Source organism: Strix aluco, chromosome 28, assembly GCF_031877795.1.
Source record: "Strix aluco isolate bStrAlu1 chromosome 28, bStrAlu1.hap1, whole genome shotgun sequence".
Taxonomy (NCBI): Eukaryota; Metazoa; Chordata; class Aves; order Strigiformes; family Strigidae; genus Strix; species Strix aluco.
In genome coordinates, this window is record NC_133958.1 from 4,460,903 (window position 1) to 4,522,496 (window position 61,594).

At 44.7% G+C, this 61,594-nt stretch overlaps 1 protein-coding gene across 1 annotated transcript; it reads left to right on the plus strand.

The window, feature by feature from the left end:
• The first annotated feature begins 46,002 nt into the window (after positions 1-46,002).
• STC1 (stanniocalcin 1) lies at positions 46,003-57,028 on the plus strand. Its single transcript, XM_074808204.1, has 4 exons — positions 46,003-46,392; positions 48,675-48,817; positions 49,807-50,018; positions 53,294-57,028. Exons 1-4 carry the CDS (start codon positions 46,275-46,277, stop codon positions 53,562-53,564), a joined length of 744 nt encoding a protein of 247 aa, XP_074664305.1. The 5' UTR covers positions 46,003-46,274; the 3' UTR covers positions 53,565-57,028.
• The last annotated feature ends 4,566 nt before the right edge of the window (positions 57,029-61,594 follow it).

The following is a 61,594-nucleotide window of genomic DNA, read 5'->3' on the forward strand; positions in this document are numbered from 1 at the left end:
ATCTGCAAATTGCGATCCACAGCTTCAAACGGTGTATAAGTGCATCATGCCATTAAAGTCTATGAACCAGTGTCACCAGTGGAGCTCTGTTGCTTCCACTGGCTGAAATGTTGGCTTATGTATGTTTTTATGACCTTTTTCATGATTCTTGATTGTTTGATGATGACAATACATTCCTTCCTTTATGTAAGTGACCCGCTAAGTCTTTTGTTCTCGTTTTGGACAAATTAAAATTCAGAACAGAAGTAATCACTGGCATAGCAGATCTCTTGGGATAAGGGAGGGGAGTACTCCAAGGAGAGAGAACAATTATAGAATCATAGAATCGTTTAGGTTGGAAAAGACCTTTAAGATCATTGAGTCCAACCGTTAACCTAACACTGCCAAGTCCACCACTAAACCATGTCCCTAAGCACCATGAACAGGCTTAGCTCATAGCTGGATAATCTGCAAATGAATCACCATCCATCGCATGAGGGATTGGATCTATGGAGTCTGTCTCCACCACCTCACCCTCTGTAACAGCGGTGGCACAGGCCCTCTGGGAACCCAGTGAGCACTAGGGTGGATTGCTGGTGGTAATGGCAAAAGCAGAAGATAGTTGTTTGGTCCTAGGAGAGTTTTAGAGCTGTAGAAGTTCTTTCCTCTTCCAAAGGTGAGACAAAAAGTTGAGTGCTGAATATTTTGCTCATTACTTTGCTCAGGTAATCCTGGAAGGTCTGTAGCTTCTCTTTCTATAGGTGAGTTTTATTCTGGGGGTTATTTTAGCACCCATCCCACCCCCCGCAGTGGAGCTCTTGCATATGATGACATTTAAATGCACTTTGTTGTAAATAATAGCCTGTTTTTCTGGACTTGTTTAGGAAGGGGATATTGTCCCTAGCTGACCGTTTCCCATTAAGACTTTTGTTTTTAACAAACTATTTCTAACAGTCTGCAATCAGCTCTAACGACTATCACCCACAAGCTGTAGGTTAAGCAACTATGCTGGGTTAGCCTTCGACTGAAGCTATAGCTCAGTTTTTACTGATCAGCACTATGGATTTATCCTGCTTAGACACTCCTTTGAAGCACGCAGGCAGTCTCTACCGCGTCAGTGGAAAGATGAGGGTAATATTGTGAATGGCAAGGTTCCAGTTCTTCATAACCGAAGCCGTGGGATGATTGCCTTTTGTTTAAATGTCAGAGGATCATAGATGTCAGAGGCGAGAAACGGCCTTTTAGATCATCAAATCTGTATCACAGCATGGAAGTCAGAGAAAATTGAGGCAAGAGTAACATTGTGTGAGCGTCAGTGTTATCCCGTTGGAGTTATGGGGAATTAGCAGTTCTGACTGACATCCCAACTGAACCCAGCTGATGGAGGGGCACATGGCATGAAGTATTCACTAAAAAATTTTACTGAAGACCACATATGGCCATATTTTATATTTCATGGTTAAAGTAATATGAACTATGTTAGGGATTAACATGAAGAAACTTTGGAGGCCAAGCTAATCACAGTTCTTTAAAGTATAGGCAATGAACCATAACCTGGATATAAAATATTTCCCAATAGCTATTATAATACAACCAGCTGTACTCTGATTCACTTGCTCTGGTTAGCTGAAAATAGCTTTAAGATTGATGCTACTGCTCATGAAGGAGAGCTTATGGGACAGGATTCAAGGGAGGGCAGGGACAGGAGACGTTATAGTGGGGGAGTCTGCTCCAGGCCACCCCACCAGGAATAGCAAGTGGATGAGGCCCTCTCTAGACAAACAGGAGCAGCCTCACGTTCACAAGCCCTGGTCCTCATGGGGTTCTTCAACCACCCCAGTATCTGCTGGGGGGACAACACAGCAGCGCATAAGCAATCCCAGAGGTTCCTGGAATGCCTGGATGAGAACTCCCTTCTCCAAGAGATGGAGAAGCCAACGAGGAGAGGGGCTGTGCTGGACCTTGTTCTCACCAACACGGAGGGGCTGGTGGGGAGTGTGAAGCTCAAGGGCAGCCTTGGCTGCAGTGACCATGAAATGGGGGACTTCAAGATCCTGAGGGCAACGAGGAAGGAGCACAGAAAGCTTGCTGTCCTGGACTGCAGGGGAGCAGCCTTTGGGCTCTTCAGGGATCTGCTGGGTAGAATACCATGGGATAAAGCCCTGGAGGGAAGAGGGGCCCAAGAAAGCTGGTTGGTATTCAAGGATCACCTCCTCCAAGCTCAGGAGTGATGCGTCCCGACAAAGAGGAAGTCAGGTAAGAACACCAGGAGGCTGCAGTGATGAACAAGGAGCTCCTGGACAAGCTCAAACACAGAAAGGAAACCTGCAGAGGGTGGAGGCGAGGACAGGGAGCCTGGGAGGAATACAGAGAAACTGCTGAAGCAGCCAGGGATCAGGTTTGGAAGGCCAAAGCCCTGAAAGAATGAAATCTGGCCAGGGATGTCAAGGGCAACAAGAAAAGCTTCTATAGATACATTGGTGATAAAAGGAAGACTAGGGAGAAGGTGGGCCCTCTCTGGAATGAAACAGGAGACCTGGTTACCCGGGACATGGAGAAGGCTGAGGTACTCGATAACTTCTTTGCCTCAGTCTTCACCAGCAAGAGCTCCAGCCACACCACCCAAGGTGCAGAAGGCAAAGGCGGGGAGGATGAAGAACCACCCACTTGTAGGAGAAGTTCAGGTTCAAGACCACCTAAGGAACCTGAAGGTGCACAAATCCATGGGACCTGATAAGATGCATCCCCTAGGAAGGGACTCTTGATGAGGGGGTTAGGGATAGGATGAGGGGTAACAGGTTTACACTGACAGAGGGGAGATGTAGATCTAAGGAAGAAATTCTTCCCTGTGAGGGTGGGGAGGCCCTGGCACAGGTTGCCCAGAGAAGCTGTGGCTGCCCCCTCCCTGGAAGGGTTCAAGGCCAGGTTGCACTTTGGGCAACCTGGGCTAGCAGAAGGTGTCTCTGCCCATGGCAGGAGGGTGGGAACTAGATGGTGTTTAAGGTCCCTTCCAACGCAAACCAGTCTGTGATTCTATGATTCTATGACTGCTTTTGGTACGAAACAGCCCAGCTCTATTGGCAGCAACACAACATCCACTTCTACCAACTGAGAATCCAGCCAGTATTTCTTCAATACTAGTACTGTTATGTAACCCAGAATAACTGTTACCCCTCTTTCCTTAATCTTGCTAATTACAAACCAAGAATACATCCATATCCTTATCTTCCTGTGCGTTGCTCAAGCACAGAGTAGTGGAAGAGTTTACTGTCTAGATTGTGAGGCTCAATTTGATTCAAGCAAAGGAAGACCTAAAGCAGCACCGTGAGTTTGCAAAGTTCTCCTGTCCCTGTTTCAGAGATGGTAAAAAGGAAGCACTTGAGACTTTAGTTGACTTGGTTTGTGAATTCTCTGGCAGAGCAGGAAAGAAACATTATTCTTCCTGACACCTTAGATTACCCACCAGATTAGCCTCTCTCTCTTTTGCTCTACATTTCTACATTTACTGTATTCTCTTTCATTTTTTCCTTTTTTTTTTTTTTTTTTATATGGGTTAAATCTGTTTGATTTTTTTTTCATTTTGTGTTTTTCAAAAATGTGCTTTGGCAGGAGTTGTGATTTTTTGGTTAGTAATCCACTTATTTTGTGGTTTAGAAAATATCTCAAATAACAACTTGGACATGTTGTTGACTCTCATTGTTGGCTGCTCATGTGGCATGAGGAACATGCAAGGAAACACGTCCTTTCATGTTTAACCCCCCCTTTCCAAACAAAAAAATGATCCACTTCCTACCACCTTGCACCTAAAGGTACATACCTTTAGAGTTGGAGGGGGACTGCAAATTTCATATAAAAATGCTCACAGGTATGTAACCTTGACAGATAGATATAACCACAAACATATGCTTACCATTATGTCTTTGTCTCTATATTTCTGTATTTCTATACTGTAGGTGTATATCTCTGTCTTCACAGTCAAACGTAAAAATGTGCTTTTTTTAACTGAACCTATATTTGCTCCTATAAATCTATTTGCCTGTTGTTTGCATTTTCATGTACTGTAGCTGTCACATAGCTCAACTATTGATTAGATGAAAGCTCACTTTTTCCTTCTTTTCTTTTCTGTAAACTTATGAACTGATTGAGGTGTTTTTCCATAACCTGTAGATGAAGCCAATATGCCTTTTTCTCAAGGATGAGGAAAAGAAGCTGAATAACTAGCAGCTGTCTTTCAGTAGAATGCATATGATGGCTGTAGGATGTTTAAGGATGGCAAATATCATTGGAAATAACAAATTTATTTGTGTACATTTGTTTGTGCTTGTGGTTACCAGAACAAAACTTGTGCTGAAGATGAAGGCTAAGCCCTTAAAGAGCAGATGTAACATATAGTTGAGTAAGCTTGTTGTATACATTCATGGTACTTTCTATAGGTCCCAGTCAAGATCTTGGCTCCCTTGCGCTAGGCACTGCATAAACAATTTGCAAGAGCCTGACTCTTCTCCAAGGAGCCTAAATAGGCCAGGGAAACAGTTTGACAGAGGAAGAATTATTAGTTCCTTTCCACAAATAGAAAAACAGGCAGAGGATAAGGAAGTGGCTTGCCAAAAATCATGTATAGCTAGGGTGGCAACCCAGATCCCCCAAGTCCTCAACCCAATGCTTTAAAACAGAAGATCAGAGGAAATGGGTGCATATACCTCTATAAAGTAAAAGTTCGGAGTCTCAAATGCGCTTTCGGTCAACTCAGGTTATGGGCTTGGAGAGCAACAAAATTTGATTGGGGACAGAATGTGAGGGATGCAGAAGTAGTCAGGTTTTATCGGCCTGTTGGAAAAAAGACGACCAAATATTATTAATGGCAGCGTCATTGTTGAATGTTGCCTGACTAAAGACCACAGGACTCTAACCACACTTTTGAACCGCTGTCTGCACAGGCCATTGCAAACTGTTCCATGGAAGGCACGCTGCCACCCGGCGTTAGACCTGCTTCACTTCCTCGCTCCCTACTTACCATCAAAGCTATCATTCATGTTAACATGTAACAGGGGAACCTCAGGCTCGGATTTGTTATGAAACCCTTGGAGTCGAACCAGCCTGGACAACCAACCTTCTGTTTAGCTGCTTCAATGTACATTTTTATTAGGGAACCAGTATGGGCTTCCTACAAAGTGATTCATAGGTCATCTTCACTAAGCTGCCGTGGTGATCGCAATGGTTTGCTTTTCAACCGCGTTCACTTACAGACTGTCGTTCGAAGCTCCAATCTGGCTCCAGTCACCAGGCTCTGTGGTATATATTAGACGACTGGAGAGTCTAAATTCTTCAACCACTGTCTTGTTTAGAGGCTGTTTTGAATGATGCTTTTCCACTATTACAGGCTTTACTAATTATTTAGTTTTATTGCAGTGATGCTAACCAGGCCCGGTACTGCAGCGGGACAGCACTAGGCAAACACAGAGTAAAATGTCTGTGCCTGAACCCTAACTAAATACTGTTAATTAAACACAGTTAATTAACTCTCACAAATAAATAGAGGACTGAAATGCTTATAGGACATTTTAGGTTGGGTTGGACCTCAGTGTGGCTCCTCTTGCAGATCCTCAGTGGGGGGGCAAGCTCCCCTTTAGCAAAGTAAAACTCATCAGATTCAAAAAGAAAACTTTCATATGGCCTTGAAGAAAATCCTCACACTAGGTGAAGTTAAGTTGGCTGAATTTGGCTCTTTCAAGTCTTGTCTATATGGAAACTGGTCTTCATACCACCTTCTTGTAGATACAGTAAGCTTTTGGAGACATGCAGGCTGTGTTAAGTTGTTAAATATTGGAAGTTCCCAGTATTAGTCCTTCTACCGATGGCTATTATCTTCAAAAAGATAATGAGAGGGTGTTAAACAGTGTTTTTGTTTGAAAACCCTCTCTTGTTCCTTCCAGTGGAAAGTTGCTCAGAAGGTCAGAAAAGCAACAGGGAAGGAAGAAGCGTCTGTGATATAAAACTTCTTGTGATTCCCAGAAACTAAAGTGTCACTAATGCAGCTCACAGTAGTACTTACGCCAGCAAGTTGAAATAAAATACTGAAAGTGTCAGAAAGACTCTACATGCATAAAATAAAAAAAAACATAAAAAAGAAAAAATCCCCAAGGACAATATGTGGAAAGTTAACCAGGATCCCAAGTCCTTGCGGGTTCTATGTACCTAACTGATTTAAATCTTCTTCTACATCCAATATTCTGCTCACCATACCTCAGGAGAGTCCTTTAATAATGTTGCTCAAGTTCGATGTTAATAACTGAACTTAAACCCTATTGGGTGTCTTAAAATATGTTGTAGCAAATTCAGCACTGAGAGAGTCTGAGGTGTAGCACAGCATCTGGAGGGACAAACGGGGTGAAGTCAAGTTAGCTATTGTGCTGCAGAAAGGCATTTCAGGTTTCGTACAAAAGTTCATACAAATATTGCAGTTGCTGTAATTTGTTGTAGAGGGATGCTGGGGAACAGAGGGGAGAAGTAACTGGAAGTGACTTAAGAGTCAGAGTCTAGAACTTCTGACATGGAGCTAGATGACCAAACCACCATAATATCCCTTTTTTCCATGTAAATAACATCTGATGATGAAGACAGTGGAATTTTACAGTGGTTCCTAAGCAAACTAGATTTTCAGGTTCAGTAACATTGCAGATCAGTAGTTGCTGTTTTCAGTTCCCAGGTTAATTTTATGGAATATTTTGCATCGTGCCAGACTCTAATTAATTCCAAATGATTTCTGCTTTCCCTTATTTTTTCCCCTTTTGCATGTTACTGTCTTACAGAGGAACTAAACTCTCAATTTTCTCTAAGACCGGTAATTATATGCATAAGTGATGAGAAATCTCAAGCATTTTTTTGCAAACCAATTACAGACATTTAGGATAAGGATAATACGCTTCCTTAAAAATACATTAAAAACTCATTTAAACAAAAGTAAATGAAATAACATTGCTAAGCTACCAAAGAGAAATTTCAAGGTACACTTTTAGAGGGCAAAACCCCCTTGTTTTCTGCATGGTATTTTCAGACTATGATTTCTAATACATCTCAAGGAATTGTGACTTTTTTTTCAAAGCAAACTGTTTCTAGTACATCAGCTTGTTGAACTAAATCTCAGTCTGCTTGCAAACTGCCTCGGGTGAAGCGCTTTGTAGTTTTAGGGTAGGCTCTTCACCTTCGCTTTTTGTAAGCATGCGTGGGATAAAAACTAACCTGGTAAGAGGCACTTTCTGCAACACAGCATTGAGTTTTCAACAACTTTAGCTAGCCCTCAGTAGCATACGCTTAACCCAATGTAGACAGTGCCAAAAGAAGCCTAAAACCTCTGAGCAGATGAACCTGTTCCCTTTGGCATCGGGCAGGTGGAACTAAAGTGGAGATTAACTCGTGCATCGGAAGATTTGCACGAGCATCTCCACAGGTCCGCTAAGAACAGCCAGAACGACTGCAGATGCTTCCTTCAGCACGGTGCTGCTGATGGGTCATTCATCACTGTTGAGGACTGAAGAATGCCTACAACTTCTGCTTGTTGCGACTTGGCCCATGCCAGAAAAATTGTCTTCCATCTCCCCACTTCATCACAGCATTAATCAACCAGCGCATTGTTCAGATCTCCCTCTTCACTGCGCTTCAGCCTTGCAGCTTGTTTTAATCACATGTTAACATTGTCAGATTTATTAAGCTCCCAAATCACAAGGTCCCTATGCAGAGGGATGAAGAAGTTGCTGGGGCATTTCTTAGTGGCAAAACTCTCACCCTGCCCTTGTGTCAGGAGGGACAGCAAATGTTCCAGGTTGGTTCTCTTGTCCCATAGTGGCAGCTATCGGAGTTAAGGGTCAGGGTATATCTGCAGGAGGTGCCAAGGGCTCTGCCAGGCTGGGAGAAAGTCAGGGACTACAGGGATGGGTCATATTCTGAACTGCTGGGATCACAGACCTACAAAGTGGGGGGGTCAAGGACTGTTACTAGAGATGTTGCAGTGAGGTTTCTCTGCTGCCTGTGTTCTTCTGTCTGTTTGCATTCCTGTCTTTATCACGCCAGTGATTTCCTTCGCTTGCCTCATTTGTAATAATGATAACATTGTAAAAGCTTGCCCTTTCAAAGAGCGGGAGCCCTTTGAGTCATAGACCTGCTCTGCTGAATCAGAGCCCTTTTCTTCTTCTCCAGTGCTGTCTTCTTCCCATCCTGCCTCCCTGTTCAGGAGCCCTGCCAGGTCCCGAATGACAGCGTGAAGCCTTTCTTTAAAACAAGAGTTTAAAGAGACCAAAAAAAAAAAAAAAAAAAAAGAAGATAAAATTTCAGAAAGCAAAGGCTAGGAAAGCAAAGCACTGCTGTCTTTTTGTGTGCGTCCTCCCCCTTCCCCTGGGAGTCAGGAGCAGAGTAACCCAAGTAAATGCATGAGACTTTAATTCGAACAAGTTGCTGGCATGGCTCTGGGCCAGCGTCCCCCCTGCGCCGGCTCCCAGGCCCCCAGGAAAGAGCAAGGCGGGGGTGGGGGCTGAGTCAACAGCTCAGATGCACTTTCTCAGCAGTCAGCTGGGAAGTCCATTCGGGTTAGTCTATTTGAGTGGGATTTCTGTCTCGTATTGATCTGTTTTGGATACCAGGCACCAGTGTTTTCCTATTCAGTCATGAAAGAGGAGGCAGAGGGGTAAAAGGGCTGAAGTGAAGGAGAGTGCAGACGCTGAAACACGTAGGGTCTGCAGCATGGAGCAAATGTGCAACAAGTCTGAGGAGAGGAGAGTGAAAACCTGGAGAGGGTAGAAAATAGTGGGGGAGGTGGAGAGAGACCAAGGATGAATACGGTAATGGAAGAATCTAAAAAAGGAGGAGGAAAGAAAGAGGAGAAGAGAGGGTCTGCAAGGTACAGGGGCAGGTCTAAACGGCCCAGGGCTGCAGTGCTTGGCTTATTGGACAGACCAACAACTAGCCATGGCTGGGAGTTGAGAGACCATCTAGCTGTGTGTGCTGAGAAAGCATCAGACTTTTGAGTAGAGACTGATTAAGAAGGGGAGGAAAAAGAATAAGGGGATGATGCAGCAAAGGACCAGGAGGGTGACGCAGTGGTGGCGACAGAAAACAAAGCATGGGTGTACACAGACGGAGGGATGGGCAGTGGACACTAGCGTCAGGCCCAGAGTTGTTATAAACATCCTGCCTAGAAAGAATCCTGCTTTTTCAGATATTTCAGTCTGAAACTGGTCCAGCTAACGTCTCTCCAAATAACAAATACTGTAATGGATGTTTACCCCTACTTCCCCCCATGCACACACACATTGTCAATCATTATTTTGGCTAAACATTTCTATGACTACTCCCCCTTCCCTCAAGTCATGTTTATTATTATAACTAAACAGTGAATTTTCTAATCGCCTTTTTATACATCCTTTTAAATGTCTTCTCTAATAATCCAAAGAAAATTCTCATAAACTCCCCCGTAGCGAGAGAGGGGCGAGATTGGTTGGGCAGAATAGCCAGGCACCTTTTCACTCCTGTGTGTGTTTTACAGAAAATGGTCACTAATAGCTAATGCAGGACTAGAAAGCCCTGAGCAGGATTTTCACAAGATAGTCAGCTGCTAAATTTGGTTATTACCAACTTTATGTGCTTATTTATGTATTTGGGCTGAAATAGCACCCTATTTTTAATTTCCTTATAAGTTCTAGACAATGAAAAGTGTTTGTTTTAAAACCCATGGGTAAGAGATCTGAACATCTAGGGATTTAGAGCGTGACCTTGTAGTCTTCTTTCATATCATACTGAGCAGTAACTCACAGAAGCTTATCAGTGACTTATCTCCAGAAGAACCTGCTTCTCCGTTGCTTCACACTGCATAGAGTCATTAGTACTCATGAAAACTGCTGCCTTACAGAGTAATAATTGTCCACACTTAGTGTTCATAAGCCTGACGGCGTATTTCCTGCCAGAGGTTAACGACAAGGCACTGACCTACCTGCTCAAAAATTTCACTTATGCTGTAAGGTAGAAGAAATCAGAATTCATCATCATGGGCAGCTTTGCTCCACAGTGAGAACTAAAGGCTCAATTAAGTTTGTGGTCATAGAGATGCCGTCGGTCTCTAATCACATCCTGCTTTGACGCTAAGTGGGTTTTGTTTTCCAGTTCTGGGAGCTGTGCACTCACATCCCTTAGATGAGGCATGTTGTTTGTTCGTGTATCCTCTGAATGTTTGTGTAGAAAGCTGCCTTTTGATGAAGAAATAATAATGGTAACAGTAATACCTGGATTGTAGATACTGCTTCCTACAAGTACTTTACAAAGTGTTTGGTATTGCATTTAACGTCCTTAAACAAATCGCTGCTACAGACCTTTGTTCTTCAGGGCCACAGGGCACAAAGTGAGGAGGGGCAGGCTTGTGCTGCAGCAAGAGTGACTCAAGTTAAATACAAGGAAAAACATCCCAGCAATAAAGACACAAAGTTTTCAAAACAGCTTAAACTTCATGTAAGTTTACAAAGAATTTATTGCTTTTCAAGAGCAATTCCCAGCCCAAGCAGTCCTTACGAACAGGCCTAACAAAAACTGCTTTTTGGAAATGATATGGACAAAACTGCTCCCGTCTTGGAAGAGGGTACTGGATGTTGACCTGGAGTTCCCTTCTGACTCTGCTTCTATGAATATCCCCACTTTATACATGGGAAACGAAGACAGAGAGCAGTGAAAGGCCATATCCAACGTCATGAAGCAAAACTGCAAGTAGAACTTAGGTCTCTTCTCCGTGGGGGCAAGCAAAAAAGAGGGGAAACAACAACAAAAAAAGAAAAATAAATAATGGATTTATTACAGGCTTTTCCTGCCTCTCAGTTCGAGGCTTTCCTGCATTTCTTCAAACATATTTGAAAGGAACCTGCAGTTCAAGAGTAGACCAACTTATCCGGACCAACTTATCTTCTGTGCTGGCCCCTCAAAATCTCCTTGTATGGATGCGAACGCCCGTGTGTCACCAGAGGAGTGCTTGCTTCTGGGCCATTTCACCTGTACTTGCTTGATGGACAGTGTGCAGCATTTGTGCAGGACCAGGTCACACCAGCTTTAGGCAATCTGCACTGTGATAGCAGGAAGGAGCTGCCTAAACATAAGAAATTATTTGGCCGGTGCAATTTTTCCCAAGCCAATAAAATCTCTTTTATTGTTTATGAATTTTGTGGTCACTTTCAAAAAATAATTGCAAATGCAAAACCTATACACTGAACATTTAAGAATGAGAAGGGAATATTTGTCCTTGCAGTATTAGTGATTACCACTCATTTGAAAATAATTGCAGCCCAAGATAAAACCTGATTGCAATAGCAAATTTTGTTCAAGAAGGCTGTTCTCATTTGGAGGTTACAGTCTCTGTCCTCCACCAGTTTTAGCACCTTTTGGTGTTCAAGAACTGGAAATTAAGACAAATGCTGCTGGTTTTGAACTGGGTTTCAGCCTTTAATCACCAGGGATGCTGGTGAGATTCTCAGCTCAGATAAGTTAGAGACTCTCTCCATTACCTCTTCCTTAAGTGTCCAAGGCTGGTGTTAGTGTGCAGCTTATCAAGAATTTACTGAGATAACAACCAAAACCTCCTTCCCACTGAATCCAAAATTCTGTTGAATTTGGAGGGAAAAGCAAGAGGATATTGCATGTAATCAGCCTGTGGATGAAATTCCTACTGAGATAAGCCTGAGTCGAAAGATCTGTGTGCACCCCTAGATGTAGAGAAGGAAGTGAAAAGAGAGGCACAGCCTGGTCTCCTAACCTGGATCAGGTTTCAAATCGAGCTGTACCCCACCCATGCAGTGTGCTAAACCAGAGAAGTCTAGGCTTTGGGACTGGTAGAAAATTCTTTTGCAACTTTCTTCTCTCATTTTCTTGTATAAACTTGAGTTTTCAAACTAAATTGAAAACATTCGCGGAAAGCATGTTTGCCTCAATTTTTTCATATTTTCACCAGAAAACAGCAAATCCAGTTTTATCTGCAAACAAATAGCGTCAACTTTTTGTCAAAAAATAATAATCACAAACTGGAAAATAATCAGGTTTTGATGCAAAGTCATTTTCCATGGGAAAACCTCCAAATTCCATTTCAGGGCATGTCAACATTCTAGATGAATAAAACAGATACAGGCAAGCTTTAAACTAGCTCGCTCCGGTACCAGTAAGAGTCTAGTACTGGCAGTATGAACTCAACATAGACTACTCTACCCAATTCGCCAACAGAAATCAGTTACATGCACGAGCTCCTATTAATACCATGTTGGACAATGGCTCTGAGCCATCTTTTCCTTTGCCTCTGGCCAATATCTTCAGAAAAACATTAATGAACTCAGTAATAAAATTAGTTAATCATGTCCCATTCTGTCTTCAGTACCAGATGTTATATGGAGTTGGAGGGGGAACACTGACAGTGAAGAAAACTTATGGTTTTCACCCTGTTGGGGAGATTTACTCTGCACCTGATCTCTCCTCTGCAGCTTCTTCAGCGCAGAGGATCTGCAGAAGAAATGAACCACCCCTTTTGCTTGCTTTGTAACAAGGAGCAGCCACTGACCCTGTTTTGGGGAATCTGAACCTGACTGGTCTGCAGACCATCAGCCGGGAAGTGTGTGAGGAAAGCTGAGAACGGGGTCCAGATCTCCACCACCTCCCATCACTTAACAACAAAGTGATATTTTCTCTGCGCAGGAAATTGGATCTCGGTCTTTAGAAGCAAGACAGTCCAGAGAGCAATTGCCTCTCTCCTGGCCAGACATATGCCAGTAAGTGTTGGCATTAGGCACAAAGAGAAAAGGACAAGAGATTTTCCTATTGACCTTTGCAAGCTTTAAAAAGGCTCCCATTGGTAATGCTAAAGGCAACATACATTATTGTTCAAAAGAGAAGTCCCTCTAGCAAGTTCCTGATGGATAATAGTGGTGTTTACTTAAGGAAACTGGGTAATCACAAAGGTTATTTTTTATTGGGTGCCATCCTTTTTAGCATCCTCGTACACAGCCGACGTCAATGTGTGTCATTAACAATGACTTGTAAAAGGATACAGCAGTTGCTAAGGAAACCTCTGTTGCACAGGAGCTAAACAAATAACAGCAAATTAAGCAGGGAGCAGAGGCCACGAAGGGCCTGATTCTGCAAATCTTTACCCATGCAGGCAGACTTAGGCTGCAAAACTGGTCTCTGGACTTTGCTAGGAGATAGATGCTCAACCTCTCACATGAGAAAAAGTTTATAGATGCAGGTTGCTTGTCAGACACTCCTCAAACTTTTATGCATTCACTAGAGCAGATCAAAGGCAGCCTACAGTAGAAATAGCACACAGCTATTTCTGGCCTCTGAATAAAATTAATTGTCATTTGAAAGTATCCGTGTAATCTTTGTTGTGATATTAATCTCACTGAGAGATGCTAACAGGAAACATCAATGTACATGGCCTTCAATCCTCCGTTAATCTTCAGGAAGTGTACAGCAGATTAGACACCTTTAAGCATTAATGAGATGTGTCTTTAGGACATGCCCAGGTATCCCTGTGTGTTTTAAAGACTCTGAGAGATTTTCAGGAAAGGTCATTCTTGGTAGTGGCTGCTGCTTTGACTCATGGGCTGGCTGGGTAAATCAGCAGGACCTGTATTTCCAAAGGATGACACCCCAGCTTTACAGGAGTTCTGCAGAGATGCTTTGAAATCCTTTCGCCTGTGGAACAAGAATATTAGTTCAGCAGAGACTTTCCTCCATGTAAAATCCTGTTTTTTCAGGAGACAGGTAGTTTACACTTCATGCTGATTAGACAAGATCACCCATGAGAGTCAATCTTACAAAGACAGGACGACGCACAGCCTGTACGCTCCACGTATCGGCTCCTGGAGGAGAAGGCTCTGCAGCATCTCCAGGTCATTCATCACACGCCAAAAACCAGCCCCAACAGCCTGCAACAAAGGCGGGGTTTGTAACAAAAAGCAAAAAACGATAACTTGAATGGTATGGGAATGAGTACATCAGATAGGACACTGTAGCCCTGTAACAGCTACATCCTACCTGCACCCAGGTAAAATAACAGGGTCTTATGACTGCTGGAATTTAACACCAAAAGAGGCATTTCAATACAAAACCCCACAAAGTTTCTGACAGTGAGGAATAGCCTCAGTCCACTCAAGGGAGTTAAAGTGGTTTATTGAAGTCATGATTTTAAACTAGTTTAGTTAAAGGGTTGCAAATTGCTGAGTAAACATTGATTCTTCAACGTCAGTCAGAATTGTTTCAGTTCAGTTCAAGCCGGGAAGGAGAATATTTAGCCTATGCTGGGATAAGCCACTGCAACCAAAATAAAAGTGACCATCGTGAATTTGTATCAGTTTAAATTAACCAGTGTGAAAGTCTGTAAGCAGACAGGGAGACCTTTAGAGGAAAGAACTCTCTTTTATACACATTTCCACTGAACCCAGGACAATGGGACCAGGATTACAGGGTGTTACCATGATACAAATGAGACACAGTATTAAGAAAAACAAGTGTTACCATAGAAACAGCTGATAAATGGGCACATGCAAAAAATTTGCCCTTAATTTGCTTGTTTAAATGGGAGGGGACCTATTTTGATCCTGTTTAATTGCAGCTGATCCTATTTAATTGCATTTTCTTCTACCAAGTCCGAGACAGTGTCTCAGAGCAGGAAGATAAAACTCCAGTGATCTGTAATCTTGGGTCCTGCCACTGGGAAACTGAGGCAAAGATAGATGACTCTGCTAGCTCCCACCAGCTCACTGACTTATCCTTGCCTCAGTTCCAACCATCCAGAAGAGCGAGTGTATAGCAGGAAAATTAAAATTAAAATTGCATGAGGGAAAAATCCTTTGCTCACCTGCTTTGCTTGAGTGGGAATAAGATCGGGTCCTATGGTTGCAAAGAAGGGGGGGTCGTCTTTTCCTCTTTGTCCTTTGCAAGGTGCTAACGCTGATTTTAAGGTCGCAGGAAAAAGAGCTCCGCATTTAGCAAAGCGGAAAAACAGCAGCTAAGTGTGGAGAATCGGAAACCTGATTTGAATAAGAGTAACCAGATTGTAGGAACTTTAAATAGAATGGCAACTAATGTAATTAAAATGAAAAGGTTCAAAGCACATTAAAGGGCATTAATATGCAATAAGGAAATTCTTAACTTGTTATATCTCCAAATACACAGTCCTGAAGGTGAAAAGAGCAGTGCCCGTAAAAGCCAGGCTTTTGGGGAGGGCATTGGGTTCAGTGCGTGAGAAAGGCTCGGTCGCAAAAGCCTTCCATGGAAAGTTTGGTTGTTGCAGGACATTTCGCGTGATAGAGGCTCGCTAACGAGCGCTAGGCACGCTCAAGTCATGGAGCTGATTCACGTGTGAGCCAAACAAACCTTCGTCTTTCAGTGTGATGCACACGAGCGAAGTCCTTCAGTCTCTCAAGGTCTGCCAAGGCAGATAAATGTATAAATAGAACAGAGGAAGGGCCCCACTGGTTCAGGAGTCCGACTGCTCTCCTGAGCTCTCTCCTGTGATGGCTGGTACCAGCTGCTTTGAAAGAAAGTGTGTTCTGCAGCGAGCAGCTCTGAAATAACCCACCTTCAGGGAATTTCCTTCCCAGACTCCCCTGTTAGATGTTAGCTTAAGTCCTTATAACAGATTATGCCCCTAAATATAGCTTCATTTCAGCAGCACATTGTTTTATTTTAGCAGTAGAAATGGAGATGACATTTTTTTGGACAGTGGACCGGCATTAATAGCATCGCTATTCTAACATTTTTCAAAGCTTTAAAAAACTAAGTGAAAAATTCCCATTACATGTTATCCTTTCTACATTGAAAGGATTAAAATCAGCTAGTCAACACAAGCCCTGTATGTCCTAATTAACTCCTTTTCTTGTAGCTTTAAACGATTCATTTAAGCTCCCTGCATAAAAATATATTTCACCTAATGGAACTGGAATTTTGCCATGGATACCACTCCAAGCAGGATTACACCTCTGGGCACCGAAGTAGCTGGGCAAATATAAACTTTGTGATTTAAACTCCACAAAGAGAGCAACAAATGCTTAGAAGAGGGACAGAAAACAGGAGCTGGTAGATGACGAATTCTTCTCGTTGGGACAGAAATATTTCTGTTTGGAGGTGTCATAGTCACTTCTGGATGGGGAGGCAAAGACCACACGCACTCCCTCATACCTACACACAGGCTCTGCATATTCTCACAGGACTTATTCCCAAGCATGTGGTTAACAGATCAGGTTTTAGACGCCGTGTCCCACCTACAGTAACCGCCATATGTCAGATCCCCCAAATTAAAGACATTTCTCTTTCATGGTGATAATGCAACTTGTTTTCCTGCAAGAATCCTCAAGTCCCTCTTGAGGACTGTGGTCCAAGGAAGGCTGTTAGACAGTTTTTTGGACTGTGCATTTGTCAAGAGCTGCTGGAATATACTATTTTCCCAGTGTTGGTTTTTTAACTCATGCGGTGTGCTAACTTTAGTCTGTTTTAACTATAGGGACGTACTTCTCCTTCTCAAATTTTAAAGGAGCGCAGCTAACAATATACCTCTTAAATATTTGGTTTCTGTGATCTGCTTTTTTGCTTTTTGAAAAGAAATCTTAAAAAAACCCAAACACAGTTCCCAGTCTCAGTGGAAGTTGTTTCCTACTAAGATAAATAAATAGATGTGAGAATAGAAAACATATACCCATTCCAGCTACATCCTAGGTATTTATGTTGTTGCAGCAGAAACCCCCTCCAGTTTTAATCCCACATAATGGAAGATGATCCTCCTAGGGATAATATTTAGGCAAGAACCATAAGAGTCCATCCACAGCTTCTTAAAAATAATAGGCCCATGGCTGAATTCTCTGCTCTGGGATTTGCAAGTGTCTTTACAGTCTCTATTGGACAACAGTTTTCTCCAGAAAGGACAACATTTCCCAAACTAGAAAATAGTGCTACAGCTGGGAAGTTTCTCCCTCCTCTTCCCCTTGGTGTTGATTCCTTTACTGGGGCTTTCCCAGATCTGAATGGGACAGGAAAGGCAGAGAGAGGCTGTCCTTGGTGAGGGGGCAAGGGGCCCAGACGCAGTGCCATGGCGGATGTCACGAGTAGGAAAAATGAGGGATGAGTCTCAGCTTTAATTAATAACAACGAATCAGCACCGATGGGTGAGACCTTTGGCTGATGTACGTCCATGGAGCCAAGTCAGCGAGTGGACCCAAAGGCGTGACACCACATACGCTGCTATTTTTGTTGTATTTGCCTCTGGCCCTCTGCATAGTTTTTAGCAGTAAAACTGATTTTCTACTTCTCTCAAGTTGTCTGCTAAATCACACGGGTTTCTCCTATTTTATTATGTAACTTCATTGTCTTGAAGCAAGAGATGAATCCCAATGATTTTCGATCTCCTCCCAGCTGCTATTTGCTATTCTATTAAGGAAAGCCAAAACCCAAACACAACCCAGATGCTAGTGTGAGTTCTAGAGACTCTGGTAGGATTCAGTATTATAGTTTTTAGCTGAGAAACCAGAATATTCTGAATCCAGTGATGGAAATGTAACTGAAACCATTTCCAAAGGGAGGCACAATAATGCTAAAAGAGTGGGTAACTAGGAAGTTTTCATAATTGCATCAATTACAGATATGACCACAGACCATTTTGCATTTGAAAGGAAGTGAAATAGATGCTCTGGGTTCAAGCATCATCACATACTGGTGTTATTACTTGATATGAAAGAAATCTTTGGCCCTGAAGGCTTTACAAAAGTCTCTTCTGGATTTGTCAGGACATGAAACGAAGTTCCTGCTGATTCTAAGCGTATCTTTCATAGCCCAACGTGTAAGGGTATAACATTGGCTGCTCTATAAATGAAGATGACACCAGACTTCTCAGTGTCATATAAAGGAATGACCTTCTGGATTTCACAGAAACTACTGAGATTTCAAAGGGAATGTATTTGCTTCTAATTAGAAGCCCAGACCAGAAGAAGGAAACTTACGCAACAAAGTAATTAAACCAAATTCCTCCCAGTCCCTGTGCGCCTTATGTCCCATCAGGCAGGAGCTTCCATTTTAACGAGCCGTGTTTGTCAGCCAGGGTCTCGTGGTGGGTAACGCCATGGGAGTGCACGGGTCTCTGCTCGTTCATGCCAGCTGAGAACGTGTCTAGGTGACACCAGAGGGTGAAATACCCAGGCTGGAACAGAAAGCGAGGCAGAAAATACCAGTGGTATAGCAAAAATTAGAATATTAAGTTTTAATTGTGACATGTAAATTAGATGTCATTAAGCTTATGAGGTCTCTGTATTGAATCTTCAGTGGGACTGGAATGCTTGCACAAACTCAGGGTATTGCTCATCAGGTGGAAAATAGGCTCATCAGGCTCAGGTTTTTTTAAGTGTGATACAATTGTGCCTTGAATTAGCCCACTCCCTTCCAATGACCTTTCTTGCAGCATATTTTGGATATTAAGAAGAGCTGGATCTGGGGCAGAGCAGTTCATCCCTCAAGCCAGGAAGCTGAGATGCAGCCAACTCAGAGGAACTTTTTTTGTTGTGGGTTGTTTTTTTTTTTGGACTGCATGTGTTGCCAAAAGATTAGAAATGACAATCATCAACAAGAACGAGAGCCAGGGTAGGACAGGGCTGCCTGCAATAACAGAGGGAGCCCCTCTGACAGCGTTGGAAATGCTCCTTCAGGGTTCACGGAGGCCAAGGGGTTCTCAACCCTTTTCATAGGGTGGATGATGTTTTAATACTGAGATTCTCTGCTGAGAACATGATCCCACGGACCCCACCTCTCCTTTCACTGGAAAGAGAGAGAGCTTCAGCAGTTGCTTACGTGGGAAGTGACGGTAATGGGAGAGAATTGAATGTAGCTTTGGCTGCCTTTAAATGATTTAACAGCTGGATATAAGGAGATGTGACTGCCCCTAAAGTTGTTCCATTGGTTTTAGGAGCTGGACTGGCTTCCAAGCAATTGAGTCAATGTACGAGATGGTATATGGTGTCTGTGGGAACCCCGCATACGAGCACCAATTTGGGACAGTCATCTTCTTACGGCCTCTTTGAGAAAGGGAGGTACAGCCACCCCCACCAAGCACCCAGGGAAGTGAAGGGCTGATTTTAAGATGCCTTCAATGACATTGACTTTGTCATGTTCACACTTTGCTTTCATTTGAACTGCCGGGGACACCCCCTGGCAGAAAGACCATTTTAAACTCTCTGTAGCACCACAGGCCACAATGAAACAGGATGGTGGTCTAGGTAGCCTTTTGCTCTAACCATGGCCTTTTTTATAGAAACTAGTAAATCCCAAAGTGCATGGAACCCTCCTTGTTAGTCTGCATTTTAAGTAGGTAAGGCTTTCAACCAAAGGCCCGAGAAAATGTATCTGCTGGGTGTTCCTTGGGGCAAGAAGTTTTGGAGGAACTAGTAGTTAATGAGTTCAGTAGAAACACTTCTGGAACAAGTGTACCTACAGAGGGAAAAAAACCATGAAACTGCAGTTTTCATGGAAATCTGACTTCTTCCTGCAGCAAAGTATCTTTGCATTTCTTGCATTTCTCTCTTACAAATTCCAGCTCTGTCCATTCCTTCCGGTGTGGGTAATCACAGAGCTTTGTGTTATGCTTAAGAGTTCAGAAATCTTTGTCCTTGTCTAAACTTTGCACTACAGGCCTTGTTTATGAGCTGTCTGGAGAGGATCTGTGAATCAATGGAGCATTGTTCAATAAATAATAAAAGCCAGACACAACTAGGTTTCTTTTTATATGAGGCTTTTCCCATAGGAGATAGTATATAAAAATTTCTGATGTGTAAGAACATGGTTTCTTCCTCTATAGAATGTAATTTAAACTCATCAAATTAATTACCACTTTGACATACCGCCACTTGAAGTAATTTGTAACATCGCACGTGAAACATAAAGTCGCTTTGTAAGATGGGACCTTGTTGTGATTTAGGTTCTTTCATGATCATGCTGAAGGCAGCTGTAATTAATTTCTGTCAGTGTGATATATAAGTGGCACTTCATGTTTAATACAAAAGAATTAAACAGGCCTTTTTGGCCCACCTTACTTGTGTTGAAGAGTCAGATTTGTCTTATGTCTTTCATTCCACTCTCTGATTTTCATACATATTGCAGTGCGAGAGCAAGATGGGATGTCTGTCTCATTTAAAATGCCTACACAGTGGTCAGGGTTAATGTAGCAGATGTTCAGATTTTATTCATACTTGCTCAAGACCCAGAGTAGATAGTCCTGCTGCATAATCAGTCTGTTTTCTTCTGGTCAGTAATACTTGGTTTCATCATCGCTGAAAACACAGTTGTTGAGACCAGAGATACATGGAAGTCATTTCATGATAAAGAGAATCAAACCTCTAATCTTTCCAAAATCCTGTTACTAAGCAGTGCAAGTGGTGACAAACCCATTTGCTCTTCTCGCTCCAGGCAATTCCTGATTTTTTAATAAAATATGTCTCTTTTTGAATCAAAGTAGAAACTTACAGCCTTTGCTCTGGTATTATTTCTTTTTCTATATTTCCCTGAGTAAGCCACTACCCACTGCACATATCCATCAGCTTCAGCCTCTTCATTAGTCCATCTGTTTGAAAGATAGAGTGATCAAGTATGAAAAAAGGCTTAAGATGGCATGGTATGATCTCTTGGAATATGAGATAAGAGATATTAGTAATGAAATGTTCCATAAATCATCTTTATCTGCACAGCTGGGTGGGACATAAAGGAACCGGGTCAAAAAGACAAGTACATGTCTTCACCTTTGCATTAGTCAGAACGCCTAAGGCCAGACTGTAGATTCACCTGACACAGCTTTCATCACATTGCCTTGCAGAGCTTGTCTTGTTAGAAATGCTCTTACAGTTCTACACTACTACTGCTACTCATGCAAACAACAATAGGTCATCGGACTCCTACTTTGTCTGCCAAGACTCTCTGGTTATGTCTAAATTTTAGTGGCAATAGAAAGCTCAGGAGTGGGTTTCTGCACACCCAGTGACCCACACGCTCACTCTCTTTGCTGGTAGTTTGTCTTGCCATAACTCTGGCTCTGTGTGTCCTTTTTACGTTTAGGAGGAGCTAAACTGAGAATATCTGCAGGAGGACATGATGTGACAACGATCGTGTCTCCAATTACTCATAACCACAAGTGGAATTTGGGGACCCGTGCAAAGGTGCTGCTGAGGCTCTTCCACTCAGGGATAGCAGCTGAGACACCCCAGAACCAGATCTGAAGGTGAGCTGCAGGTAAGCAATGAGGCTAGGGAGCAAGTTTGACCTCAGGCCTCTCTTGGAGGCAATCCCAGGCAGCAGGGCATTCATAGCCTTAGTCTGGGTGATGTGAGGATAAATACGGCTAAAGCCTGGCATGTCTGTAAATCCATGTGACAGATAAATCCCACCTGGAGCTTTGCGTTGTTATTTTCATTAATACAACCTCTTTCAAGGATGTGCTGGATTCCTAAGGTTAAGGTGGGAAACAGAATAAAACAGCTGGTTAAAAAACCACTGTGTCCTAGCCCAAAGGCCAGTGAAATCCAGGGAATAATTCTTCTTCATTTCAGTGAGGTTTGGATCTGGCCATCACCTGCCCTATCCCTGGGAGAGAAGTGGAGAGTAAACACGAATGAGAAGTGGGCAACCAAGTATGTAACTTCTGTTCATGACTGACCAGTGAATAAGCCCTCTGTTTGTCCAGGGCGTTCAGTGGCCGGATCCACACGTCCAGTCTTGTTTAGATCCCTCTCACAGGAAGGCAACTGCATATTTGTGGCAGGCTTTAGTTGGGAAAACTTCAGTCAAGCCTGTAAGTATCTGTTCTGCTCTACCACCATCACCACCAAAAACCATCTGGTATTTTAACAAGCTTGCCCTGCAGATTCCCATATCTCCAGAATAAAATTGCATCTATGGGGAGGGGGGGAGGAAAAGGAGTCTTAAACCAAAGCATCCGGGAAACCACAAAAAGGAGGCTCTGTGCCTAACGTCTATATCCTCAACCCAAGCTGGATACACTGGAGTAGAAAGTCTTGCTCAAAGTGCAGAAATTGGAAACAGCCAGTACTGACCACTTCCCCACGAGGTCCCAGCGATGGAGAACTGCCCCTGTTTCCAGCACTGCACTGAGGAGGACAGGGCTGACCGGTGAGGTGCTGAGCGTGTCAATGCACATGAGCACCAGGATGAATCGAGGACAGGAAGCAAGCTGCTGAATGGGGCTTCAGAGTCCCTTAAGGGAAAGCCAGATACTCATCACACCTCTGGTCTCATGCAGGGCCAGCTGAAGTCAGTGGGCTTCAGTGGATGAGGTCTTGACCACAATGGGCTTTGAATTGCATTTCCAGAAGGATTTGCAGAAGTGTAGCTCCAACCGTTTCAGCATTGTGTCTTCCTAAATGAGTAGAAAATCAGGCCTAATGATGGAAACTTTTCTAAGCAATCTGATACTCCAGAGCCTCCTAAACACAGAAGTAGAGGGATAATAATGGTAATAAAATAAGAGCCATCCTAAAGGCACGATCCAAACTGTTACCAGTTTCATCCAGTCCTTTCTGCCTGCTGTTCACCCTGGATGACTGTAATTCTCTTTAAAAAGGGAATGTACCTAGAAAGTACCTTCTTTTGTGGTGATCATATAAAACATTTGCAAAGGAAGGTGAAAATTCTCTGGGTGTGTTACACACCCCAAGCTCTAGATAAGTTGCTCAAATAAAGGGGCACTTCATGAGAGGAGGGCACTAAAGTACAGCTGAGATGGGCCACATCTGAGCACTCTCCATGCCTACAGCACATGAGAAATGGCTGTTTCAGAGCAATAAAAGATGGCTCCAAGAAGCACTTTCGCGTTTCTCTATCTCATCCAGGCTTGTATGTTTAATTGATCCGCCTTCATTAAGTATTTTGAGATCCTCAGAGTTACACAGCAGTACCTTATTTACATTCTCATTAAGGAAAGCAGATGAAGTGAAGGAAGAAAAGAGAGTGTGAAAGACAGCATCAAAGCGAAAGGAAAGGAGGTTCTTTGCAGAATGTTTTCTCAGGTGTAAGAAAGGGTAAGACTGTTTCTAGCCAAAGACATCAAAGGCAGGGAGCCCCCTCCCCAAGCTGTTGGGCCGGTTGGGTTTGGTTAGGCTTGGCTCGGCAGCTGAGGGGTGACTCAGAGTGACAGGGAGCAATGTTTTTCATGTGTAATCCGGAATGGGTAGGAGCCTTTGTTTGGGAACCTTTGCAACTCCCTGAGTGAGTTCATCCTAGTGAGGTCAGTGGATAAAACATATTGGGGACAGGTGAAGAAATCTCCCTGACTTTTTAACACTTGTGTTTTTAAATACTACTTTAGTACTGCTTGGATTAGTCCTGTGCTGTGTCTGTTCTCGGCTTGGTTCTCTTACCAGCAAGAGGATGCTGAATGCGATCAAATGGTCTTGTGGTTACATTGCTAGATAATCCAGGAGCCTTTTTTGTCCACAGACGTCCCGCATGACTCGAGTCCTTCCATCTTAGACCCTCGTTTGTAAAATGGCAACACCTGCAGTGTCCCTGGAGAAGTGACTTGCCTGGGTGTCTGCAGTCCCCAGCCTTGTACTGATTTCCCAGAGCCTTCATAAATTACTTAAGAACAAAGAATAAATAGCAGTACGTTGCTCAATAGTTACGCCCCACAAATGTACATGGTTAGAAAGATAATTTCTCTCCCACATGCAACAGAGCAAGATCATTTAGTTTGTGCAGGAGATTGTATGACAGAGCTCCTCCACGAGCAGGGAAAAGAAATACAGTGACACAGGAGATCTCCTCTGCATCCCTACGTCCCTTTGATTAAGGGACAGGGACCAAAGGCACTTGGAGGGAGATAAGGAATTTTTAAGCGTGGGGCTGCGGTTTGGAGCACTTTGAAGTTGCATGGGCTAATGAAGAGAACAGTTTGTCCTGGAAAATGGGAAGTCGGGGTGGGACCGCTGGCTCTCGATGACCTGTTGTGTAGCACTGGCTAATTTGCCCATTGTCTCTCCCGTCTATTTAAATCTGAAGCTCTTGGGGGCACCATATGTATTTACACAATGGGGCCATGATTTCCATAGTGCTTGTGCTAATTATCCAACACAAATAATTAATGGATGGAACAAGTTCTGGCTCCAGGGTTGAGCTTCTAACCACCTGCCCTGCTTATGACTTTGGGCCAATTCGATTGCAGCAGAGTGAACACAATGCCGTGAAGAAAACCCAGCAAATGATTCAACTTTTTTCTAAATATAAAGGCTAAATATCCAGTAATTCTAAACCACATCAGCCCTTTTCTTCACTTAGGCTGGCTGCATCCTCCTGTAACTGCTAAATGCAAATAGTTGAATCAAACACCAAAACCTTTAAAGCCATTAACCACTGATGGATATGACTGTGTTGCAAGAATAAGAGCGGCAGCAGCAAGCTCTTGGATCAGTGCCACCACTTTATTACTTATTACTTATTTTTATATAGCCTTTGGCATGGCAAGAAGTCCTTCTTTAATTATAAACAGGAATGAAGAAGCCACAAGAGGAAATCATACAGTATTGTAGCCGGATAACTGGTACTGCACTGATTACACAGGGGCTCTTATCAAAGCTGACACAGTGCTGGGGCTGTGCAGATATTGTGCTGGAAGCCACAGGCTGTGCGTGGGAGAGAGCCTCGAAGCGGACGTAAGAGCAGTGTAATTCTGCTGAATTGAATTCTCCATGGAGAACTTTTTTGTTTCCTTTTTCTCTCATTCTCCCTCTCTCCCCCTGCATTAAGGAAATAGGAGAAAAGTAAAGACAAGTCCTGGGAGACGAAGAAATAAGATAAATGTGTAACCTTTTCACTTCTTCTTTCAACATGTTGCGGGGGGGGGGGGGGGAGAAACCTCAGTTTGACACAGAGATGAGCTATGGATAACGACAGTTGTTTGTGGAACCATGAGAAAACTCTTGAATCCCGTTTAAGTCTCTCCCAAGAAGTGAATAACTACTGTTTGTTTATCTTGCCAAAGACTTTCCAGTTTTCTGGAAGGACTGTCAGTCCCACCTTCTCTGTAGGCTCTGAGGATCCTGTCCGTAGTTGTCTCAGCTTCTGTCACTCTACCTTGGTCTGCGCTCAGCCTCGCTGATAGGTGAGGCTGCTCTGAGCATCCCGTGTGATCTCAGAACAAGTTGCCTGGGACTCAACAAGACGTCACCGAAGGGCTGCTGGAACAGAGACCATAAACGTGATTTTTTAAATTACTCCTCCACCACCAATCTGCTGTGAGACCATGGGAAGGCTCCTTCTGCTGTTTTGGATGCCATCCTCTCCATGGGTAGATGCATCCCTGGGGGGGGGAAGAGAAGCACAAGGCTCTCTCTGTCCCCTTTCAGCCCAGCTTTAGGGGGGGCTTCTGCTGGGCACTGCCATTGCTCAAGCCCCCTGCACTGAATGTTAGGGACTGCACTTTTGACCAAGGTAACGCTGGCCTGGCCAAACTGCACCAAAACAGGGATAATATGGATCAGTCTTCTCCCCTGCTATTCCCTTGCAGGGCAGAAGGCAGCTGTAAAAGTCCTAGTTCTATAGCTGATAAACCCCTTTCTATCATTTCAGGCTATAAAGGATCTAAATTGAAAGTCGAGGGAGGTTTGTACACACACATGCTCAGGGCTTTAAGCCAGGATGCCTTAAGTAACTGTTACCCAAATGTGACCAATAATTTTTTTTTTGGTCTTGAGATCTTCCCATTTGGTCAGATGTTGGCCCTGTCTCTGTAGATTTAAACTCTTGCAATAATCTTATAGCAAATCCTGTGGACACCTACATATTTTCAGAAGCCCCTTTATTTCATGGGGTTCCATATTGGTAAAATGAAGCCTACTGAGCTTCATTGTCATGTTTTCCCCCTCAGTTCCCACTCCTGATTATTTTTCCAGCCAACACTCATTGAAGGCCCATAAATAACAGTGTCAGAGCTGCAGACATCTTCCAACGCTTTTAATTTTTTTCCAAAAGCCCCAGATACCATCTATGCTGACTGGAGCCAAGCACTGTGGAGGGTTGGTGAACTTCAAGCTTTCATTGCCTACAATCTATAAAGGAATAGAAAGCCAGAACATATTTTTATTGTGCCCAAAGGGGATTCAGATCAAGGGGTTTGGATGAACTTCCTTGTCTTTCTTTGCTCCAAGTACTCCTTTCTTAAAACAAAGTAGATAATTTACTAGTGATTTGGGTGATAATGTGGAGCCAAATTCCTGGTGGTTTCCTTCAGTTAGTTCCCTCTGCAGAGAAGTATGTTCTGGTGACATTTCAGCACCATGAAATAGAGTCACAGACAGATCCTGCTGAGAGCGGCCACTCGCGCTGCTGTACCTGGAGATTACACCCGCGCAGGAGGACGATCAGGTCATCAGATTGAACATAAACGCCAGGTAGGAGAAAATCCTCCTGAAATTTAATGTGGTGGAGGATAAGGGATGAATCACCTGATTAACAATGGGAGGATTTCAACAGCTTAGCTCTTGCTCCAAATAATTAAAAAGACATTAATTCTATTATTTTTCCCCCTCATTCCTGCATCCTCTTATCTTTAGCATGGGGATGAGGCAAGGACAGGCAGAGATTCTCCTGGAGTGAGCAGAGTCAAAAGAACAAACTGGGCACAGATCAAGGATGAATTTCCATCACACATCCCAACACATCTAGCTCTGGCGTGATGCTGGGACAACAGAAATCTGTTTCACTTCTAAAAATGTTCAGAAGCGTTTTGTCCAGAGGTTGAAGCACAATTTCCACTAGAAAGAGAGGAGGGAATGTCCACCCAGGCAGGACTGACAGATGTCTACCATCTCTGTTGAAAAATTTGCTGAGCCCAAGCCACGGCAGTGTCAGTGAAGAACTCCAACTCCAGGATCAATGTAATGCCTCAACAGACCAGAGCAGTGTCTATGTGCATTTACTTAAATACCAAAAAAAGAATCACATAAGAAAATTATCTCCAGGAGCTTCTTTACCAACATACCCTGTTATTATCAAGCTTTCCTCCTTCACCCACATTAGCCAGATTTGTTAGCCGTGTATCTATCATCCCTCAACTTGTCTTGTACTCCCTTGGCAAAATAGTAATTTATAGTCTCACAAGGTGCAGTGAAAGATCTACCACGTTCAAAATTTTGCATTTTATTAATTTAATTTTTATTACAGAAGTGAAAATTGAGCCTGAGTTGCATTTCCACTTTACCTGCCCTCCGGCCCTTTCAGTTGAGGTGGGAGATGAAGACGGTGTGTTTCTGCCAGGGTGGCTGTTTGCTACCAGGCTCCTGTAGGCTTATATCCCTTCTAACTGCTAAGTTTGGGGTGGTTCTGATGTTTTTTATGGTTGCTCTTCTCTTTTTCATTCTAAAGAAGCGGCTAGGCCCTCAAAAGTAAATGTTTGGAGTGGTTTTGAGTGAAATGCAAAGCTCTGTGTGAGGTTTTCAGATGAATCTGATTTGCTATGTCTTTGTGACACTGAGTGGTTTGATTCACATATGGAAGAAGATGATTTCCAAAAGAACTTGTTTATGGTCTTTGCTTGGCTGTCCTGTTGTTGTGAAGGTCTATCAAGCCCCGCGGTAGCTGGGTAGTGCTTCTGTTGGTTGCTGCCTTGTCTGGGATCTGGCATAATTTAGCCCTGAGCTCAGGTGGGATCTCTAAGAACTGTTATAATGTATTTATCTCTTGAACAGCTTAAACTGTGAATAAACGAAACAAACAAAGGAAAGGAGGGAAAAACAGGGACACAAAAAAAGAGATAACTGGCCCAAGGTTGTGCACTGCAGTTAGAAATTGGCCCATGTATCTCTAATTCTCAGCTTAATGCCTTTCCCACGTACCTGTGCCTTGCTCTGTCCGCGTCCGTGGGGTAATGCCATGGGCTCCGTCTATGCACAGCACAGACAAATCCAGCTGCTCGCCTCTGAGCTCCCTTGGCATTGAATAGGGATGGCAGAGGCTGTATTTGTTTAACTTTCTGCATTTTCAATTTTATTTTTTGCTTCTTCAGGAGATTTCTGATAATGGACTAATTTTATTACTTATATAAAAGGAAGCTGCTGTACCCAACACAGGCCCAGGTATTACAGCGTGTAGCTGCAACTGGGAAAAAAGGGGAAAATGGCAATGTGAGAAGGAACTCTACCCTAACAGGTGGAAACTGAAGCAAATGATCTTCCAGACCTGACAAACATCTGCATGTGTGCTTAATTTTAAGCATGAGTGGTTCCTTAAAGTCTGTGATTTAAAGGATTACTTGTGCTTAAAATTAAATACACATGTATGGATATGGGGAACTGGATCTTCAGTCATTCTGTGTGTGAATTGCCCACTTCTAACTTGAAGCACCTCCACGCTCGTGTAACTTTATCTCATAGTAATTACCAAAATAATCTTATCAGCAATGGCTAGGAGGTTGTATAGCACCTAGCACAACAGATCCCTGCAATTATCTGGGGCCTCTGCTATACCAGTAGAGGACAAACCCAGCATTTAAGCTGTGCTGGTTCCACCCGTGTCATCTACCTGCATCGCTGGGGTCTCTGGAGTTTCATTTTTTAGGATCTGCTTCAGCCAAGGGGCAGAAACTTAAGTCTCACCACATTTTATTAATCTACCCAGAAAGGGCTTTACTGTAAAACCCTCCCATTCTGTCACTTCTATTGTTTTTGTGTAATGTAAGTAATCGCGCTGGGTCTGCTTTGAGGCTGGGAATAATGATTCCATGCAAGACTGAGAACAACTTTCTTCTACCAGTTAAGATGTGCTAGCAAGGAGGAGGACATCGGCACTTGGCAGAAAATAATACTCCTCTCAACCCCCAGTTATTAAAAATGGGTCTCAATTTGAAGCATGAGGGTTTTATGTTCTCTTTTAAACACTTGCCTGGCTTAAAACTGCATATCCTTTATCTTTATTCATGTCTAAGCACTTTTTAGAAATCCTCCTACGTGTCTTCAACAATATCTTGGAATAATGAGTCCCACCGTCTAATTATGAAATATTTTTTTCTCTCAAGGCTTTTTTTAAATCACGAAAAGTGAAAAAGTTACGCTCCAACCCCACAGTACCTCTGCAGCAAGAACTCCAAACTCTGCTCTGAGCTGGGTCGCGAGTGATCAGTATCATCCTCTCTCAGCAGCTTATCACCAAGTGCTCCTTTACAGAAACCAGAGATAGAAACACTGCACTGGGCACTTGAATAAAATCAGGGAGTCGTATCACCTACCCTGAACACTCGCTTTAAGTGCAACGTGATGCAGTTTAACTGTTTCTGGAGAAGAAGCGACTGCATCCTGTGTGCCAGGTGTGTGATTGTAGCGAATTAGTGTACTGTGGTTTTCCTCATTTCTCGAGTCAGGCAATGGCAGCAGGAACCCTGTTACCAGCATGTCTTCCAAATTAAAGAGAAAATGTTCCATCCTGCCTCATTTAAGCCAGGGAAAGGGGAGCCTGTTTCCCTTGCAGCTCTCTCCATCAGCTAGCCTCTGCATCGCTGAACAAATTTACCTAACTCTGGATTTGTCTTGCCCAACTTTATTGCAGACATCAACCTTTCAGAATGAGCAGAGACTCAGCCTCCCCAAGGCCTCCAACTGTTGGAGGCTTCTCCTGTTTCTGCTCCTGTTGGATCACAGTCTGCCCTCCCCGAGCAAGGGGAGATGTTGCAGTAGTCCAGCGTGTGGAGGAGGGAAGGGGAGAGGACGTGGAGCAATTCGGAGGGGTCAGCACTGGGAGCTGGAGCCAGGTTGGGCTTTTTTCTTTCTCGAGAGAACTTCAGGAGCTGCAACAGCAGCTGGGGCTGAGTCCATCACCCTGGGCCACAGATTGTGATTTGCACCCTGAGGACAGCAAATGCTCTCTCTGCCTTTCCCGGTTGTTCAAGCGATGCAGAACAAAGCAGCAGCAGCTCCAGCTCGGTGTCATCTCTTTCCACCTGACACAGGCCCTCTGTTAGGGCTTACTTTTTCTTTTTCCAGTGGCCGCCTTAGTTTCTTTCCAATCTACCAGCACCAGTACAAATGTAATGATGAGATTGGGTCCCCAAATTCATCCTTTCCTCCAATCTTATTTTCAGGGGGATGGGGGGCCTGGGAAACATCACACAGTCATCCTGGGCAAGGTCTGGAGCTTGAACTGAAGCTGGCGACCCGCTCCCCCTGCTCCCGCACAGTGGGATGCTGTGAAACTCAGCAATGCTGGTAGTGCCTAACAAGCAGAAATCGGCCATGCTGCGGGGAGCCTTGTGTGGTGAGGGTTTTATGTAACGTGGGAGAATAGGGGAACCCAGTGTCTGAGGAGGGAAAATTGCTTATTCCATAATGACTGTTCCGCTGCCTAGTACAGAGTGGAATAATTAGGGTTTCTTTTCTCTTTAATTAGAAAATGGCAAACATAGATTAATCAATTACAAATGCCTCTTTATACTGCAGTACACTGCAATTAACATTACTTAAATGTGTTAACAAAGTAGGAGGCCTGTATTTGTAAAGCAACTTCTTACTGCTTTTTCTTTCCCCAGTTTCCCGGCTCCCAACATGTCTGAACCCTTTCTGTTTTCCCTTTCTGCTCTCACCCCTGCTCCTTCTGCAGAGATTTAACAGTTCTAGATGAGATTTTTAAACCATTATATACCGCACAGTGTTAGCAAAACTGCTCTTTCCAAAAAAGCCCTTTTGGCTGGGCTTGGAGGGCTGGAGGAATTAACCCAGGGGAAGAAGTGGAATCGGCATATTCACTGGGGTCGCACACTACAATAGCAGAGTAAAATCCAGGAAATACAATAACTTGATTCATTGCTTGTTTCTTATGCCGCTGCCAAAAGCGTGATTAAGTCACAAAGAGTTCGATTAGGGACACTTGGTAACAAAACCCCAGCTCCATTGACATGGTCTATTTTCAGAGTACATCTAGTGCTTGTGCTCGCTGCTACAGGCCTCTTCCTCATTCGGCATTTAATAGCCTCCACCACCGAACAAAAGTAGCGGAGGACCGAATAGGGGAGGGCGAGGGGAAGGTTGGGGGGAGGAAGCCGCTTGCATTCAAGCGCACAAATAATGAAGCAGCAGCAAAGGAGGGAAGGCAGGGTGGTCCGGAGGCTGGCACCCAGGGCGCCTGGGTCCTGCTCCGCACCCGCTCGCCGGCGCTGGGTGCTCACCTGTGCCCGCGGCTGGGTGCGGGCTGGGAGAAGGGCCCATGTCCCCATCCATTGCTGCCATCTATTGGGAGGAATCGGCTCCATCTCGCCCCGATTCCCCCGCCGAGCCGAGCTGAGCCGGCTTTCGGGAAGAGCGTGGGACTTCCAGCCCCAGCTGCTCGGAGCGGGTGGGTATTTATTCCTGTGCCGTCTGCCCCTTGACGCGGGCTCTTCGACCCGCAGGGCTTTAGGGCATACCCTTTCTACACACGTTGCTTTCCTCGTGTCCTTGTGTGGTCGCCCCACATTGCCCTCCCGAGTGTTGGCAGCACAGTTCGGACTGAGGCAGCAACAGCATTGCTTGAGAAGATTCGTTTTGTGCTGTAACGCTGCTTTTCTGCTGAAGTGAATGGCCCTGAGATTGCAACAACTATCGGATGCACAGAAAGTATTTGGAAGCAAGCAATCTTAAATTTGGGTGCTCCAAAAAATCCGGTCCCTTACGCTGTTTCTGCGTTGCTATTTTGGACGGATTTTGAAAAGAACACACGGTGACTGGAAAGAAACCTGTGGCCGCTGGAGAGGGAGAGCTGTGTGTGCACATGGTGCGTGTGCTGCTCCCCGGGCAGCATGGCGTGCCCTGGCCGGGAGGTTTACAACTCTAGCGAGCAGCTATCAGGTTTCTGTAGGTGGTTGTCTGCTCCTTTCTTCTCTACTGTAATTTAAAGACACTTAGCACCTTGGATCTGCCCCAAGATGAAATAGGTAGAGCGGGGAATGATACCGCTCGCACGTTCATCACAACACGAAGCTAATGGAAAAACAGGTTTTGCTGTTAGGTCACGTCTTTGTCCAGGTGAAGACTAAGGCACGGCTCAGTGTTTTCTGCCCTGCCTAGTGTGCAGTGCCAGCGTGATGTGGCGTGTTGCTTTGTTTTGCAATGAGCCCTCCAGCTCAAGTAGGTGGAAGGGGGGGTTCGTGGTGTCACAAACACGAGCGTCCTCGTCTTGCCAAGAGCAATCCCACTCTCCGAGAGGTGGTCCCAGTCATCTCAGACTGGCGACAGGTTGTCCCCTTTTGTACTGCCCTCGGTGATGGCTGGTTGCAAGATGCTGTCTTTTAGGGGGTGATGGGCACTGCATCAAATGAAACAGATGCTCCTTCCCAGCAAAATCTCTCAGGGACTAGCCAAATATAGCAGCAGCGTTCTGCTCTCTTGCAAAGCAGCTCCATTCAAATTCACAGCTGGTGTGTTTCTACCTCCCATATCACCAGGCAGCTCCTCCAAGCCCCTCTCGCTTCTGCCTGAAGGATATGTGCTCAGGTTGCTGCTCTGCCAGCATCCGAGGAATGAGGCGTTCGGCTCCAGCCCCACGTTGTTTGAAGGGGAGAGGGCAGTATGTCACAGCGTACCTGCATCGCTTGGCTCCGTTAAGAAATATCTCACAAAACAGAAGGCATCTCTCAGAGTTCGTTATCTGCCACCTGTGTCTTGTTCTCTGTTGGCACATTTCCCTAAGACCTTAGATAATAACAAAACAGGCTTTTGTGTTTTATTTTGAAAATTTCTAGAAAAGACTTTAATACACCACACATGCACTGCTCCGTGGCCTGGCTGCCAAAATCTGCCCTACCCAAGAGGGAGAGCACCTGCAGCCGTGTACGGAGAGATTTTTCCTACTGTGGGTGTCTTCTGGCAAAGGACATGAACTCTGTGGACCCCGAATATTGGTAGAAAGCAGGACCCTCTGTGCTGTGCTGCAAGCCTGGCCCTTAGGAAATGGTTGGTTTCCACCTGATAATAAAGTTAAGCATGTACCAAACTACCTGCTGAACTGGGCCCCCAAGGAAGGAGTCCCGCTGGCTTTCTATAGAGTTTTCTTTTTTTAACGAGCCAATATGTGCTAAATTTGAGATGTAGCTGATTAGGGTGCTTGCTATCAAGTATGTGGTTTCAATTTGGGATGTTGCTGGCCATCCTCCCGGGAAAGAGGCTTTGAACTGAAGGAACGGTATGTGGCTCACCACAGCTCTGCTGACACAAGAGTCGCCGAGCCTTTGAGAGAAGAGGCAGAGAGCAGAGCTGCCTCCCTGCTCCTTTCATGCCGTTATGTTGTGAGGAAGCAGGGACCACAGAAACACGCTGGGTGGGAGGCTAAAGAGCTGTCTCTCCCAGATATTGTGAGTGTGGGAGGGGTTGCATCTTATATGCTGGAGGATGCAAAGGCAAACAGCTTTGTTATAATGTCACCGACGATGATTTTGGAATTGATAAGGCTGAGGCAGCTGGCACTTCACAGAGCACGAGGAGCGCTGTTATGAGGGCAAGGGGGGAAGGAGACCAGAAGTTGGGATGCCAAAGGGCTCTTCGTGCTTCGGAAGAAAATGGGATGGAGCAATTAAACATGAGTGACTGGGAATGGGGCTCTGGGGTTCTGTTCGTGCCTCTAGAAAAGGATTTTGATCTACTGATGAACAGTGGGGGGTCCTCCTCTTATTCTGATTACGTCTGTGCATCAGTTTTCTGCTCTGTAGAATGAGGACAGAAGGCTTCCCCTTGAAAAAAGTTTGTGGGACATCATTAATGAAGTAAACTTGAGTGTTGGAGGGAGAAAATATACACTCCTTTGTATTTCTTGTGTTTGCACAGGTTTTTCTCTGTGTGGTTAAGATTAACTTGTCAGTTGGGCTTGTGTTTATTCTCTTGGAAATAAAAAGGCAAACTGAATCAACACATGAATGCAGATAGGGTAAAATCAAATTTTCTTGCATGTTCAGCAGTAACATGTGGTTACCATATCATACAGCTTATGATTGTTCAAGTAGCTGCTGTCCATCATAGTTTAATTGGAAATGGGTTATGCTTGAGGAGATTAACTTTGCGGTGTTGAATGTGTTCAGTTTCCTGGAAACATGTTCAATGCAGTAACTCCTGGTTAAAAAAAAAAAAAAAAAAGCTGTTGAAGATAAAATCTCTTGAAGATGCATTTTAAAACTCTTGTATATGAGAACGGCTGGACCTGACCAGCATAACCTGGGAAGTGACAATTGCTTTTTGCGAGTAGGGGTACTTGGGCATTTTGTGGCAGGCACGTTGAACTAAAAATCTGTATGTTCCTTAAACAGGAAACATTTACTAAAGAAATAACTTGCAACTAACAAACATAAATAGACTTGCACATAGCTTGAGTTCCAGCTTTGTCTTCTTTGTTTACCAGGAATTTGTCAGACAACTGTCTAGGGCTCTAATATAACCCATAGAGACTTCAGGCAGCTCCATAATATATTGCAAGAAAAACTTTATGCGAGGCATCTCTTGCCCAGAAATTCACAGCCTGTTCTCGTGCTTCTTGTTTCTAACCAGAACTGTGCTGGAAAGCCTCACCTTACGGAATAACTTGCAAAAGGGAGTGTGTTAACTGCTTTCTGACGTTTAATAGGTCACTCAGAGAATACCTGGGGGTCCCCCGATCATGTGCTGTCCTGTGTGTGCTATCACAGCTCGCTTCCCACGGAAGAAGGCGGCTAGTGCTCACCAGCACAGTGGGCTGTCAGTGGATGTAAGTCTGCAGCTTTTACATCATTTAATTCTGGTGAGGACACCCGTGGCCAAGCCCCATGGTTTGAGGTATCCGTAGGTGTCAGGCTGTGTTTTACTGCTGCTGGGTTACAGCCATCCGCTCCGCGCCCCCGAAGACGAGCCGTCGCTTTTGCTATAATGAGGATTGCTATAATTGCCTTTTGCCACGCAGGTAAAGACCCCGTGGATGAATTTGGGAAGGGAGCAGGGTTGCCTGGATGCTGAGGCTGGTACTGCCTTTGCAGGCAGAAATGTGTAACAAGTGCAGCTCTATTCAGCCGTTTTAATGAGGAAGCTGAGGCTAAAAGGCTGCCGGGGGGGATGGGAAGGCAGGCACAAGTCTGGCAAATCCTTTGAACAGTTTGGACCAGCAACTGAAATGTATTTAACCGTTAGATATGAAACTCCAGCCTTTCATCCCCCCTCCCCCTTTTCAATTAACAGTTGGTCCCCAGGCTAACAGCCTGCTGATTCACTCACAGCGGCCATACAGCTGATGCTTCATAAAGTCTCTGTGTTAATCTAATCCCTAAATAGCTCTGGTCTCCATCACAGTCGCAGCGGCGATTTCAGTTCCAAATTGTAATTTTATTCTTGTAGCCTCTGAAAAGTCAATAGGTTCCTGGAGGCGTTGCCTGCCCGTTGGGCAGCTCGGATGGAAAAGGGCTATTGTAAACCCAATTTAACATGCCCTTCGGTATGGACAGGGCATGACCCAAAGCCTGCTGAAGTCGGAGAGAGGCTTTCCGAGAGCGTGGAGTGGGCTTTTGGAGCAGGGCTGTCGCAGGCTATTCTCAGGTTCTGTCTATATATTTAGATGGGATTCTGTGCCTCTATTAGGGCCTTTCACTGCTTCTCATAACCAGAGTAGCTGAACAACTCTGCATTCTTTGCATCCTTGCCCAAATTTGCACTTTTATTCCCGGAAGCCATGCTGAAGTGCAGAGCTGGTGTGAAGGGAATGAGTTTGCAGATTTTGCTGTGTGAGCTGGCTGCCTGGTGGCATTGTACACTAAAATAACCAAAACTCCAGACTATTTTTAGAACTAGAGCATTCTCAAAAGCTTCCTGCCTTGATTTCCCTACCTCCCCCCACCATTGTTCACTACTTTGGGCTATGCTGTTGCTCCAGGAGTAGCCCCAAAAGCGTACCTGCCCCAGAGAAAAAAATTTCAATTCCTGTGAGACGGACTCTTGAATTAACATTGTTGCACCCATACCTCTTTTAGCCAGCTATGAAGTGCTGTTAATTAGCTAGCCTTCATTTTACAGCTCTAGGAGATTTTTGCTACCCTGAATCCAGGCCATGGTGGGCATTTCCAAGTGAGACCATACTTCTTGCCTGTGATCTTTGGAAAAGATCTAAGCAATTTTCAGTTATTATTCCAGGCCCCTTTCTCCTCTCGTGAATCCTATCTGGTAAGCAGGAGGCTTTCAGCATAGCTCTGAAAGCTCTCGAAATATTACCTGCAAATACCTATCATACACCATAAGAAGCTCTCCATAAGAAGAGACAATCTCAGCTGAGAAATCAGGAGCTTCCTGGTATAAGATTGCTAAAAGCTTTTCAAAGCTTTGGTAAGCTCTTTGGATTAGCTATTCAGTAGCTATTACAGCGGTCGCTGTGGAGCAATTGTCTTCATCTGGGGCGGACTGGACACCAGCCAAATCGTCCTGGAGCCCCACTGATGATTCCCTGGCTAAGGCAACCTGCAACATCTGAGATTTCAAAGCCTTGCCACTAGATCAAAATCATGGTTACTGTAGTGAAGGACAGGGTATATTGGGGGGGGGGGGAGTGGGAATTTCCAAACAAATTGGCCAAAAGGTAGAAGAGTGAGGATAAAAATGATGGTAAAATCTATCCATCCCTCAGCCTGTATTACTGAATAGTGCCAGTTGGTTTCCATGGCTTTGTCCAGCCATGTCTTAAATATCACAAGAGATTAAGCTTCAGATTACTTGTGTAACTTGTCCAGCCAGGTCTTAAATATTTAGATCTTAAATGAGTGTAGTGAGTGGCTGGATGCTGCCATGGCGCGTACGGGGGTCCTGAGCTGGGGTGGCTGGAGACCCCCACCCGGGTCCCTTCAGTGGGAAGGCAGCTGGCAGGAAACGGGCCCCTTCCTCACGGTACGAATAAGTATTTCCTTGAGTGCAGGGATTAACAAAGCCTGGTTTCCCACAGATTTGTGTCTTTTGGGCAATTGTTAATTGAGATTGAAGCTTTTCCCACAACTGGGGCATTTGACATCTCCCTTCCCCCTTCTTCCCCCATGGAGTCTCTGGTATCCAGTGAGGGGTGATGAGATGCTGTAGGTTTTTAGTGGAGTGGTTTTTAGGGTTGTCTTCTAACAACTGTCCTCTCTAACAACAAAGCTGCAGTGATGGGGGACTCTGAGGCATTGTGTCTCCATCAGATGCAGCTGAAGGTGCCCAGAGAATTAAAACGGTCAGAAATGTGCACGCCCCCATGCATATACGGTGTGTTTGTACAAGTGTCACCTTGTTAAACCAGGCTAAAATTACTGAGGATGGATTTGAAAATCATGACAGACTTCGTAAACTTCACAGGGTTTGAGTTAACTTAGTGGTTTGGGGGGGGGTTTATTTTCATTTTATGGGTTGGGTTTTTTTTTTTTTTTGCGTTGTGGTAGATTTTTGTTTTATGTAGAGCCCTGTCTTGAATTTTTGGATGGAAATCATGCAAGATTAAATTCTGCGAATCTTGAAATGAGGATTGTGGACATAATCTTGTCTTTCTTAGTACAGGCAGAGCAGAACCAAAGTCCTGATTTTTGTTTTATGATCTAGCTGAGACATTAGTTTCTTGATCTTGGCCATCCGCTTGTAGATCAAGCCTCTGTATCAGTTTCCCAACTGTTAGGCAATAATATGGAGGTAAAAGCTATCCTTTGTTCTATTTAAAATAAAAACTGTAAGCTAAGACAGTGGCGTTTCCCAGAAGAAGACCCCTGGTGTCTAGGTGTTTGTGATGGACAAAGCTGCTGTGCTATGCTGGGAGATGTAAACTTGAAGCCCCTGGCCAAATCTTTCAATGTGCTGGCTTGAACTGGGGCAAATCCCCAGCTCATGTAGGGCCTTTAAGATGCTTATTCTTATGGCTGCACACAAGATCAGTGACAGCTAGAAAAGACAATCAATTTGTGGCTGCTCTGGTTTTAGTTTCCATCTGATGCAACTGCAATCTGGAAGACAAATCTTAATTTAGGACTACAAAGGGATTGTTCTCTCAGAAGATAACGCGCTGCCGGCCAGGCTGTTATCTTCCGTGAAAATTGATTGTCCCGTTTAGTGATGTCTCTATTTTCCCATAGCTGGTTCAGAAGGAGCTGCTGAAAAGCGAACTAAATCGAGGTTGTGGGTGCTGTGATTGTTGCTGTGAGAGAACCGTTAATTATCCCACCTCTTCTCCCTTCACCTTTGCCGGCTCCCTAAACCTCACCTATTTGCCCTGACATGGTCGGGATGTTTGAAACTCACTTCTGTAAAATCTGCTTCCCTCTCACTTTTAGTGAATGGTATGAAAAAGGCAAAAGCCTGGTTTTTAAAAATGTGGACGCTGGAGCTGTGACATTCCCATGGCAAATACATGAAGCCTCCTTGGAGGTGGAGGACAGCCTCAGATTAGCTTCTTTGTGTTCACCTCTGGTGCCCTTTATCCTTTTCCCTTCATTTGGTCCACTCCCTAGATTCCAGTTTCTTTCATTCAGTTACATCCGCAGACCTTACTTGGCTGGCTGCTTTCATACACCTTCTACTGTCTCTTTTCCTCATAAATGGGCCAAAACAGGTCTTCTGACTAAGCTAAAAAATCAGGTTCTTCGCTGTTCTGCTGTTACGGCACTAGCGAGAAAGCTTGGAGCAGCTGTCAGATATTTATGCAAGTCCTTTTCCTCTTCTATTTTAAGTTCAGTTTTGATCAAAAAAGAGGGTGGGGGGAGAAAAGAGGGGGGGGGGGAGAAATCAACTTGGAAACGACAATACATTATTCAGAGCTCCCTGCTGCTTTTTCCTGCTCGTTTGCAGAAGTAGGTGTGAGGTGTAACGACAAAACATTCGAGCTGAACCTGCTGAAGCAGACAGCAAGCAGAGGAGCGGAGATGCTCACTTGCTTCTCTACAAAACCCAGCTTTTCTCACTGCCCAAACTCTGCTGTCAAGTTAATCATCGTCTCCCTTGGAGGCCAACCCACAGTGAACTTCAGCCAGACAACACACGCGACTCTTCGCAGCCCTACTTATTTAGCAATGTTCAGGGTTTAACATCCAAAGCAGCAGATGGGGAGGATAGCATGTGCTGTGGAGGGCGGCAGGCAGAGCAGGGTTGGGAACAAGCTGTTCGAGGCCTGTTTCCGCGTGGATTTAACCTCCCATCTGAACTGGAAGTAACGCTACGCTCAGCCCCGGCTCTGGACGCTCCCATGGCTTTATGTCGCAAGTAGGACTTGGTAGGGGTGAAGCATGGCAGAGGAAGGCACCCCGTTACTCTCTGTACAAGGCTCAGAGTGGAGAGAGCTGTATGGGGCTGCCTTTCCACCCAGTTAGTGTAATAAATATTAAATCACAAAGTTTCCAAGGGCAGTGAAGCACAATCGTTGTGGTGAGTGAGGATATGGGGGATATCGTTTCTTCGGAGACCATTGCTGAGCCAGTGGTTTTTATCAGGACCCCTAAGAGGAGAAGGGTGGCTGGATTACTGAGGTGGAACCTCAGAGAAAATATGAAAAATTTCCCTGGTTTTCTTCTTCAAAAAATACTCTGTGTATGCTTCTCCTGTGACAAACCGGTATTGCAGATGGGGATTTCAGGGCGGGGATGGGGACAAGAAGCATCCAGTGCCTGGGCTTTGACTAGCCCAAAATCCAGGAGGTGCAACAATTTCCAGGGACCTTCAGCCTCTCCAGTTCTGGGGTTGCATCGGCTGCAAGTCAACCTCTGGCACGGAGCAGAGGCCATAATCCCCAGGGGAGCTTTCCCATTTGCTTCTATATGTTTTGAATTATGCTTTACTCACTTAGCTCCTCTTATCTAACAAGGCACTGTGTTATTTAGACCTTGGCAATTAATAGTTTTTTCCCTGAGAATAATCTTTCTAGCTTCTGAAAAATCACAAGGAAAGAATGATTCTCGTGTTAAATGTCCTTGTCAGTACAGTAACCAGAATATTTAATATACTAACTTTAGGATCTGTGACTTGTTACTGTAATAAAAAGAAAAAATACAAAATGACACTCTTGCAAAACAAATTCCAGTAACTATTGGCTAGAAAAGTTTCAAGAGACTTTCTCAAGAGCAGGGTGAGGTGGCTGCCATGTCATTCCCTTTTCTTTTTTTTTTTTTTCTAAAGAGCTTCTGTGCAAATTGAAATGTATATTGCTGGCTGATTCCTGCTTGCCTTATTTCACACCTAGTGCTGGGGTCACCCTGCGAGAGGCTGAGCAGGGAATGCTCTTGCCTGCCTGTAAACAGGGGAAAGATCTTCCCAAGGATCCTTCCACAGCACACAAAAAAAGCAAATTCATGATTCATGAAGGCTCTGGCCATAGATCTTGCAAAGAAATGCTTGGCAGCTTTAGAGAATAGCTGGGTTTATTTTAACCTTTAAGAATGACACCAATTTCACAGCTGTTAATGCTATGTGGCTCCTACGCTTTCCAATGCAAATTGCACATGAAGGGCTAATGCATTTTGATGAAGGGGGGGGTGAGGCAGAATCTCCATATTAATGTGCCAATATCTTTGTTCTGAAGTGTTTAATTTTATGCTTTAATGAGAGATCCTCTTTCTGGTTAAGGCAAGCCTTTGCAAGAAACTATTTGGATATTTGCTAGTGTCATCAGGCTCTGGAGCAGGGGGAGGGAAATACTCACTGCAAGGGTGGGGTGGGGGGTGCCTCTGTGGCAAAGACTTGCGGTGGGAGTCCCACATAGCTGGGGGAGTCCCTGAGTAAAGGTCTTACCCAGAGCCCCTCAAAATCACGTCTGGGATTAACTCTGACTGCAGGCAAAAGAACTGGGGATTTTGGATCAACCGCCTGGTGAACTGCTGGCTGCAGGGTGGAAAGTAGGTGTGACGGGTGTCCGACCGCTCTAAAATTTTGAGGGGCTTCCTCCCTCTCTTCAACTGTGCCAGCATCTCTGAGCTCTGATTGCTTTTACTTCAGGTGAACAGCTCTGTCACTGCGTGCAAAACCTGGCGTTCTGTCTCCATGTGCATCCTCCAAAATACATTACTCATCCGCGTGATGTGGGATAACCTGCCAAAGCATATTGCCGTGTGTAAATGCAACTTCCTCGCCTCCGTGGGCCACGTCCTCCTTCTGTAACTCTTCTTGGCTAGTGCTTAAGGGCTGGGACTGGCACATCTACCTGCTGAATGGAAGGATTAAAAAACCTCTGACTCTGTTTTTCAGGTACAAATCCAGTCCAAGCCAGTGATATCCGTGTTTGGTTAGTGGAGTAAAGCTGTCAGCCTGCCACAGCAATGCCTTTAAAGGACTGCTTCACCTTCCACAGATGAGTATTTTCACTGCCTGGATCAGGCCAAGGTACCAGGAATTGAGTGCTGAAAGTTCTTTATGTATCTGATATGTGATGCACATTTGGTTTTAATCAAAATCCCATTGAAACAGGCAGTCAGGATTTAGAGCATAGGATTACAAGTAATACCGGGTTATTATTAGTAATCACTTTTCATCATGCATTGCATTTACAAGATACAACACAATCCCAGCAGAAATATACTAAAATACATAATTCCTTTTATTAAAAAATCAAATTGTGCGAAGTGAATAAATCATGTAGTACAGTAATACGAGAAGACCTTTAACTTGCCTTCATTTCTGTTCCCGATTAACTCAAACACAGTAGAAGACAATAGTTGCAACTTGACGTTGGGCATTAAACAATTGTACCTTAAACATGCAGCGGTTGCGACACAATTAAACCTATTCTGACTTTTTGCATATAAATCAAGAGATATTAAATCCCTTTGTTTAATAAGAAGATTTTGAGCAGGTTTTTTGTTGTTGTTGTTGCCAGGTTTATGGAGCGAAGGCCAAAGCCTATAGACAGATCCAAGTGGCTTTGTTGGGGCAGACACCCAGGTAACTCTTAAATCGTATCCTGCCTTTTGGAACAAGTTCTGACATCACTTGCACCGGTGCAGCCAGGGTTATTCATTTGGGCTAAACAAATTAAAAGGTTCTGCTTAGCCTCTCCCTTACTTTGCTTTTATACTGTCAGTGTAATTGAAGCTACTCCTGGTTTATAACTCCACGCCGGGGAACTGCATCCAGACAGCGTGTAGTGACGCATCAGAATAATGGCGTAGATGAAGGGCTAATATTGAATTCGGCGGTTATACTAATGTACACCTGTTGAGGATCTGCTCCAGCGAGACGTGCGCAGGCGGCTGGCGAGCCATCAAGGCCTCCAGACAGCGCAGGTTCGATCCCGACGGAGCGTTGCCCGTGAGGTTCAAGGCCCGTTCAAGTTGCGGCGCGGAGGGCGCACGCTCTGCCCTTCGCCGGCCGCGGGTCCCGCTCCGTGCAAGCCCACGATGCTGCTTCGTGGCGGCGCTTTCCAGGCGTCCCTTTGGCGTGTTGACAGAGCCAACTGCGGCGTGTCGGCCGGCCGAGCCGCGAGGAAAGGGTGGGGTGGCTGCGGACGTGTGCGCCAAAGTGTCGCTGCCGCGAGAGGCGGCGAAAGAGGAGGTTGGGTTGCTTGGAAGGAGCAGACGTGCAGGGACGAACCAGCGGAGCGTTGCTAACTCCCGAGGTGATGCAGTTGCTCACGTCCCTCCGGAGCGGAGCGAATGGAGGGGTCCTGTGCTGGGGAAGGGGGGCTGAAAGGTGGGCAGGGATCGAGTTACACAATGGCAGGGGGGGCCGCTGCCCTCGCAGCAGCTTCCAGCCAGGGAGCAGCTGAGCAGAAAGCGGGGGGGGGGGGGTGTGATTGACTTCAGGTTCCCCTTTTTTCTTTTTTCTTCTTTTCTTTTATTTGCCCTTATATTTCTTATTGAGGTTGGACAAAAATCTTAACACCTTGGGAATAGACTTAGCAGTGGTACAATGGTGTGTACTGTTCAGTTTAATAGGATCTCTTGAATGGAAATGGAAAGAAGGGGACGGTTCACTCCGGACTAACAGTGCCTTTCTTTTCTCTCTTAACACATATCAGCCAGGAAACCAACCCTTCTACTTCAGGGCAGCATTTAACCTGTAAGGGAAGCTACGGAGAAAATTCTTCCAGCAGGTTATGCTGAGCCTTTAGTAATGAATAGTGGAACTTCTTTTGGGTTTTGTTTTGGTTTTTTTTTTCTCTTCTGGTGAGATCTCTAGGGCATAGGCCAGCTATTAACTGAGAACAGGAGGAAGGAAGATTTTTAGGGAAAATCTTATTCTGTAATGGGTATTCTTCTCGTGTCCCTAAACCTTCTAGGAACAGCCTTAAAGGCATAACCCTGGCACGGGCAAACCACCGATCTTTGAAGAGTCTAATGAGCCCTGCGCCGGTTGTTTCTTTTTCCCTTTAAAAACTTGAGCACAAGAGAGAAGCCAAGCTCTTCTGCCATCATCCAGTGAGTGCAGAGTAGAAGTTACAGGGGGATTTCTCAGTCCTTGTTGCCTTCAGTATGCAAAATAAGTAACGCAGATATGCTCTGGTACCAAAGGACTCAAATGTCTCTGCAGAAATTTGCTTGTACAAGTCTCCTGCCAAATTTGACAGCAACTCCGTATGGGTCCTTCACTCCTGAATTCGTTTTCCTACTTTCTTAAAGCAATAGTGAAGGTATTGCCTTCACAGGGTCTTTTTGGAGACTTCATAAAGTTTTTCTGATATTAGTGTTTGCGTGTGTCCTGATCTAATATATCACACTGTATCGTAGTGCCCGTTCCCATTAACTGAGCCTCATCTTACAGCTGATCTCCTCTAATTGCTGTCGTAATTAAAATGGGTTGCTTTGAAAATATGCAGCAGGTACAAATACTGACTATGTCCCTAAAGGAGTAAATCAGCCCTGGAATAATGACATGAGAAAGCACAGAAAATATGCTGGAAGAATTTTAGTATCTATAGGAGCTACTTGCTCCTAATTTTTCCTTACACCTGGACTCAAATCAGGATGTATACGTGCGCAGAGGGCCAGGACAACCTGTTTTGTTTTGCAAACTACTTACAGTTCAGATTGAAACATTAAAAAAGACAAGTAGGAATGTTCACCTTGGGGGTGAAGGGGTGGAGAAATCGGGCTTTGAGTTTGAAATTCAATTTTGTGGAAAATGCAATGCTTCCACTCCAAATAGGACTTAGATAGAATGGTGATTCATCCCCCATTGAAGTCGATGCCAGAGTTGCTTTTGATTTAATCAGAATCAAACCCTATGGGATTATTCTCACTTGCAAACTGGACTGGTCCTATTAAGTAGAGAAACCACAGCGCTTTTGCAGCGCTGCTTCTTTTTTTTTTTTTTCTTTTTTTTTTTTTTTTATTTAATGAAATTGGCTCGGTGTCACAAAACTGAGACGAAACCCGAAACCCTTCTGTTTCAGTGCTTTTTGAATGTTCTTGGAACATCTGGCACAGCTGTTATTTTGACCCCAAGGCAGGAGTACAACCTCGCTCCTGTTCCTATTCCAATTGAAGCTGACACCAAATATGCCAACACGAATGGGACTGTGCAGCCCAAACTGAGCTGTCAGCTCCTTCTCGGAAGAAATCAGAGCTCAGGGATGGGGTGAGGAACCAGAGTGGTCCCGTTGTCACAGGCAGAGCTGTCAAACCTATGCAAAAAAAAGACAGGAATGAGGTAAAGCCGTGGGCACTGTTTCTGGAGCTCCACTAAGGAAGAGGCTACTTCTGTTTTTCTTTAAATTGCTTCCTTATTGACTTTTAAATTTAGCCACCCATAAACCTGAATGAATGCCCACAGGACGCGGGTTTTTTGCACCTCCACTTAAATGAGATTTGTAGAATTGGTTCATCCAAACGGAACTTCAGTACGCGGACGGATCTATGAATCTATTCCAGCTGCATTTCCTTGCCTGGCACCACAGAGACGAGAGTATTTTTCCTTCGACAGAAAAGATCGTGGGGATAGCTGAGTGAGACTCAAACATGCTCAAGATCCAAAAGAAGCTATCCTGTCTCTGATCACTAATATCTGATATCTGAATCTTTCGACTTATTCTAAGCTTCAGGAGCTTGTAACTTTTTATCTGTAAATCTTTCTCTATGCACCTTCCCGATTTCCTTTCAGCTCTGAGGCTTAATACTACTACTTATACTTTCATCCCTTAAATACTCAGAGCCTTAAATTGTCTCTGGTATACAGGATAATCAGTTCTCTAGTGTGTTAATCCTCATTATGTACCATTAAAATGAAGATTAAATCAAGCATTAGGGTGCCTCCTCCCGTTATGAAATCTGAAAAACAGGATTGAATCTGGGGGGGAGGAAAACCACCAAACACCTAAAAATTTGTTTCTTGAGCTTCCCGGGGAAGCAGTAAAAGCAGGACTACGCTGAAGTCTGAGGTATGAACCCGTGGTTTTATTAATGTAATTGTGCAAGTGAGGGGAAGATAAGGAAAGTGGTGTACGAGGAATAAGGTTTTAGGCACCGAGAGGGTATTTGCATGTGCCTACGTGAGGTGTAGTGTGTGTGTACACGGGCTCGGTGCTGCGCACACGTGCTTTGGCAGGCAAGAGGCGACGCCTCCCATCTGCACGCACGCAGGTACGTCCGCGTTGCCTTTCTGGGGGGCTGGGGTCAGGTGCAGAGCTGCCCCCCTGCCTGAAGGCTCGGTGCCAGCCCCCATGGTACGTGCCGTACAAAAATGCCCCTTCCCTTCTTCCAAGCTGCTGTAACCCTGGGATAACTGCTCAACGGATGGGAAAATATCTTTTCTTAAAGGGCAGGTGATTTTTTTGGGGTGGGGGAAGATTTAGGACTGCCCTGTCATTTCCTTGAGCTCAATTATCCATAGGAAGTCCCCCCCTCCCTTTCCCACCGCCTCTCCAAAGATTAACTTTTTGGTTATTGTTGTTTGGCAGGTACTTTTAATTGGCTGGAAAATATTCTTCCTGTGAAGTTGCAGTTTTCTGGGGCTTGAATGAGTCCAGTCTGCCATTGGCTCTGCCCAGCGCCTCCCGATTGGCTCGGCAGCCCGCGGGGGGACCGATAAGGGCGGCTATAAAAGCCCTCGGCGCTGCTCCTGGTCCCCCAGTGAGCAGGAGCCAGAGGGGCCAGACAGAGCGGGGCTGCAGCACGTCCCCGAGCCTCGGCAGACTCCTTCAGACTCCTTCAGACTCCTTCAGACTCCTTCAGACTCCTTTCTCTCTCCCTGGGAGCGCGTATCCAGATCCACATCTTTGCTCAAGCCGAAGTGGAAGAGGAGAGACACACACACGCGCGCACACACACACACACACACACACCAAAAAAAAAAAAAAAAAAAAAAAAAAACCCACCCAAAAAACCACACTTAGCGGAAACTTGTCAGAGAATGCTCCTAAAGTCTGGTTTTCTCCTGCTGCTGGTGATCAGTGCATCTGCATCCTATGAAGCTGAACAGAATGACTCTGTGAGCCCCAGGAAACCCAGGGTTGCAGCCCAGAACTCAGGTAACACCCAGCAAGGAGGGCTTCGAGCCTGAACCCTCATGTGTTAAACTGTTTCAGATATCTCTACTGCTGATTTTTCTTTTTTTTTTTTCTTTTTTTTTTTCTTTCTTTTTTTTTTTTGCTTATAAACTTAATGGCTGGTAGGAACAAATATTAATTGAAGCGTCTGATTCAGGAGAATATTGGTGCATAGCTGGAGAAGAAATCTTCTCCTTTCAGGAGCTGGGTCAGGGAACCGGTGTGTGATCTGCTTGCAGGATGCAATCCATTCTCTCTCCTCCTCCCCCATCTACTAAATGAGTTTCATGTACTTTCCCCCCCCCCCCCCTTCTTGCATGTATCTTTCTCGCTTCTCCAATTGCAATCATACTTTGGTGTTAAATTCCTTGCTTTTTAGGAAGTTGATAAAATCCGTGGAAATTTGACTGAACCATTGTTCTGCCAAACATCTGTCTATTCAAAGAGGGAGAGAGAGATATGCGACTTTGAAGAATGCAGTAACCTAGAAACTGTCCACTGCTAGCATTTATTTTCAAAAACTGATTGCTATCACTTAGATGGTACCATAAAAATATGATTGTGACATTTAGCAAACTTGCTTTTACAATGGATAAAAAAATTGCTGGCAAGTCAGCTCTGGATGTCTCTACTTTGTGCACTATAGATGCTTAGATAAGTTGGACACATTGTCTTGAACAATGGAAATTAAAAATCTGTCTTCTAGTATACTGAAAAGATACTAGATCTCCAATTTGGAGCTCATTAACAGATGTCTTATTTTAGATCTGCAAGGCTCTGCAGCATTATACCAGGGTGTTTGCTCAATTTCCTTTTGTATTTGGTTGCTATAGAAACATAGGGTCTCACTATTGCACCGTGCCTAAAACAATAAAAGCTTAATGCATACTAAGTCTGCTGAAAGCAAAGTTATAATCTGAACCTGTGGAAACATAATTATGGGAATGACTTGTGTGATGGTGAGGTTATGAACTGGGGAGAGGATGATCTTACCAAATATTTCTCCCTTCAGGCACGTAAGCAAGAGCGGAGAATGAGGAGAGGTTAATTGGGTGATTTTTTTTTTTTAAATATTTTCTTTTCTTCTCTGTTTCTGTAAAGATCCTAGTTACATAGATACGTCTTTAGGCTACAACTTAGCTCTTAATAAGGTGTGTTCTCTTCCACTAAATGCAAATCCTCACTTTTCCCACACCTAGGATCTTGATGGGAGACACTGGCTTTGCATTTCTTCCTAAAGAATGTCTCGTAACATGATCTGCAAAAGTAATGAATATGCCTTGCACAGACACATAAGGGGACAGATGTTCAGCTTACCAAAAAAGGTTAATCCCTACTAATTTCAGGGCAATCATGTGGCAATACTGCTGATTCATTGTTAAAATGCATAGTATCTGCACTAAAAAAGATGGGATGACATGGATACCCTCCTGTTCAGACTAACTACTGCCTCAACGATTTTAATTATACATGGTCAGCTCCATTACCTTAACTTTCTCTACCCAAATGTCCCTTCTCTTTGCGAATCTTCAGCAATATGACCCTTCTTGGCTGTGCTTGCAAACTGCTGGGGACCAGGTTAGTATTTAGCACCAAGCTGCTCGTTCAAGTCCTTTGTAGTCCTGAATAATTGTCACGCAAACTAAAACCTTATTTCTAGATAGTTTACAAAGCCCAAATACCTCCAACGCTAGCAAAACCAGCGCTTCCGCGCAGTAAGTGCAAATTTCATGCCAGCTTATTGGCAATGGCCATCACTTTGGTCTCATTTTCAAATGAGCTTTGTGAGCCAGATGCTGCCAAGCTGCTCTGACCTCCCTTCAGTCTGAGACCGTGGAGGAGACCTCACGACGCAGAGCTCTTCATGGGCCCATCCTCATTACTTCTGCCTTCGTTAGAGGAACTCTGAATAAAGCTGTGAATGCATGCAGTCAGAATTGGGTTGGGCTCGACCTGTAAGCCTCCATCTCGCCAAAGACTATCAGATGTTGCCTCTCTTTTAACCTGTGTGTAACCGATCGAAGGTTTCGGTCCTTGCAGTTTCTGTTCCTCAATTTGGTGGTGATCTGTTGCATGACTTCAGTTAATAACTCCCTTTGGCGGTGCCTTTGGAGGGAGAGGTAAGGAAGACTCTCGAAAAGCACTAAGGCTGCTGCTTGACTGCAGTTGAGCATGACTCGCCTTTGCGCCGGAGAAGGGCTTTACGGCGTGGGGCATCGGGGAGCGGTGCGTGCGTAACGTTGTGCCTGTGCCTCTCTCTGCAGCCGAGGTGGTTCGCTGTCTGAACAGTGCCCTCCAGGTGGGCTGCGGGGCCTTCGCCTGCCTGGAGAACTCCACGTGCGACACGGATGGCATGTACGACATCTGCAAGTCCTTCCTGTACAGTGCTGCTAAATTTGACACTCAGGTACAGTACGAGTATAAAGGGGACGAGAATAATACCTCGCCGTTAGAGCTCCCTTTTCATGCCCCGATTCAATAAAGTGCTTTTACAAGTCCTGCGGCACTAAAGCACGTGCTGAATGGATGCCTTAATTTCTCCGTCCTCGTGGAGATGGGGTCTGTGCAGGCTTAACCCTTCCTTTCTTGCAGCCCTTCCTGCTGCTTAGCTACTCCTCTGAACCATGATTTTGGTTTTTGGCTACAAATGCATCCTCAGGACTGTTTTCTACAGTACATTTTCCACATACTGTATGCTATGTGTGAGGACTTGGCAAGGAGTGTTTTGTGGGGCGGAGAGCTAAGTTTCCTCTTCAGGAGGAAATATAAACGTTCTTCTAACAAAGTAAGTCTTCTGACTGTGTGACCTGGCACAGGGCTGGGATTTGAATTGGAAGTCTTCAGGCCTGGGAATGCACAGCCAGATCAGCCTCTCCGGAGCTGCAGTTGCTCACAGCAGAATAAATCGGATAATATCAGAGGACTGCGGCTCTGCCAAGGGCCCTTTTCCTTCGTACTTTCTTCCCAAAATGCGCACACCCTCATGTTCCCTGTGCTCTCGCTCCCAAGGACAAACTTAAAAGCTCTTAAAGCATCTTGAGGTCTGGTGAGCCAGATGCGTTAAATCGCTGGTATGCAGCGAGCGGTCCGGGCCCCTCCCGGAGGGCAGAATTGGCCCATCACGCGAAGACTTCCATTGCCTAAATCTTTTGGGAACAGGAGCTCGCTGTTCTCTCTGGACTGTGTTCATCCCAACTGAAACTGCTGCGAATGATAACTGTGCAATAATTGTGAGCATTTAGGGTCCAATTCCCTGCCGTGCTTGGTGAGGGACCTCCAGCAGGTCTGTAATTGCAGCAAGGGTAATTAATAGCAGCCAGCAACAGCGGAGTATCTGTTAATGCATCCCTTTTGATGAAATCTGTTGCAGTTTTACGGTTTTTCTTCTGTTTCCAGGGAAAAGCTTTTGTGAAAGAAAGCTTGAAATGCATTGCAAATGGGGTTACGTCCAAGGTGTTCCTTGCCATCCGGAGGTGCTCCACGTTCCAAAGAATGATCTCCGAAGTGCAGGAGGAGTGCTACAGCAAACTGGACATGTGCGGCATTGCGAAACGAAATCCTGAAGCCATCACGGAGGTCGTCCAGCTTCCAAATCAGTTCTCAAACCGGTACGTGGAGCTTTCCTCAGCTGAAATGCATCAAATGCAAAAATGTGAGGCACGGAGAAAGAAATGAGAGGAACCAAGCTGACTAACTTCTTACAAGTCCTAAAACAGCCTAGCCTATGTAATGCTCTCTGCCTTTTCAAATCCTTGTTAAGTTTTACCAGCATTCTTCTGACTCTCTTTTTGGTAAATATACTTATAAACATCTCCAGGGGAGAATCGTAAAATTAACTAGACATACATTACTTCAAAGCCTGGAGTTTGTTTAAATGTTCGTTCTTTTAGTTTGAATGCAGTATAATGGTAAACAGAGCCTTTAAATACCAAACCAGTTCAATTAATATAGCATCCCTGGTATATTGAGTGCCTAAGAACTTCTCGACCTATTGCAGTTTCATTCACTTCTTCCGACTGCAGCCATCCCCTTCCCTGGGTTTCTACGTCACTAGGAAATGAGGCTTTGCCCTCTGACTTACCGCGGCAATGTGAGGAACTAGGAAAGCTTAAAGGGAACCAGCGAACGTGCTCCTCTATAACCTTAACCCGCCATGATCCAGAAGTTCATATTTCTAGGGACAGTCTGGTGTTCTTAATGGGCTCTTGAGGGTTGTCTTCACTCCTGTTCCTTCTTGATAGCAAAGGCTGCCTGCAGAAATGGGCACGTCACGCTGCTCTCTGGCACCTTATCTGAGCACAGAACTGCCCTGTCCCCATCCTCCAAGGACAAGGGACAGAGAGAGGCTTCAGGGAGCTACTGCAGTCTGCACAGTCACGCTGCAAGGGCAGGGATTTCTTCTTCTAAATCCTGGAACAATCAGTGCTGAGTCTTGTGATTGGGATAAAAGGGATCTTTTTGAACAGTTTGAGTAAATATGCTCTAGAATTTGAGTGCAAACAGACCAAGCTGCAGTTTAACATGTTGGCTGGCTGTGGCGAATGCCACCCTCTGGGGTGGCTGTTTGACCTCCTCTAGAAGCATCTTAAGCCTCCAGACAGGTATGTAAGTGATACACAGATGTTGCATCTCAGACCAGCATAAATTTATTATAGAAAACTCTACTCTAGATATTATATCCAGAAAATTATACTTGTGGGAAGGTGAAAATTATACTTGTGTGTCTTTCCCCTCTTCCCCCGAGCAAATTTGGAAGAGGTTTGCTTCAGCGTTCCCCCGCGGGCTGGGGCGAGGAGCGGGCAGCGCTGTGGCATCTGTGTTTTACAGCCTGAAAGAGCAGTTTGGGTTAATACGATGGACTGTAGAGTTCAGCAGCCCTTGGCGGGGCTGTAGGGGCACTGGGGTGAAGGGGGGACGTGTGGGCACCGGAGCGAGGGAGGGTGCAGTGATAGTGGCAGCGATGTTATACACGTTGGGGATGTTCCTCTCCGGAGCACCGAGCCTGAACCGGAGCCGCTGTCTCCCGAGGCGGAGGGAACTCCTCCCCCACAGCCGCCAACCCTTGTCGAAGCCAAAGGATATTATGACATGTTGAGTAACAAAAGCAGCAGGATTTCCCAGCTAATAGTTTACATTGAGGTCTCCTAAAGCATCCTGCTTTCCCAGCCCCTGTCCCAACATAGCCACAGAATAAGAATGTGCCACTTGGCCTGGGACACTGAGAGGAAGTAGTTAAAGGTCATAGCATCTTCCTGTGATTTAATCTCATGGCAGGAGCGGGAGGAGAGGAAAGCCGTGTTGCCTTTCCTTGCAGTCTAGCTACTGGAAGGCACTAGCGAGCTGTTTGATTGCAGCTCCAGCTATGGAAACCCCCAAGCTGTGTTTGGATGAAGGAGGGGTGGGCAGCGCAGCGGAGGAAGATGGACAGGATCTGTTCCTCCTGTCCTGTCGGACCGGGACGGATTTAAGCCGCACGCATGGCTCGCACAGATGCATTCATCATCAACTCCTGTGCACGCTTCAGACCTTAATATTAGCCCTGCCGAGCTGTGCTTGCACTGTGCTCTGCCGTGCCAAAGCCTGGTCCTTTTGTACTTCAAGTGCAGCAGAAACTTTAACCTCACCTGACCTCCACTGGCTGCTAAAGGCCAGAGCTGAGAGTTAGGAAAGGAGTTTGAATGTGAACTCTCATTTCCCTCTTCCTTCCCCTCCTCCACCTGCAGGTTATTCTCTTCTCTGCTCCTGTGGAAAAATGTCACGGTGACCTTAAAGGCTTAAAATAAGTTCCCCGATGTCCTTTCAGGCAGAAGTAGCCTAGCAAATATGGGACTGCTCCTCTTTTCCCGACTTTCTCTCCCTAGGAAGGTGTTCTCTCCTACAGCAAGGTCCCGCTTGCCAGCTTTGCTCTCCCTGCCCGAGCCAGCCATGCGCTCAGAGCTGTGCTGATTCTGCCTCGGCCCCGCCGAGGATTGTTCTTTGAGCACTGTGCTCTGCTCGGCTCAAGCAGCGCTGGGGAAACAGATCAGCACAATTTCCTGGCTCCCTCCTTGAGCAAGGAACGCGTACTCCGGGCTGCTGGGAGGCAAGATGGGAACAGCAGGCTGTAGAGGCGGCAGGCAGGCAACAGGGCAAAGCATAAGGTCCTCACTGGTGATTTAATGCATGGTCAGCTTGTTGGAAGTGACAACTGATTGTATGTCCTAAAGATCTGTCCCCAGGGAATACAGACATCTGTCAGGCTCCGGCTTGGCCCGAACTTTGCTTCTCCCTCTCCTGGTCCCTTGCTAAAGGCTCTGCACAGTGGGGAAGGGAGAGGAACGAAGGGGAACAGTGCCACGGGGATGGACACACTCATAGGAAGGGTGGTACCACCCAGGGGTCTCTTTAGTCTGTGTCCTCTCTGGTGACGGGCAGTATCTGTCTATTAAAAAGACGCAATTATTTTTCTTCCTAAATCTCTAGAAACTCACGTTATTTAACAGAGAGTAAAACACACACTTAACCCAATTACTACATCGTCTTAGCTCCTCGCTCTCACCTTCTTCCCGATCCACCAAAATCACTTGTGCTTATGGCCTCAGCTTTCAGTGCTGGAGCAGCTGCTCATTTAGGACAACTAAATTAGAAGTTCGACAGGTTGTGTTCCTTCTGCATGTCACAGGCACAGCATCTCCAGGTCCAGGGTGTTTGTTAGATGCGGTGAGAATATGTGCATTGTGCACTGCAGAAGATCAATTTCAAACACACCCCGAATGACTTAAAAATTCTGATTCTCATCATTTTGTCGCTTGGAGCGGTCTCCTGGGTTGAGATCAGCTCTTACCTTGTTTCTTTCATCTTGTTGGGAGATGCCTTGGATTAACGGATGGTAACTCTCGTGCAGGTATTACAACAAGCTGGTGAGAAGCTTACTGGAGTGTGATGAGGAGACTGTCAGCACCATCAAGGACAGCTTGATGGAGAAGATCGGGCCCAACATGGCAAGCCTCTTCCACCTGCTGCAGACAGATCACTGCGCCCAAGGCCACCCGCGTGCCGACTTCACCAGGAGACGTATCACCGAGCCGCAGAAGCTAAAGCTCTACTTCAGGAACCTCCGAGGTGAGGGGTCTGTCCCGGCCCACGCAAAGCGCAGCTCTGCCGAAAGCGCGTAACGCCTCGGGGGAGCGACAATGGGTGTGTAAGGGATGCTAAGCACTACCAAAGCTGAAGTCTCTCTTCTAGAAGAGTAATGCACCCAAACCATGTGTACTGTAGCTAGTTTTAATAACAACCAGGAACTGGTTTTAGATTTAGTCATTAATATTTTCTATTCCTCTCAAACAAAACTTTTGCATGGATCTGTGTTCAGTGTCTCAGCTTTCCCGCCGTCAAAATGTCTCCATCTCTTTTCTTCCCCACAAAAAGATATCCCAAACGATCTTAGTCTTAAATATAACCGTACAGTAGTCAGGCCTTCAGACACCAAACTCTAAATGTACTGTAGCGCTAACACCATTGAAGTCTGAAGATTTGGCACCAAGGAGAATAGCTTATTCTCTCTTGTAGTAAGCTGGTAGGCGACGATAGATGCACTAATAACTATTGCACATCCTAAAGATGTCAATGGAATTCGTGTTATGAATCTGTGCTGGCCATGGACGAATATGAATGTCATATTCCTGGTCTCTTAGTGTCATACAGTCCTAATCCTTCCAATACAGCTCTGTTAACCCATGGATTTACCAAGCTCGCTAGCTGTGGATGAGTCTAGTTACCGTGACCTGGCACCACAGTGCAAAATGAGTTAAAACTCCCCCCGCCCCCGACACACACCAAATCAGGAAAGGAACATTTTGTACTACGGAAATGATTAAAAGAGGTGCCAGTCTATGGTTGAAGCTAGTCAGAAGGTTACATAATCTTGCATTGTATTTAAAAGCTAACATCTATGTACTGTATTTAACTGTCTAAAGCTTTAAAAGAAATCTAACAAAAACAAACCCTGTCTTAAGACTAGAGTATTAAAGCTCTTGCTCTAACTGTGGTATAAATAGTTTTAAAATCTGTCATGTACTGTACATAAATTCCACGAGAGTCTGCTTAAAAGAAGCAGAATATAATAACTTTATTGCATAAACTTAGTTTTGTAAGTTAGCTATTTCTTTTTTCCTGGAAACAGTATCTCTATCATACTCAAGAGTTCACGTTCTACTCTGTGGCCTTTTTATAATGGAAGAGAGAAAATGTTTAGGACAGAAATTACAGGGCCAGAAACAAGCCTCTCTTCTCATAGTTAAAATGGAGGGGGGGGGGGAAGAAGAGTTCAGACTGGCGAGTCCTATCTCCACAGAGCTGCTGTGAGATGTAGTTATACCCAAGGCACGAGTGCTGCTGGAGAGTTATTTGGGGAATTATCGGGTGGCTGACAAAAAGCTGCTTTGGGATCTCATAGCTGCCGCAGGGTAAAGCTTCCTTTAGAAAGTTGATTTCTGGGGAAAGGCAGGAGAAATCCTTAAATTCTCTTCAGCTTCCCGAGTAGAGCGATGTGCCTGCCTTTGAGAGGACACATGCATTAACGCTCTCGGATCTGCCTTTCCTCCCATCCACCTCTCGGGCCGCCTCTGCGCGCAGGAGCGGAGCAGCCGGGCCCGCGGCAGTAGCTGGGGGCCTCCCCCCAACGCCGGCTCTGCACAGTAGTCTGGCCGGGCTGCGGCGAGCCAAAAAAAGCCGCATTGTGGCATGCGATCAACGAGGCCAGTTCCACGCTCCAAATCTATCCCGTTAGAGTCCGTCTGCAGAGTGGATGACTCTTGCTCAACTAGTTAGAGAGCTAATAAAGGAGGGATCTATTTTTCTTTTCAAAATCTAAAGCAATATAACTTTTTTTTTTTTAAACCACAAAGCCTTTAAACAATAACTTGCTGCTAATATATTGAAACCAGATGCAGTGGCAGCATTTCTAATATTGCTGTCTTCATTAAATGTAGCCCAAAAGTGCTGTCATAAAATTGTAAGCAGCAAAAAATGTTGCTGACGGTAGAGGGTTGTTACTTTATTTTTTTTAATACTCTGAATCGTGCTGTCCAGGGCAAGCAAGATGCAATATTGCTCATTCTTAAATCACAGTCAGGTATATAGAGTCCAACACAAGTTTTGCAAGGTGAAAACCAAAGGCCCCTTGAATATCCTGACCTAAAAGTTTGACTTACGCTTAGGAACCGATCCCAGAACGTGCACGTGCGACTGTCCACCCTACAGCATCACACCCCGCGCTGCGCCGGCAGGAGCCGGGCATTGCTGAATAGGGAATCCGCCGGGGTTTGTGCATCAAGTGCGTGTTGCTGTTTGGGGAAATAGTTACAAAAAAGGTCTTCACCCGACTCAAGGCAGCGTCCAAACAACCCCCCGGGGGGCTGTGCTGGTGCTGCGGAGCCCAGCTCCGGGCTGTGCGGAGCAGCTCCGGCTCTGGCTACCCAAGGCCACCGTGGGCTCGTACCGGCAGAGCTCACTGAGGACATCTACAGCCACGATTTTCCATCGAGATGCTCCTCGGGGCAGGTGGCTTCTCTGTTGCTTTGTGCATCCATTTCTATGAAAACCCAAAGAAGGTTTATAGAGTTGATCTGGGGCCGGGGAGGAGGGTTAGATTACCCCAAACCTGATCTTTTTGGGTTGTCATTATTAACTTTCTTTTTCCAGTAGAAATTTCAACTTGTTGTCCCCTTAATGTGGGTGGGAAGATGACTGAGAAAATAATTCCCCCCGATTCGATTTGCTCTGATATCACAGGTAAACATCCCCTGTGCAACCCAAAGCTCTGCCTCTCCGCAGCGGCACTGCTGTTGGGCGCTCACCGCGTGCCCCGTGTCGGAGAGAGCCCCAACTACACCAATGACATTTTTGAGCTGCTTTAATAGGTCACTTTTTTTCCTATGCTGAAGTAGGAAGGAAGCCACAAGCACGCATCCGTCACATCGAAAGGCCTGGGGTTCACCTTGCCTAACTTTTGCCATCTAGCCTAAGCTGGTCACTTAAAGCTCTCTCTTGTCAGGGGAGGGGGACACGGAGATGGGAGAGGTGCTTCCCATCGACTGGGAAGGACGCCTGATTTAGGTGGTTTGACTTAGGTGGGAGAGATCCCCCTGGAGATGGGAAATGATTCTCAATATTAAGTCCAGCTATTTCATGTTTTATTTAATCTCTAATGCTTTATTTTTTTAATCTTGCGTTCATTGCAAAATGATTTCTCTTGGGGGCGGGGAGGGGCTTATCTAGAAATGTTTGCATGATTCTCATTGTGATTTGTTTGCACTTTAGATGTTTTGTGCCATTATAAATTTGCATTATGTATTTATAATTTAAAGATACTTAGAAGGGGGAGAGAGTTTGGGTTTTTTTGGTTTTTTGCTGAGTACTGGAATAAACAGTGAGCATATCTGGTATATGTCATTATTTATTGTTTAAATTACATTTTTAAAGCTCAGTGTGTTCATATAAAGGTTATTTGAAACATATCATAGTAATGAGAAAGATGCAAGTTATTTTCTTTGCTTATTTTTATAATTAAAGATGCATAACATAATGAGGCCTATGTTGGATTTTCTTCTGCAATGAAATAAAATGTCAAATTTAAGGGTTTTTAGTGTCTGACTCTTTCATTGAACCTTACTGTGACCATGGCACCCCCCAAGAAGCCGTTGTTGCACTTACCTTCGACCGAGCGTCGTAGCTTTTCTGGATCCAGTCTGTTCTGGATGCTGAATATCTGGGGTGCAGGTTTTGTGAAGGCAGAGGTTCCTCTCGCACAGTCTTTGGTGTCTGGTGCTGAAAAAATAGGAAGAAGGGGGTGAGGGCAGAGTAAATGATTCCTGAAGTAGCCTTTCGGCATCTGGGCCACCGTGCTGAGTATCACTAGAATAATCCTCTGGATACGTTTTGTCTGACCGAAACCTCCGATCCCGTGCGAGAGCAGCCGTAAATCCCGGTGCTAATAAAGCTCTTGTCACGCTTCTCTTTGGCAGTGGCCTGACCTTGTGGATTGTATCTTATCTAGACCGATAACAAAATTAAGGCAGAACCATTTTTTAATGAATGCGTCTGTAACACCATTGCAGGAAAAAGAAAATACCTTGATTTTGACTTTGATGTACGTGTAAATGTGCATTTACACTTCATTCAGGAAATCTCTAATTTCCAGTGGAAGATCAAAACAAGTTTAATACTCATCAAAGGAAGACGGGCAGTCTAATTCAGAGTTATTGCTCCAAAAGCTACTGCGAAGTTTAAAAAAACATTTCCCCCATCACATTAGAGTGAGACTTGTCCAAGAGAACCAAAGAATAAGTATTAGCAATACAGTTGGATTAAAACAAAATCTCTTCTTCCTTCTTGTTTTGTCCAGCAACTTAGAAATTACTTTCAAAAGGGACTATTAAAATTTTGTTCTCGTTGAAATCCCTTTTTAGTCAAAAGCGAAGTTCATAACAAGGTACAGGATCTTACAAAATCAGAATTTATCATTTTTTGAAAACAATTAAGCCGCTGTCTGTCACAGCATTGAATGTTGATGAGCCAGAGTGACATTTACCTAATATTGCTGCAAACCGGGGCTGAGGTGCCAAGGAAATTGGACCTTCCTTGAGCTCCCATTTACTGCTATTAATTTGTAGATGGTGACGAGCCACCCCCCCCAGCTCCCCACTTTGATGCCCCTTTGGGAAATCTCCCTGTCCCTGGCTCCCGGTGGGCTTCACTCTTCCAGCCAGAGTTGAGCCGGTATCTCAGAAAAAGGCAGAAAGGGCACGGACTGACATCATCCCAACGCTCAGCTGCACTGGCCATTTGGTCAGGTTTCCCATAAAATCCTTTCCCCAAATGGATGAGTTAAAAGGGAAAAGGACTACCAAGAAATGTCAATATCGCTGCCATAACGGAGCGTCCAAGCAGTTGGGTTTACAAGGGAACACAAACCCAGTTCCCATCTATATGCAAGTGCCACTGGGCCACTTGACATGCCAAGGTCTTGGAAATGAGGGTCACCCTCTGGGTCTTACATTTGCTTTTCCGTTACTCGGAATCCCCACATCGCCTACCCACAAATCACCCGCTGCTAAATAACACCCCCCACCCCCTTTCGAGGAGTCAAGGCAGCAAAGGGAACAGATTCAATGAGAAATGACAAAAAAATTTAGGGCTAAACAGTGAATTATACATGGCTAGAAACAAAGCCAGTTACCATTTCTGCTCTTGCAAAAAGAGCATCTTGGAAATAGTACCGATGCTACGCTTCCAAAAACTGACTTTCACCGCTATTTTGTAATTAATAACCGCTATAAAATAATTACTGTCAATACAATGTACTATTCATATGAAGTCTTCATAAATCTCAGCCTGTACGTCTTCCTCGTCAGCAAACCACATCCCGAAATTGAAATTGCTCTTAGAGAATTTGAGAATTTTGCCGGCCCAAAGCACCACACCCCAATGCATGGAGTTACTTTGAAATCTGGACATTTCTATAATAATCCTACACAACAAATTCTGTTTGAAACCCTGCTACTTCTGGGTTGGGCTTTCTTCTTTCTCCCCTTAGCTCCCCCGAGTGCTGAAACTCGACTGCAAAATGAAAAGACTAAATGACACCAGAACTTTCCATCATGGTTCAAAGATCAACTGTGCTCCACCAGAAATTCCAGCATTATTATGCAAGTTTCCCTTTCTCCTCCCAAATTCAACACCAACCTCATGGTGGGGATTATGTATCCTATAGATTAAAATATCAACAATTCATTTACGCAGCGTGTATAAAGCAGGCAGCATGAGTCAAGTGCAGTTCTTTAAAAAGAACAAAAAGATGTTAACCAGGCTGTTTGGAGGGGTTTGGGGTTGTTATTATTATTATTATTGTTATTGTTATTGTTATTTTCATTATTATTATTGGAAATTTAATGGGAAATTTTTACCTGGTGTCTCCAACTGTGACAATATTTCTGAAGTGCCACAACTTCTCAAGAGTTAGAAAATAAATTACATGTTTAGACCAGTGCTAGTAACTAGGGGTTTGATTTTTAAAAAAATGGCAGCAGCAGGGGGCTAATCAAAACAGCCACCGTGGTGGAAAGACTGTGCAGAAAACAGTCCTAGGAAAGGAAATCTCGGCTTGATGACGACGGATTGCTCAGAGTGTGTTAAAGTCCTGGTTATCATCTTCAAATGGAACAAACAGACCAGGAGTTAATTTGATTTGGCCAAGGCCCAAAGTACATGATTGACTGATGTTCTTGTCTTGTCCTTTTTTTTAAAGTTTCATTACAAAACAAGGGGAAAATCATTTCAGATTTTCCTGGTCCTCACCCTTCCTGCTTGCTTTGCTGTTCTGAGCAAGGGAGGAGAGAGAGAAAGAGCGAGAGCAGGAGCGAAGGAGTGTGATCTTTGGCACTTCAAATGACACTGGGCAAAATGACGGAGTGAAATTTGGGAACAGGCTTCACTTCCTGCCTCCCGTGAACTTAGAAAAATAAAAAGCAGAAAAAAAACCCCTTCCACAATATAATAAAGGACATTGTCTTTGCCATCATGATTCAGCTAGTGAGACCGGGAATATGAAAGAAGTTTTTTAAAAAAAAAAAAAAAAAGTGAAGTAGGAGGCTAAAAATATAATCAAAGTACAAACAAATTGACTCTGCAGTGGTCATTCCCGTCACACGAGGTTCGATGGGCGAGAGGCGAAAGGAAAAGGCAGAAGAAATGCAAATGGATGCAGACTTTATCATATAAACCAGGGAACCCGCAGTCGCAGGGCACCGAGCTATGCAAATGCAATTGAGATTTTTATATATTTCAGCTCAAAGCAATTGCCAAAATTATGCTGATGGATTTTTGGGGGGTAACACTGCTTGAAATCCTTCTCTTCCCAAGGCCTGGTCAGAGGGAGGGATACTCAGCATGTACTGAAAGTTCACAGACGATATTGCTCAACAGCGTAAGGCGCTGACAAAAATGACTTTCTTTCAATAAATCAGCATTTTCCAAGGAGACAACTCTTCCTCACCTGGCTCACAGTATAGAAACGTGTATTCTCAAAGGCTGGGTTCCTTCTCGAAAAGGCCAAGTTAGATAACATCAGGGTAATTTTTGCTGTAAACCCCCCTTATCTTGGCGATGGAGAGGGATCCACATTGCAAGTGGATGGAGAACCTTAGGCAGAAAATACTTGCAAGAGACATGGGAGTTTTATTCCAGACAACAGCTGGAAAAACTAGTAAAACCTGTATGAGTTCATGGGGGGGGAAACATAATTATTTTTACACAGACAGGATTTTTTTCTCTTTTTTTTTTTTTTTTCTTCCTTGGTTTTTATTTTTAAGCAGACTGAAATGCCGGGATAGCCCAGGCTGTAGCTACAAAGGTTGATCCCTGTTACTTGCACCTTCCCGTTTCCCCTTCCAGCCTTTCCCCTGCCCAGGACTGATGCTGGGGGTCCAGGCACACAAAACTGAGCTGGTCATAATGGTTATTTACAGAGAAAAATTTTATGGAAACTGTGTTCCCTGTATTCTCAAGCCGGGAGAAAATTCCAGTTGGTTCCTTTGAATTTCTTTCAAGGTTATTTTTCATCTACAGGCTTGGAGTGTTTTGTGCTGCAAAAACAAATCCCTGCTCTTCTCTCGATGTGCTGTTTGGCTTGGAGTAATGAGCCGGGCTCAATAAAATCATCAGCCATCTCCAGCCAGTCGTGCCCAAACCCTAGCACGATTTTGCTCTCAACTGGGGAATTTAGACAGTCCGAACCAGCAGAAAGAGTCCAGCTATTTATTTTTATTACTGTGCTGATAATTAATCCTAGAAGTTTTTTCAGGACTTAAAAAAATCTTTCTGAGCCATTGTTTGCTTAACTGTTTCACATGTGTTTCTTAGAATCACTTTTATTTGCTGGCCATGATTTTCATGGGAATGAGGTGTCCGTCTGTGGGATTCGAGTTCACATTCGTGGCTAATTATCTGGAAAAGGGCCCTTTGATCTTTTCCTGAATGCCTTTATTCCTACAGCCACAGTGAAGAGCACGGCCCCTGTAGGGTACACTCACAGAGGAGCTGCAAGCATGAAAATTTTAAAAATTAAACTAATCTGAACAATAAGAATACAGACATTTTCTTGGGTTTATCGTTCCTCCACCACGTTGGCTCACTCCAGTGCTCTCGT

Bases quoted from the DNA above. Each gene is read 5' to 3' on its own strand.
- STC1 (XM_074808204.1), top strand. From the start codon at position 46,275: ATGCTCCTAAAGTCTGGTTTTCTCCTGCTGCTGGTGATCAGTGCATCT. The intron at 46,393-48,674 runs GTAACACCCAGC...CTCTCTCTGCAG, and splicing joins GGTTGCAGCCCAGAACTCAG to CCGAGGTGGTTCGCTGTCTG. The intron at 50,019-53,293 runs GTACGTGGAGCT...ACTCTCGTGCAG, and splicing joins CCAAATCAGTTCTCAAACCG to GTATTACAACAAGCTGGTGA.